The 72,089-nt window shown below is 35.8% G+C and overlaps 1 non-coding gene and 1 pseudogene across 1 annotated transcript; one reads left to right on the top strand and one right to left on the bottom strand.

Annotated features, from left to right (window-relative positions):
- Positions 1-30,927: 30,927 nt before the first annotated feature.
- On the bottom strand, positions 30,928-31,584 carry LOC145675174 (uncharacterized; annotated as a pseudogene).
- Positions 31,585-35,919: 4,335 nt separating this feature from the next.
- On the top strand, positions 35,920-35,991 carry TRNAR-CCG (transfer RNA arginine (anticodon CCG)). Its single transcript has one exon. It is a non-coding gene; the product is annotated as a tRNA-Arg (tRNA).
- Positions 35,992-72,089: the final 36,098 nt, after the last annotated feature.

Below are 72,089 nucleotides of genomic sequence, written 5' to 3' on the forward strand. Positions count from 1 at the left end.
TTCCAATACATTGATATAATTTTTAGAGCAATATCTTTTGTTGTTATCAAGTCTTCGTTGCTCACATTTCAATGTGTATTTCTGGTTACTTGTTGCTTCCTTGAGAAGTCGGTCTTCAATTACAGAGTGGCCTTAGACTTTCTGTCGCCAGACACATTGTTACCTGTCTGTAGTTGTTCTGAGGTTTCTCCTTATTTTGAAGGCTCTGTATAATAATGAGGAAACTAGCTTCCGATAATAGTACAGTTAACCAACTTCATTGGCAAATATAAAAGTCGAGACATTTTAGTGCCCCGACAAAGCCACGGGACGAAGGACATTTTCTACAAAATCGAGACTGTCCCGAGAAAATCGGGACGGGTAACAATTCCATTAGTACGAAGGGGCCAGGGGCGGATCCAGGACCGACTTCTGGGGGGGGGCGGTGGTTTGTCATACTGCTACTTTTAAGGGCTCCAAACTTTAGGATGAGTTTTATTTATATCTATAAAATAAGAAAATTTCCTCTTCTGGGGGGGAAGCGATCGTTCCGATCGCCCCCTCCCTGGAGGGGGCGTGAAGTCTATAAGGAAGAAAACTAAAGAAAAAGTGACTAGATTCTCCGAAGGCCATGGCGAGAGTCATGCGTATTAGGGTTTTATACTAGTGATTCTGGGCTGCGGTCGGGCGTTCGAGCCTTCTCGATTTCGTATGAACTTTATTCTTATTTTTGTTTATTTATACCAATTGCCGCGTCGCCTCGGCTTTTGCTCGTACATGCAACTTGCGTCCTTTAAAATGTGAGCTGTTTGCTCCGGCAATTATTTTTAAAGGACCACTTCGATTAACTCACAACTTGGTTAGTTAGGGCTCCGATAATTTTGGCTCTACTGTACTTCGAATTATGACAAGTATGTAAGTATGTTAATTCAGTTACGCATATCATTTAGACATAATTTAGTATACATCTGCTTGACGTGGACTAATGTAATACGAAAGCGTAATAGTTTATTTTTCTAATTTTTATCCAAGGATAGAAATGAAGAAAATCTTGTTAATCCTTAAACAAATCGAATTCAAAATTTCAACATGTTTACACTTTTCACAACAGCTGATGTGAAAAAAGAAAATATTTTTTGATATCCATCTGTCCGAGATAGCGAACTGTTCAACGTATCAAGACCCAAAAATTCGCCAAAAGTTGACACGATGATTACTCAAAATAAGGGTAGCTTACAGGGGGATCAGAAAATTGCCATTTATTCGAAAATCACTATAACTTATTTTCTTTATACTTCATCAATAACTCTACGCTCGTATAATACAACTCAAATTGGAAAAATTCAGAAAGTTTAATTTACCTGTAATAGTGAGTTTTGTTTGGAAAAGTTCCTTGAGAATGGCTATAACAGTTTTGTTCATATTTCAATAACAACTCTCATATTTCATATTTCAATATTGCATGATAGAAGATCGGTAGTGATTTCAGTATTTTTTTTTTTCGTAGAACTTTCAGTAAGCGAGGGTGAAAATATTGGTAGACCACATTGGGATTAAGTGGCCTACTCTAGTGGCTAGCGTGTTTGCCTCTGGCGTATAGGGTTTTGGTGGGAGAGGCTTTGAACTTAAATTTACCCTGAGAAAAAATTATTTCAGATTTACGCGGAATTCTTGAATACCATGCTTTCTAGTGCAAGTACCATGGCAAGATTGGGGCTTCCGACATTCTCGAACGGTGGTGTCGGTCGATCTACTCCTGAAACACTCGTATTTAATATGGTGATCCACGTCAGTAGTTGAAAGTGACAATTACTTATTTAGTCGGTAGGTAATTGTTTTCATCTACTGATGTAAGTCACCATATTAAATACGGATATTTCAGCAGTAGACCGATCGACAACACCGTTCGAGAATGTCGAAAGCTCCTGTTTTGCTATGATGTTTCCACTAAAAAGCTTGATATCCGAGAATTCCGCAAAAATCTGGAATGATTTTTCTAAAAGCATTATGCTGGTGGTCGCTTTGCAGTTCTATCTTAAACTGTAGGTGTACGTGTTCCCCTACTTAAGGGTTTTCTAAGGTGGCTCTTCCCCCCTGCGACTACTTTCAGCCCTCGAGAAATTTTTAGTTGCTTGTTGGTTGGTTGTGTTTATGTTTAGCATCCCCTTTAGCGGTGATGCTATATAAGACGTGAATCCACACCTTAACCTGGGATACGAATTACATGAGTTCTCGTGAGAACCAAACCCAGCTCTCCCACACCAAGGGCGTACGGTCACATAATATCCGAAGCTGCATTTCAGTTATTTGTTGATGTGTTTGTATGGCTGTACAATGAACTCAAGTTAGCAACCCAAAATTACCTTGGTCACCATGCCTACAGGCCTAGGTCCACGTGTCATAGACCTCTATAGCGTCAATGCAAAACTTCAATAAAACAACCAACCACATGCTCATTATTTGCATATTTCTTTTTTAGTTTTACGTGTAGTCAATCATATCAAGGATGTAATATATTGCGTTCGAAGACCACAAAATTAGGTCACAGTCCGTGTATCAATCTCAATTCACGACTTTTCATCTCAACCGGAAGTTTTCCTGTACATGTAAAGATGATTATGAAGAAGTGTATATACACATATATTCGAGGGGAGGGACAAACATAAGAAAAAATCCTTCGTAATACATTTATATTTGTCTGTAAATCAACATGTCAACTTTATAAAAGAGGAAGAGGTGTCAGAAATTGCTCATTTCATGTCACACGCAATAGGAAATATATGTATACGTACTCTTTCGACTCTGAGTCGCTCACTCCTTATTTCCTTGGTGCCTAAAAAAGAAGAAATCTCATGAACCGGAACTTCAATGGGTATTTGAAAAAAAAAAAAAGAAAAAAAGAAAGAAAGAAAAGAACGAGAGCGTGAGAAACGTAATAAATGATTAAATTACCTTGTCAATGATGATTTGAGTATTGCTGTTCAGAACAAAAACAGAAAAACTTTTACTTTTATATATATTTTCAATTAGGAGGTCATGATGCCTCTGCTTTTTTTTTATACGGCTTCTTTTTTTATGAGTTTTTTTAACTGCTAGATGTCATATATACCCAGTTCGTGAGTGACTGAGTGATTTATATCCTTGTCTCTCATATAATTATATAGTTATAAAATAATTCCGGAAGGAAATTGGTTTTTCCACTCGATGTTCAACAATTGGCACATCATTTTCACGATTCTCTGTTTATACTCACGGGAGAAAGGAAGAATAGGTCAGAAGGAATGCAAACGTTATTGCTTCTTATCAAGGGCGCACGCACGGGGGTCCATTGCGTACGTATCCCCCAAAAATACCTAACTCAACATACAAGTGTACACTTTATAAAGAAAACTATACTTGTTTAACATGGAAATGATTGACGTAGCATGAAAATATGATCTTACACTTAATAGCGGAGAGGGAATATCCTTATATCGAGTGAAATCGCGCACTTGGTGACAAGTTTTTGCAATTTTGCATGGTGTTAGGTATAGACATAAGGTTTTCAAAAAGCAACGCAAACAAGCTGAGGCTGACCTCTGTTGGCTTGTTTGCGTAAAAACAATATGGCCGCCGGCGGACTACGTCTCTCTAGATTTAAAGTGCTATAACTTCTAAAAATTTTTAATTGAGAACTTTGTGATTGAGTGAAGATTTAGGTAACATATTGGACATTTCATTTTACTGCAGTATATTTTCATAGCGACGCCATATTTTAAATATGGCGTCTTTAAATCCCAAAATTACGTATTTTCAATTCATTTTCTTTATATTTGAAGGCAAATAACAGTTTTATTACCACAGGCAAAACTACCCTGAAAATGAACGTTGTTGGACAGCTCAAGAGCTTTCCAACGAGGCATGTGCCATTTTTGTATCTTTAAAATTAACGGAACTAACCTATCTTTTGAGCTCTTAAGTGTAGTACTTTACAAAGGTGGCCATTTTCCACTGGGCTCGCTCGGGCTCGCGCTCACCTGTCTCAGCTGGGCTCGCACTCACTCGGACTCGCGCTCATCTCTCTGGACTGGGCTCGCACTCACTCGCGCTCGCGCTCACCAGTCTCAGTTGGACTAGCGATCACTAGCGCTCGCGATCACTTCTCCCAACTGGGCTCGCGCTCATCTCTCTCGACTGAGCTCGCACTCACTCGGGCTCGCGCTCATGTCTCTCGACTGGGCTCGCACTCACTCGCGCTCGCGATCACTTCTCCCAACTGGGCTGGCACTCACTCGCGCTCGCGCTCACTTCTCCCAACTGGGCGAGCACTCACTCGGGCTCGCGCTCACTTCTGTCCACTGGGCTTGCACTGACCCGGGCTCGCGCTCACTTCTCCCAACTGGACTTGCGATCACTAGCGCTCGCGATCACTTCTCCCAACTGGGCTCGCGCTCACTTCTCTCCAATAGGCTTGCGCTCACCCGGGCTCACGCTCACTTGCCTTAATTGGGCTCGCGGGTATATGATGGGTATAAACAGGTATTAAAATCTAGACTTTGACTAGCAGTGGGCCTAATTCAGTAGAAAATAGAGCTATTAATGCTATATATCAGTTGTCAGATTTAAAAATAAAATAATAAAGATGTTGCAGGGTTTAATGTATTAAACGTGGGCGGACTTTGAGGAACTTGAAATAAAATGCTCCTGATATTTAAATCTGGGCTTTGACAACTAGTAGGCCTAGTTTCTCAATATAAAATAGGCTGTATGCCTAACGTCATATAGGAGTTATCAGAGATCAGAATAAAATATTAAGAGTGTTGCAGAGTTCAAGTCTTAAGGCTGTCATCACACTTGCAGACCAATACTAATGAATCTCTTTCTTATTTACTAAGATCAAAACAACTTATGAACAAAAAAAAAAAAAAGCTTCGTGTTAGTAAATAAGAAAGAAACTCGTTTGAGTGTTTGTCTGCAAGCACGACGGCAGCACTAAGAAGCAAAACCTAAATATATCTGAGTATGATGATTTCGTAAAATTAAAAAAAAAAAAAAAAAAAAAAATCACCAGTCCTGTTAGCAAACAAATTCTATTATGTAAGTTCTCATGCCTTATCATGAAATTATTTTAATGCAGTTGATGAATTATCAGGCTTATAAGAAAAATTTGGTTCGAAAATTTCCAGGGCCAAAATTAGGCTTACTGTCGCCCATGTTTCACACATTAAACTTGTAACATCCCTATTTTATTCTGATATCTGATAACTGCTATACGATATTAGTAGCTCTACTTTCTACCGAGTTATTTGGCCTATTTGTAATTGTAGTCAAAAGCTAGATTTTAATATCCAGGGCATTTTATTACAAGTTCCTCAAGGTCTGGCCACGTTTAATACAACGCAACTCCGCAACGTCCTTATTTATTTATTTTTTTTATACCTGATAGATAAGTCATATAAGATAGTAGCTCCATTTTCTGCTTAGGAAGTAACTAACACCTGAATTTCAATATTCGGTGAATTTTATTACAAGTCCTTCAAGGAAGCTTATGTTTGCTATCAGGGGTGGACTGGCTATGTAAAAAGGGCGCGGTCACATACTCTGGGAGGGCGCCGTCCATCTGAGGCTTTCACTTGTATGGAATACCCCCTTCTAATAAAAGAAAGTGCCGGGGGCTTCCCCCGGAAAATTAGTACACAAAAAACAACAAAAGAGTAACTAGCTATTGCAGTTAATTACGATAGAATTATACAAATTCAATATTTTCATGAACAAACGAAGAGACTTTGAGTACTAAATACGAGGCGTATTTTTTTAAGTAAGGTCCGTTTTGTTGTAGACACTAGTAGTTCGCGCGCATACCGCAACTAGCGTGTGCGTCGTGTACCGACATGCCTCGGGAACAACTGTGCTCAGTTTCAACTCTGTAGCTGACCTGTACGGTTGTGTTCTGTGCTTTAACAATGTTTAAGACTATCAAGTCGCCCGCCGCGTGTGGGGTTTGCTCAGTGATATGGTTTTTGTCAGCAAGTAACCTGTCTGCTGCAAAAATTCATCGACAGATTTGCGAAGTGTACGGTGATACTGTTATGAGTGCAAGCAAAGTGCGTAAGTGGGTACGAATTCAAAAATGGCCGTGACAACGTCCATGATGAGGACCTCTCCGGTCGCCCCTCTTCGATTACAGACGATTTGGTGGCTTCAGTTGAAGCGAGGGTTTGTGAGAACAGGCGCTCCACAATAACAGGTCTCTCAAACGAATTTCCTGACGTATCGAGATCAGTGCTTTACAAAATTGTTTCTGAACACCTAAAGTTTAGGAAACTGTGCTCCCGTTGGGTCCCGAAACTCCTAAAGAGGACCACAAAAACCAAAGATTTGAGTGTGCCATGAAGTTCTTGACTCGTTATCAAGAAGAAAGTGACAGCTTCTTGAGTCAGATCGTAACTGGAGACGAAACATGGGTTTCGCATATCACGCCCGAATCGAAGTAACAGAGCATGGAATGGAGACACACACACTTGCCTGTAAAGGTGAAGGCCAAACAGACTCTGTCCCAGCGCAAAATCATGGAGTCGGTGGTTTGGGATAGGCTTGGTGTTTAGTTGGTCGACTTCATGCAACGAGGAACCACTATCAATGCAGAAGCATACTGCCAAACAATGTGAAAGCTACGCAGAGCGATTCAAAACAAACAACGCGGCATGCTGACAAAGGACATTGTTCTTCTCCATGACAATGCAAGACCTCACACTGCCGGTCAGACCCGCGATTTGTTGGGCAGTTTTGGCTGGGAAGTTTTATACCACCCAACCCACAGTCCTGGTCTTGCGCCGAGTGATTACCATCTGTTCCTCCACCTCAAACAACACTTCAGTGGCAACCGTTACAATGATGACGACGATGTGAAAACGGCAGTGAAGGCTTGGTTATCGGAGCAGGCGGCAAGTTTTTATGAAGAGGGTATTTTGAAATTGGTTGAGAGGTATGATAAGTGTTTGAACAAACTTGGCAACTATGTCGAAAAATAGAGTAAAGTATGTACTTTCTGAAAATACATTTACTTTTCTGAAATAACTTTTCGTTGTGTACTTATGTTCAAACAGCCTTACTTAAAATAAACACGCCTCGTATATTAGGCCTATATAAATCTGCACACTTTAACTGAGACAACAAAATTCACACCAGTTGTTTAAATTCTTCGGCTACATTTGTTAACAGCCTAATTGTAACAGAATATTTGAGTTAAGTTTGGGGCTTATGCTATTTTTCATACTTCTGTCCTTTTAAAGCTATGTTCATCATAACATTAACTTATTTTTCATCTATTTTTAAAACCGTTAATAAAAATTATACATGAAACATTTACTACAAATTAAGAAAAGTAAATTGGGAATTATATACCTACCTAACGAAAAAAGAAATTCAAAAACAAAACTGGAAAATGAAAGTAAAGTCACTGCTTTATGCTTGAAGGAGCCTTCGCATCTCCTTGCTTTCTTCACATATTTTGTCAATAATAAGATTGTTGTCTATTTTGGTCAGAATGTCTCTTTCTGAGTTGAAGAATAATGATTCCAGATGTTCATCTGTAAGTCTTGAACGGAGTCTTGTTTTTATGTAACGCCACTAGCGTCTCTAACGGCGGGAGTTGTAGGGAGAGACATGTAAAAATGATCCAAAATGACCGAGATTAGAGTCAAATCAATATATTTCGAAGTCGCTGAGATTATTAATGGTACCACCAAAGCCTAAAACAGAAAGGGCAAGGCTGTAGGCTGAGTAAAGACTGGATCTGGGGGCGGAGCATTGGGGATGGGAGGGGTTGATATATAAAAATCATCCAAAATGACCGATATTAGAGTCAAATCTATAAATTTCAGGGTCCCTAACCTAAGATCATTATAATGATTCCCAAAGCAAAAACAGAAAGAGCGAGTCCGCAGGCCGAGCAAATACTGTTATTTAGGGTGGAGCGTGGGGTTGGCAAGGGTGATATGTAAACATCGTCCAAAATGACTAATATTAGTGTCAAATCTATATATTTAGGGGTAAATCTAATATCATTAATATCATTCTCACGCCGAAAACAGAAAGAGCGAGGCCTCAGGCCGAGCAAATACCGGGGTCTGGGATGGAGCCCTAGCTGGCTAAAGGCTAGCGAATTTATAAAATAATTATGTACCTTTGCTTTTTTTAAAAAAAAAAAAAATGTGTCCAGAGAGGAAACTGTGCGCCTTCCCGAGGCTAAGAAGGGTCTTAGCCCCTCCCGAGGAGGGCGCAAAGGCACTGATGTGAGGAGGGCGCAGCGGCCATCGGGCCGGTACTTTATTATGGCCAGTCCACCCCTGTTTGCTATCGGTGAGCTTTTGTCCATCCCTGTAATATGAGACTGTCGGTGAGCTATGTCCAACACCCACATTACGCATAGATATCTCTTGTTTTTAACTAACACACAGATTCTTAGGTTTTAATTTTTTTATTTATTTATATTTTTGTGAGAAGACAGCTTTAGAAGTAAAATTAGAAGTAGAAATTTAGGGAGACATTACAGGTATTCAACATTCGTGAAATTACAGAACTTATAATAACAAGAGCTAAACGTTTCCCGAAAATCTGCTAAACGTTTGGTAAAGGAAGTAACAGGATCTGATATCAGTGACTCTAAGTGTTTGTTAAAACCATTTTATAATAAAACAGCTACCTCTGCGGAAGCTAAAAGCAAACCAAAAGGTAAAAGGGAACTTTCTCTGATCCCTTTATATCGGTTTGAATGTAACACAACGAAATAATAGTACTTCAGAGGGTATTGCAATGTCAATGGTCTCATAGGCTCCAGTAATACTTGCAGGAGTTCCGGCCTATCCTACAGGGATATGCTAATCAAAGCACTAAAAATTAGAGATTTTTGAGAAATTTTGGTAGTGTATACCTCCAGAGCAATAACTTTTATACATAGAGAGAAGGAAAAGTAGAAAAATATTTTCTAAATTTTTTAAAATGTACTTTTAATCGGAGGGGGCTTGTAAGAGATAGAGAAGTAACACGAATAAAAATTAAAAGACTTTTTGTTGCTTCAAACTAAAAAGAGAAAACTTCCCTACTATATTAATTGTCGTATACAACAATCAGGGCCGGACTTCAGCGGATTGGACCGATTGTTCCCAGTCGGGTCCCGCGCTAGAGTGTAATCTACTATTCAGTGCCGTCTTAGCAGCGTAATGTTCCCCTGTGGGAACCAGTGTGGCTCCTATGACTAAATTCTGCAAGTAATACATGCAATTAATACATTCTGCTCGCGGGTCCCTCGGCCAAGTGATCGTCAGACTGTTGGATGCAGTGTTGCCAACAAGTTAATACAAAAAGTCGCTAAATTGGAGATGAAATTACTCCAATTTTGGATGAAAAGTCGCTAAAAAATTTTGGTGGAATTTTGCCTCTTTCATATATATATATATATATATATATATATATATATATATATATATATATATATATATATATATATATATATATATATATATATATGTGTGTGTGTGTGTGTGTGTGTATAAGATACGTGATCAATTCAAACCACAGTACTATCTACGCTACAAGAACATATATGAAAGACATATATAACTAATAATTATTTCACTTTTATACATTTTTAACTTTATGATCAATTTTGCTTCAGCGAAATCAAAAATGAAGTTAGGAAAACGAACAAAATTAGTCTAGGAAAAAATCTTACACACTTCACTTCTACTCTCGCTTCTACAGATAATCTGTTTGCTATCGGTAATGTATTATTTGTGCCTCTAAAGGAAGCTCTGTAAACTAAAGGGCATTAAAAGCTGGGATTGGTCCCCATGAGGAGGTTAGAGATAACAGCAATCAAAGTGGGAATATAGAAATAAATGTTATGCACCTTCCCAGCTCGTCAACACCTGCACGGATTCAAGTAAGCAAAAGGAAAATAAACATATACGTATCTGAACTGATTGGAGCTAATAGTGCTTATTTTAGAACATGTTTCTCGCAGCACAAAAGTCGCTAGATTTGTAGGTAAGTCGCCAAATCGTCATTCCAAAATCACCAAAAAAGTCGCTAATCGGAAAAATTATTTTTTGTCGCTATCCTGGAAGGCGAATCCCCTAGATTTAGCGACTTTTGCCCCAAATTGGCAACACTGGTTGGATGGCTCTGTTACTCGTGGCTTGTGAAATACTCACAATAACATATTGTAATACATGTACATCCATGAACATATAAACAAGGGAGCGTATAGCCTGCTGGCCTCTATCTAGAATTTGAGGGAGTAAATAGTTTGTATTAAAAGTAATATTTTCTAAAGTTAATTCTGCAGTAGTTTCTTTATTTCTTTACGTTTCCAACTTCCGATGAAAAAATAGGCCTAGTAAGTGATATGACACCTCAATGAATACCAGGATGATATAGTCTTAATGCGATTTCTTTACTTGTTTTTCTGGAACCGGGAGTCCCACAATAGTGTTCCCATTCGGGCCTGCATCTTCTAAGTCCATTAGATTACTTTTACTTCTTACTTTGAAGCAAGAAAACTAATTTTTTAACTTTGTGACTTCCCTCTGGAGCAACCACTACTTTTAATTATGTATTTGAAAGCATATTGTCCTGCTAAAATACATTAAATATAAATATTTCTTAATTTAGGCCCAGTTTAAGAGTATTAAAACTGAAAATTTGAAAGTATGCATTGATTATAGCCTGTATTTTGTTAAAACAACACCAAAGAAAATTAGAAGTTAACGAAAGCTCAATAAAGATGTTTATGAATGAAATTTACGTCATAACATCAGTTTTGAGTCGAGAAGTTATGTGTAATACTTTCGAAAATGGTAAACATATTGTGGTTCTAGTTTTCAATTCATCTGTACATTTCCTTATGTATATTAAAAGCCGGTTCTTTAATGGCGTAACATAACGGAAAAATAGAACTTATATAAAATAAGGTAATATTAAGAACTGCGTTAAAAGAGGAAATGTAATTATGTCAATTTACGAAGCTATCGTGAAATTTAGAATGTTTTGTGTTCGTTTGTTTCCCACTTAATATTCTTTTTTATTAGTGAGGTTATATGAGATCTCGCTCGTCTGGAAGATGAGAATACTTACCACTTATTCACAGTGAATCAATATGAATAAGTGCCTGGCAACCCTTAGATATTTCGTCAGGTAAGTGCTAATCTTCACGGTAATAAGATTTGATAAATCCGCAATGAAAATATTGTCAAACATCAAAATCGAGTTGTAACCAGGGGTAAAAATTGATCTGAAAAGGTTGGGGAACGCATGACGTCATGTCAGCCCTTGTGTCTATCTTTGTCCACTATATTTTTTTTAGGAAGTGGAGGCAGGCCCGTATCCAGGGGGGTCTAGGGGGCCGCCCCCCCTAAATTTTTGCGGGCCCCCTCTAAAATTTTCACGGTAGGCTTGCAAATGAACTATAATATAGTGATGAACTATAATATGGTTGGATCGCCCCCCCCCTAACTTCAGCCGGGTCCCCCTACAATTTTGGGCTGGCTACCGGCCTGAGTGGAGGGACCCCATAGATATTTTTGGAAGTGGAAAATGACGTACCCCGTGTTTTCCTTCACTTTTAACTCTGGTTGCAACAAACGACACGCCATCGTTTCAGGGTAGCTTTCGAAAAAAGACTTTAATGAAAGGAGGTGTGTGTGTTATTATTATTATTATTATTATTATTATTATTATTATTATTATTATTATTATTATTATTATTATTGATGTTGAATTGTTATCTTTCTTTTTTTTTAATAGCCCATTGACTTATATGAGGAAGTATTTTTCTTTTAAATAGACGAGATTTTACTCATTCAATTTTACTAATTTCTTCTTCTGGCCTATTTAAGGGCTCCTTGCTTTAAAAATATTCAATGTAATATTGTTTTAGTTTTTATTTATATATATTAAAATTACATAATACAGTGGTTAAATTTCGCATAGAATACATTTAAAGATCTCAAGAAGAAGTAGTCAGTAAAATTAACTGGCTAAAATTCTTTGTTACCTCATATAAATTAATGGGCTGAATAACCATTATGATGCAAGTTATCAACATTCTTAAGAGCTACTCTTGTTTATTGGGATTTAAAGAAGCTATAATTAAATAATACATAATTATTTCGCTCGACTTTTCTATGAACGCACAGCTTCATTAGTTGTTAGTAAATAAATTTCCTACTTCGGAAGGTCAAGTAGTTTCCTTATTCTATGATCTCGCACACACACACACACACACACACACAAAAAAAAGCTTGGGTCATGGAAGTTGTTACTAAAACAACAAAAACAAATACCTGCCTCAAATACCATCCTCTCATAATAGCCATGAAAAAGTCGGTTCTCTATCGAAAGGTGTTTGAAGTCCTCTGGACAATAAAATGACAGCTCAGACCTCAAGAATGTGATTTTTCATTTTGTAAAGTTGTTTAATTCTTCCTTTACAATTCTGCACATGGAATGAATTTCCTATTTTTTTTTAATTTTTTTTTTAACTCTAAAGCAAATTAGTCCACGTGAGTGTGAAGTGAGCGCGGGCTCGCACTCAACTGAGCTCACACTCACTCGCGCTCGCGCTCACCAGTCTCAACTGGACCCGCGATCACTTCTCCCAACTGGGCTCGCGCTCACTCGCGCTCGCACTCACTAATCTTATCTGGGCTCGCACTCACTCGGGCTCGCGATTGCCATATTAAAATTGACTGTTACCGTGATAATGACTTCATCTAAGTGAGTAACTGCATTTTGCTCACAATATCCATTAACATACCATTTACAATTATATCATTAATTAACTGTGTTTTCATATATTTTACGTTATACAAATGTTATTCATACATTACATTAATAGTTTGTCCAAGTTCTACACTATACATTCAGAAGATTTGATGTTATGCAATCTGAAGTGTGCACACAATTATTATTCAGGGGCAAAGTTTGATGTATTAATGAAACTGTTTGTGCAACCTCCTTCGCACTTGCATAATGGACCACAATTTCTTGCAGTTCGATGACATTTGCAATTACAAGCAACGAAACAACTACAATGCAGTAGAAGTGAACACCCCTTGCTTGCGTCCGGTAGGTCAGTCCAATATGGGATGCTTGTTTGCGGTGCTTTTTCCAAAATTGCAAAAAACTTGTCACTAAGTGCGCGGTTCCGCGGAATTCCCTCCCCGCTATTAATCTGTACTCTTCCTCTTATAAAAGCGATCTAGTTCTATCTTTTTTTTTTCTAAAAATATTTTACAATTACTTATCGTCTTTTCTGGTGCAGAATAATACCCGTTCAGTACTACGTAGTGGCTTGTAGTATTGGATCCAACTCCCCAGAAGTTTGGACAACTCCCAACAAAAATTTCTGGTAGCGTGCATGATTGGAACCATGGGCGTACTGGCCCAACCTGCTACCCTGCAAATGCAAGGTGGGCCCACCTCAACCCTAAGTAGATATAGGTCTCATTGAATTTGAGAGAGTAGGATATACCAGGAAGAAAATACTTCTTGCCAATTTATGTCCCATTGACATATCTGCATATTATTCTATCTACATAAAAATAAAAATAAAGTTAAATTTTCAAAACGGAACATTTTGTTCTTCAGTTTACCTACGTCAAAAGCTTTCATAAACGTTCAGGCCCTCCAACATCAGTAAATTTTCATAATCAATCCTTTGTTTTATATCAATATATGTGATACTATATATAGGTTAAAGGGTAAGCAAATATTTGATAAAGTGGTGTAAATTAGGGATGGCCAGAACCGGTTCCTGTTGGAACCGGTTTTTCGGATCTAGGTTTGGAACCGGTTTTTCGGATCAAGGTTTGGAACCGGCTCTTCGGATCCAGGTCTAGAACCGGTTCTTCGGATCCAGGTCTAGAACCGGTTCTTCGGATCCAGATCTGGAACCGGTTCTCAAGCTCCGGTTCTGGAACCGGGTTTTCGGATCCAGGTCTGGAACCGAAACTTTGTGACGATCCCTACGCTAAACCCGAGCTGCTGGAAGGCTGTGAACAGTGTGCTAGATGAAATGGTGGAAGCGACAGGCAGGCGGCGGCCGCTTGTCTCATTTGGCTAAATAAACTGGGTAACTGGCAAACCCAATGGATAAACAGGTAAACTGGCCAACTCATTTGGCTAAACACCCACTGGTGGACCAAAATAAAAACAAAACAAACAAAAAAAAAACACTGGTGGCCTAAAATTTTTTTCTGGGGGCACAAGAGAGTATGGGCGGGGAGGGCACAAGCGCATAGTCCTCTTTGCAGTGTTTTGAAGGTGAAATTTGTGCCTCCTTTACGGGTCTTTGGGGGCTTTCGGATCCAGGTCTGGAACCGGTTCTGAAAACCGGATCTCCTCGAGAACTGGAACTTTGTGGCCATCCCTAGTATAAATAATATCAAATATACAGGATGTTACAAAAATTTGTCACAACCTTTGGGAATTGATATCTCACATCAAAATAAGAAAAAAGTTCATGTGGACCTGTGGTCAGAAGTTCATACTTTCGTAGTTATAAGGTGCAGAAAACGTGAAAAAAATAACTTTCGAGGTCCATAGTTCCACTACTATAGGATCAATCGTAGTTGGGTCAAGACATTACTGAGAAACTAGTATGTGAACTATCCAAATATCCATCTCCTCCGGTACTTGCACAATCATTTTTAGAGAGGCTGTTTCAGTGTACTTGATCATTCTCTACTTACCTTTCTAAAAATTGGTGTGCAAGTACTGGAGCATATATTTAGCTTACATTCAGTTACATACAGTACATGAGTACCTATTTATAAAGACATTTGTAAACAGTAAATTATAAGACCATAAACTATATATTTATGGTTTTGCTCGCCAATATAACAGAAATATGAATTGTTCATTAGATGTTGAACTTCAGATTTCATTTCAGGAAAGTTCCAATTTTGGACATAGATCACTTGGCATCCAAAAGGCCCAAAAGAGTAACAGACAAATATGCAGTAGAAGTAATTTTATATCTGATCTTTCCGCATTGAATTTGTTACCACAGACAAGCAAAGCTGATGAAACATGTTGTTTAGAGTGATTACTATGACAGATCATGACGTCACGTGAGAAAACCGATGGCAGCGTTAACTCTGTGGGACTCAAACGAACGTTGATTGAATCTTTCGCCGTGCAAATGATGAAAGATATTTCCACAGTGCATATAGGGAGTTGTTTGTCTGTATGTGTTCTTTATCTGTGGAACTGAGGATTTCCTTGTGGCACTGTAGTTTTAGATGTCAGTCATAACTTATGCCTATCCAGAGCTCTTACTCCAGCGAATCACCTGTATTCTGTAAAAGACAGACCATCAAGCACAAATAAAAAGCATTTGGGCACGATTTCTGGAGGAAAAGATGTCAAATTTTCAACATATTTGAAATTAGCTGACTGTTCGTGTGCTAAACAAAGAAGATAAGTAAAAAAAAAAGATGCAACTCAAAGATATTATGGAAGAATTGGTGAAATGAAAACCCACCATCAGTATATGGCCCACCTCAAATTTACGTGGCCTAGGATTGAACCAGAAATCTTTCGTACCAGAGCTTTGCACTATCGCCATATACCTTAATCTTCTACAAAGCAAAAATACCTTATGCACGTCCACTGTGATAAAATTTGCGTTAGATCTAAAAAAATGGTTTTTAATGCATTTTTTAAAGTTCTTATAACTCATTGTTATTGACCATCAAACAGACTAGTAAATAATTTCTCATTAATCTTATCATTTTTTCACATGAAAATGGCCTTCGTGGCAGTTCGTTCAGTTTTATCTCATTTTTCTATATTGTTACTTTACCGTAAAGGTAGTACTTAAGGAAATTTAAGTGGAAAATATGGGTCTGGCAAAATTTATTCGAAAGATTATAAACGTTTGTGCGATTTAAATATATTCTTTCATATAAGTTTGTGAAATAAATAAATCTAAGATTAGACGGAAATGTTATTCAAATTGTAGATTTATACTAACATTTTATAGTGAAAGTTCTTGTATTCATTAGAAATGGACATCAGATCAATTATGTGATAAACATTCTTGCAACGCATTATCTTCGTTTCTTTGCCATAAGCACTTTGCATAATATCTTTCCTTGTTATGGAATGTCACTTGACATGGGAGATATTTCAGATGTTATTGGATTCCGAATTCTTACTTCTTCATGTTTTCCTTTTCTTTTCTTTGCCTACTTCATAAGATAGATTGAATTTATGTGTATAAAGAAAAGCAAAAGAGCCTTCTATTGGTTTGTTTTCAGTATAGTGTATATTTCAGTGGTGGCTCTTGAGGTAAGTCACATCAGTATATATTTAACATTTGTCGCTAAGAATTAAGGGAATAAAGAATAGCTAATGTACTAATTTTTGTTCACAATTTTCTGAAACTATACGAAGCTTTCTCCCTTTAGTTTGTAGCTATAAAATCTAATTTTTTACTGGTGTTACTTCCCTCAAGAGCCACCACTGTAAATAACACATTTTGTATATGTCAATTAAAGAAATTAAGTACCTTGTGGAAGATTTTTCTTTATGTAAGAGTAGGCTGACCATTCTTCTTGAACTCAAAAACAGAACAATGAGATGGGAAAAACAGGACATTGAGAATAAAATCCACCAACGTGGCCCCGCGTAGCGTAGTAGCCTAAGGCTCTCGTCTTTGGCGTGAGTGATCCCGGTTGTGATTTCCGGTGGGGACATTCGGTCGAAAAAGTGTAACAGCTTTTTCAGGCCAGCCATCCTGAGTGAGGTTTTCCTAGGATTTCCTAATTTACACCAGATGAATGCCGGGATGGTACCTAACAAAGGAAGCCTTCTTCCTTCCCTTCCCTCAGATAGTGTGATCACCAAGGGGCGTTATCCTTCACATGTGACGAGCTAACATGACCATAGATGCCGAAAGCCCAGAAATACAATTTCTGATCCTAATCCTAATCAAATCCGCTAACCACAGTGGCATAAGACGATCAACTACAGTAAACAAAGTGACGTTAATCAGAATAGTTGCTCTAGTGGCCAGCGCACAAACCTCTGGTGCACGTGATCACGTGAAGTTTACCTTAAAACTGTAGGTCCAAGTCTTATGTAGTCTCAATGCTGAAAAGTCACTTAAACTTCTAAACAAGCAAGAATAAGTATGAAATGTGAACCAAAACAAAAAATTATGTATAAATATGTATAAAAAACAAAAAAACAAAATATGTATAAATGGTGGTAAGAGATATACGTATTATCAATGAAATTAAACCAACGTATGTTTGTGAAAGGATTATCATATTTGCAAAGATTATTAAAAAAAAATTGACACTAATAAATATTTCAAAAAGAAAAGAAACTTGAATAGCAGATTAACAAAATTCACTAACTGCATAAATATTATATTTGCGTTAATAATATCGGAATTTTTGTAATAAATACAGTATCAACAAATTTTAAATGTACGGCTTGAGAATGAAGATGCATTCCTCATGTGTCAATCAATTTCAATATGTAAAATACAAAACCTAAAAAATATATGAAAAGATGTTTCTTTAATGTGGTTGCGTGAGTTCCTAAAGGCTCTTTGTTTAAATATTTCATTTAATATTTATGATCTAAACCAGACATCTTAAATATACCGTTGTAAAAGTATATAATTAGATCAAAACTGTAGAAACTCTACACGTTTAAGTGTAAGAAAATTTTTTCATCGAAATTTCCATTTGTTAATATAAATAGATATGCCTTTCACTTAATTAGAAATAATTATAATTAATGTTTGACTCTCAAACTTTCTTGTAATTGTTCCATTCACCTAATGGCTTATTTGAATAGGTTAGGAAGTAAGTTAGATCTTTCCATTATTGTTTCCTCAAGGTAGGAAAACTTTCTAACAAATATTTATTGATTGATTGTTATAACAACACTATCCATGGCTTTGGATTGTTTTTTTGTAACAAAAGAAACACTGACTAAACTTCAACACATACTGTATTTTAAACTATAATGTGTTACAGTTTCGGATATCTAACATATCCTTCATCAAACACTATAGAACATAAATGAAGGTACAGATATTGGAGATAGAGAAGAAAATAATAATAAGGAAATTGAAAGAAGAAGATTAGACAAAAAAGGTAGGTAGAGATAAGCTGATGAACTGGACTGGGGGCTTATCAATTAATGAATTATGGCATAGAATTTTGGATAGCGTAAACATGAAATTGGAAACGGCCCTTATAAGGACCAAGAATGGCGGAACGTGATTGGTTGGAAAATGGACACGGGGACCTAGGGAATTGGCTGAAGGCTTCAGCCAATAGAATTTAAACTTTTTCATAAGAATGACTATATATATATATATATATATATATATATATATATATATATATATATATATATATATATATATATATATATATATATATATATATATATATATATTCAGAAGTCCTAGTATATACCTATCACTCCGGTTGAAATACATTAATAAAGTCGAAGATGGAATTAACTCCCTATGACAAAACCGCTTCTCTCTATTACCTCTTTGCACTGCTGTGATTATAGATTTCCACCAACTCCTCCTCACATACAAGAATAAATGTTGGAATGAAAGTTTTTCTTGGAACACTCGATTGATTCCGAAAGACCGCCGCTTGATTTTGCTCTTATTATTATTATTATTATTATTATTATTATTATTTTTGGAAGTCAATATTTAAACCAGAAGTAGTATTTACCACTTTCGGTCTTAGTAGAAGGATGCACGAGATGATAGAATCTTCTTCTAAGACGCTGAATCAACTTCGAGAAACTGCTTGTCGTTATCTATTACATTGGTATACAAATTTTGATCAAGGTCGTGCTTATGTTGGTTTTTCGACGGTTTCTTAATGATTTTCACCCGCTGAATACGAGTATGGCAGTTATTTTCCTGTAATGTCAAAATTTGTGATGATATAAGTATATCAGATTTTATTGAAACAGTAACATATTATACAATTGTATCTTATGAGAACATTGAACTACAAGCATAACACAAACATTGTAGTTGTGCTTCTGTTGATTTTTCATTGGTTTCTTAATGATTTGCAACCGCTGAACAAGAATATGGCAATTATTTTCCCGTAATGTCAAAATTTTAATGATATAAGCATATTAGATTTTACTGAAACATATTATACAATTGTATCTTATAGGAACATTGAACTACAAATATAACACACACATTTTGGACATCAACTTTCTGAGTAACAAAAACCTACATAACAATACATAAATACCAAAATATGTGAATATTACATTTCTTATAAAAAAAAATATACAAAAGTACTTGAGATTGGAGGAAAGTGTTCATCAAGTACTGGAATTCCGTAATCAAAAGTGAAGGTTAGTGGTTCTTTTTCTTTTGTGGAAAACGTTTACTTCGTCACGAAATAGCCCCCAAATATAATCACCCATCATTGCACAGTCCCACATTCCTTGGTATCTGCTTTCCATTACCTCAATGTCCTTATGGAAACGTTCCCCGTGCTCTTCGCTAACATCTCCTAAATTCTCCCTAAAGAAATCCAAGTGTAAATGAAGCATATGTAATTTTAAAAACATTCTACATCCCAATGCTCGATATTGATCAGTGAGTGTCTTAACATTGTGATCAAACGCTTCACTTCGGTTAGGCACAAGAAATCCCGTCACCAAATTATGAAAGACCTCCCAAGCGTGTCTTTTCAACTATGCCCTTTTTTTTTTTTTTTTTTAAGTGTAGCACTATTAAGCATGATACGAATCTGAGGCTCTGTGAAAATGCCAGCCAGCACTTTTGCCTCTGATAAAGCTGGAAACATTTGTTTGATACATGATAGGGCAGGTGAATTGCGATCCAGAGCTTTCACAAATTGTTTTGCCAATCCCAGCTTAATATGTAATGTTGGCATGAGAATCTTCTCCCTGGGCACTAATGCTTCATTTATCACATTATGTGTTCCTGGAATAAGCTCCGTTCTTTCAGGCCACACGGTTTGATCATAATGCTGGTTAGTTGCCCGACTGTCCCACAGACATAGAAAGCAGGAATATTTAGTATAACCACTTTGCAACCCAAGAAAAAAAAATCGAAATTCCCACACACGTCCCATTGATGTTCCTCATATTTAATTTTCTCCAACATCAGCTTCACACTTGAATAACTTTCCTTCATGTGGATGGAATGTGCAACAGGGATTGAAGGATACTGATTTCCGTTGTGCAAAATAACAGTCTTCAGACTAGTACTCGAACTGTCCATGAACAGTCGCCATTCCTTTGGTTCATATTGAAAGCCAATTGCCCTAAAAAGATCACGGATATCTGTACAATAGCACAATGAATCCTCAACAACAAAATAAACGGAAAAACGTTGGTCTCTGTTTCTGTACTTAGATATTTTGCAGGAAGGAAGTAGAAAGTTCCACTCTTTGAGTCGTGATGCTAGCAATTCGAACTTATTTTTCGGTAATTGTAGATCTCTAATCAGATCATCTAGTTCTTTTTGGTTCAGTAAATTAGGTTTCCCACTATTTTCCAAAACGAACGAACTATCTGAACTGTCGGAATGAGCTGCTTCTTCACTGAAAACCGTTTGGAGCGGAGGTGAGGGAATAGGGAGTTTACTATGCGGAACAGGTGCTCTGGAGGATGGTGGTATCTTTGGGTATTGTAGCTAACGTCTGTTCTTGCCTTTGTTGTAGTGCGTCAAGTCGATCATGCAAAAATAACAATCATCATGATGGTTGGTAGGTTCTCTTCGGAATGGCGTCACAAACGGCATGCTTTTTCTATTCCGACGCAACCAATGTCCCAACGTCAACCTGCAATTACCACAAGACACCATGGCTTGTCAAGATCCCCAACCGCCATTCCGAACTAAGCTTTATATTCTGCACAAAATTTTGTTCCAGGCACTATCCTATGCTTCACCTGCTTCGGGCCAATATAGTATCCACACACATAACAAAAGGAATCCGCACGTAACTTGCACTTCCGACCCGACGACATGTTGCTCAAGTACATTAACTTCACACTGACACTTAACTATACGCACATACATTTAGATAGACTTATACGATAATATAAAATAACTGTAGAAAATGTTCAAGCAGCACTTCGCGACCATTTCATTACTACAGCTTAATTATTGCTTAGACGCTATTTAATCAATTTACAATTCTTCTATGAATCTTTTGAATCTATATTCTCTGTTTGCTACTCCGAACAATTTATCTTTAATAAGAAATGCACTGCCACCTAGCGAGCATCGAAATAAATGCACGAAAGTTGCTCTGCATAAAGCAGTATAGGTAAAAAAATAAAACATGCTTATATCACTAAAAATATTGACACTACATAAAAATAAGTGCCGGATTCCTGTTCAGGGGGTCAAAATACATAAAAATGCATCAAGAAATAATAATAAGCAAAATTTTGTTTACCAGTGTTATAGATTTTTCGCAAACGATTGATTTCTATCCCTTCCAGTGTTAGTTGAGTTGTTATGCATGAAGTGTTATCTTGAGTCGTTGAATCGATTTCAAAAGACTGCTTGTTGGTATCTGTTACCGGTTTTATTGTGTAGAGATGAATTTGAAACCAGAAGTGTAGTAAATTTTACCACTTCCAATTTTAATAGAGCAATAGGGGTGGAGATGGTTTTGAGACATTGAATGACTTAAAAAAAAAAAAAAAAAAAAAAACTTGTCGTTACCTACTATAGTTTTTCTTTTGTGGCAATCAACGTTGAAACTGGAAACGGATGATTTCTACAACTTCTGGTTTCAATGCATGACTAATGGAGGAGATTGAATTTATTCCTGGAATGCTCAATTGATTTTAAAAAAAAGTTTCTCGATATCTCTTACCACTTTTTGATCTATGAAATCAATTTAGTAAATTTGAACCACTTTCGGTTTAAGTAGGAAGTTACGAATGCAGTATATTTCCTTAAGAAGTTGAATAGATTAAAAGAAATAACACTTCGCAGTATCTACTACGGTTTTTGTTCTATGGTGACCAACGTTTTATCCAGAAACGGTTGGTTTTTACCACTTCCAGTTTGAACAAAGGGTTAACAGAATAGAATTTTATTTTAAATAGACTTCCCATTTGAAATAGTCACACATGTGTTCCGTATTTTTTGATATTTGCCCTTGAAGGGAAGAAAAAAGCCGGAAGAAAACGGGTGGGGCGAAATTCGTTTGAGACATGACATTTGGTATTTAGATTTTGCATTAATTATAACCAAAAACACATGTGTCTCTATATATATCGCTTCAATCCTGCTTTACACTGGATAAAACGGCAAAATATGGTTTAGCCCCTCCCTTGATCATATCCTGGATCCGCTCCTATATATGTATGTATATATATATATATTCCTAGAAAAATGGATAGGAAAAACACTAGGTGTTGCAATTGTTGAAATAGACTATATTTCGAAAATCATTGACGTTAGAGATATATTAAATAAAGAAGTTTCAGAGTTTTTTTTATGTTTAATAAGATATGTCTTTAACTATAATAAAATTAAAGATATGTTAAGGAAGTGAGAAACAAGGCCCTTGCAGTTGTGGGGGTCTAGAGGAAGAAATCATCAAGTAGCCGAAAACTAGTCATTTTCATATTCGTCGATAGAATGCACGTGTACGAAATTACATCGACATCGGATCATATCTTCTTAGGATCCGATGCTCATTGGCGGCGATTGGACGTTGAAAGTGGGGGGGCAAGATATGATCTGAATATGTGTATATCAATGTTAGTGTTCCTGGTTGTTTCTAACATTTTGTTTGACGAAAGGTTGTATAACTAATAGGATACTATCTTTTTCAGTGAAAATACTATATATATCGTGTTTCATGTTTAATTAAGTAAATTTACAAGATTAATTTACTTAATTGCTCATGATTCCTTGCTCATGAACATCTTAAAATTCTGTCTGGAAAATTGTGTGATCAGATTATTTAATAACATATTTGTAAAACAAATAAATAGAAAGGATATTATTAATCATACTAATGAATAATGAGGCTTGTTTTGTAGAAGTTATATTGAAACTGGGGATTAATGAACAACTTACATTTTTAATTCCACACTTGCCATTAAATGTATGTTATTACTCTTAGAAAATGAAACACAGTAAATACTACAAGCATATGCTACGACGCAATTGTAATATTAATTCTTTTGAATTACAATTAAAACGCATTTCCTGTAGCTGTCTTAACTCCACTTGAAGACAAATAACCAATACACACTTACGCAACGACAAATATTATATGGTACCATTTTTTCTATGAACCAGTAATGCAAAAACTTTACATTTCCAAATTCATACATTAACATATACATTAACCATTTTAAATTATGGCTTTTTAAAGATAAATTATTGAATTTCAGTCAATCAGCTACAGCATCATCCCTATCTATCCTAGGATCATGGTTAGTATCGCATTCTCTTCAGAATAGAACAACCTTTCAAACGGTTCCATTTACGTTTTCCTATCATGTCGCTAAGACGGGAAATTTTGAAGGAAATCTGGATTTTTTCTGATTTTTTCATACTTTGATTCCCTCTGGACCCCCTTTGTTAACGCACAGATCTCAAAATCACCTGAAAAATACGAAGGGATGTACTAAATGTGTATAAAAAAATCAAGCTTCTATCTTGAAAACTAAGTGAGGGAAAATGTTTACCAATGAGCTAAGAACATTCCCGCAATGCCCCAGATGACCCGTATGTAATATAAAATTTTCCTGAGACATCCCTATTTATACTATGATCATTGTTCGTACATCATTCCCTTAAGAATAGAACATACTTTCAAACGGTACCACTCACATGTCTCCATTATGTACGTGAGGTGGGAAAATCATAAAAAAAAATGGATTATTTGTTTTAAAAAATCCTTCTTTGTAAGTTTTTGCCCCTCTGTACCCCCCTGTTTTAACGCAGAGATCTGAAACAAGTCTGAAAAATACCACGGGGTGTACTAAATGTGTGTGCAAAATTTAAATCTTCTAGGTGCAAAAGTAAGCCCGCCAAAAATAATATTTCTACAATAATCCAGATTCCCGTATAAAAAAGGATCTCAGGTAAAAATTCCCTGAGACATCCCTATTTATACTAGGATTATGGTTCGTACATCATTCTTTTTATAAGAGAACAGCCTTCCAAACGGTACTATTCACATGTCTCCATCATGTATCTGAGGAGGAAAAATCGCGAAAAAAGGAATTTGTTAAAAATATATCCTCTTTTTTTTTTACCTTTTTACCCCTCTGGACCCCACTATTTTATCGCAGAAATCTAAAAATAATCTGGAAAATATTAAGGGGTGCACTGAATGTATGTGCAAAATTTCAATCTTCTAAGTGCAAAAGTAAACCGTGCAAAGATAATAAAAAAGTCATAAAAATATTTTGTTTAGTTATGACGTCATCACACTACGTCTCGACGCAGAAAGGCGTGAAAGCATATGTAATATGTATGTTCTACAATGTCTTCAGGCTTGAGAAAAAAAAACAAGTAAACAGCGTTTTTGGTACTTTTTTAAATCGAATAATGAAAATTCTAGCCTATCACTGAAAAATAGATGATATAATTTCAGAGAGTTAAGTGGTCACTTCAAAAAAGTGGGGGGGCAACTGCCCCCTCTTGCCCCCCCTAATCGCCGCCCATGCCGATGCTTAACTTTTTCCGAGTCAATGTAATCATAATAATAATACTAATATATGAGTATAATAATTTTTTTGAAAATGGATATTTATCTGAAGCAAGAGTTCTGCATTCCATTATAATGCAGTATTATTTTTTACCAGCTTTGTTCTTAATGAGATAGCAGTTTTCAATAGTCATTTTGTGTTTATACAAGATTTAATTTAACGCTTCTTTGTTACACCATTCGTAATAAAGTATTTGTAAGTTAACTGTAAGAAACAGTTAAGTATACAATTTTGGCTCCTTGTAAATCAGTTTTAGATTATTTAAATGTAGCTTTTTATGCTTTTCAATACTTCCAACAACATTGACGATTCTTCCAATAATAATAATTTTAAAAGCCTATATAAACAAATAAATTTTTAAGAAAGCTTAAAAATGAAATTGCCTGCAACGTAGAAAGAGATCAGTGTTTAGTATTTAGTAATCAAAAACGTTGCGTCTGTAAAGTTTGCTAAAACTAAATTGTAAATAGTCCATTCTACAAGTGGTTCGTTAGTCATAATTTCTTGGTTTATTTCTGTAAGTAGCTTGCATTCCTTTCACTCGCTTTTCATGCATTCCCAGGGGCGCCCCAAATTTGGGATCCACTGATCTACAGGTGTAGTCATTACATCTATACGAGTATATAATTTAGGATTAGTAAAATTAAAATTAGTTATTTGTGTATTACAGAATATTCTTTGTATTTGTGTTCGAATCAGAAGTGGCATTGGTTAATGAAAACTTGACCCATGCTCCACTGGCCCACTGTGACACATTCTGACCCACCACCCACCAAAACCTATCGTCATCCACTCTGACCTATGATCCACGCCCTCTTCTCCACTGAATACTTATAATAAAACAAGATTGTGAAATTATCACTAATCGGAGTTTGAATTTCTACGGACAATCACTCAAGCAACGCTCTGTCACAATACCGGTGGACCTGATCTTTATGATATAAAATGGTAAAGTGTTTGTCATGGGGCATATTAGATGAATTTCAATTTAATTATCATAGGTAAGTCTCAAATCAAGGTAAAGTACGCCAACGTAAAATAAAAAATAAAAAAAAAAACAACTAAAATTTGACTGTGTCTCGAAACCCAAGATGTAATGCCATTATTACAATTACAAATATCAATATCCAAATGTATCTGAAATTCTTTTTTCACTTAGGTATACTCATCTCAGGTAAGTAAATAGAAACAAATGAAAAAGCAAGAAAATAGAGCCCTTGAAAGTAAAACCCAGTCAGATTCATTAGTGTTCAGAAGATGCTGTCTATAATACACTGAACAGAGTCGGTTAGTGAATCGTAATGATTCAGTGGATCGGAGTGGATCACGTCCTGTTGACCCATAACCACTGACCCACTCACAAATCTTGACCCACGACCCACTGACCCACTTCGTCTCTGGTTCGAATATTAAACCTATCTCTGTTCGGATGTTATGTTTATATACCACAGTCATACCACACAGCTGTGTGTTTATGCCACACCAGTCTTTAAAGGATTAAATATCACACGAATGATATTAATTTATGTGATAGAGTAAAACGGGATATTTGGAGTTTTGAACCATTTTGGGGGGACAGATTGTTTAAATAAATCGAGGATTGCTAGTCACAGCTAAATCGGGACGTCTCGGAGCCCTATGTCTGAAAGATAGTTATAAATTTAAGCACAATGAGATTTACAGAAACTAGTTAAATGTTCAATGGGCTGAAGAGACAAGTGAAGTAATTTGAAAGATAACAGTGTAAAATTGCTATCAGTACGTTTGTAAACTTTATTATTATTATTATTATTATTATTATTATTATTATTATTATTATTATTATTATTATTATTATTATTATTATTATTATTATTATTATTATTATTATTATTATTATGTATTCTGCCTTTTGGCAGGTCCTGGGATCAATGAGGCTTTTTATTTATTTATTCAGGTTTGGGCTTGGAATTGTTTCTTCCAAGTTTCTGGATCTTCAGCTTCCTGTTTTAACTCCCAATATTTTTTTCTATTCTTCAAATAATCGATCAGTTGTGTTCTTCTTCCTCCTATTCCTCGCTTTCCTTCCATCTTTCCTTCTATGGCGGTATGAAGAAGACAATTTCTTCGCAAGTTATGTCCAATCCTACTGGCCTTACTACGAAGGATGATGGATAAAAGCGTCCTCTTCCCTCCTATCCGTTTTGAAACATCTTAATTTGTTGCTCTCTCTGTCCAATTTATGTTCGTAAAATTTAAAGGTAGCGAAATATATGAAAATCACATAATAAAAGAGAGCTTCCCGGTGGGTATGTGGTTAACGTACGCGTCTTTGGCGTGGAAGATCAGGATCCAATTCACTATGAGATCTCACATGGTTCGGATTCCGCGGTAGGTTGACGTCGCATCTTGCCTCGATGCTGAAAGGAACACCAAATCGAAATCCAAGCAACCAACAATATCAGAAGTTATTTGATCAAAATTCTAATTTTTTTCTTTCTTAAATTTTGAAATACGGTAACCTTGCATAACAAACATTCCTCATTGAAATTCAAGGGAAATCCCATAAATATGAGGGAGAATTAGAAATTAAGGTTACAAGGTCGATATTTTGAGAGTTTCGTCTGTTAGAGAGGAATAAGGAGTGCGGTAATTTTAATACATGAAGTTGGCAACTGTGCAGAGTTTCAGCCACTCGCTACCTACGGCGGTAGTTGTAGGTAAATACAAATGGCGACTTGTTTGGAAAACTGGTCTCGCGAAGAAATCCGCTCAGTTCTTCGATTTGTGTGAGCGAAACATGCAACCGAGGCTGAAATTCACCGGCAGCTGGTAGAGATTTACCGAGAGACTATTATGTCTCGTCAACATGTAGCAGAATGGTGTTGAAAGTTTGCAGGTGGTAGGGAAAACAGTCCAGAAGACCACCATGTTGTTGAAGTAGTCTCGCTGGGATATCATCGATCACGCTCCCTACAGCCTGGACCTCGCTCCAAGCGACTTTGACCTGTTGCTGCGCTTGAAGAAGTACCCAGAAGGCCGTCGCTTCTTCACATGAGGAGGTGAAACACTTCGCGATAACGTGGCTGAGCACGCAAGGACAGGATTTTTACGAGGAGGGAATCTTCAAACTCATTTCACGATGCGACATGTGCCTCAACCGATATGTCGAAAAATAACCTAATGTATGTACAATACTAACTGTTGGCTGTATTGGTTTTATGAAATAATATGTAGTACACGTTTCACTGCAGGCTTTGAAACCTTACTTTTTGATCGCTCCTCGTATTTTCATTTTCCTTAAAGTTTCTACTGCGAATCTAAAAGTTACAGACGGAGCATGTATGGGACATTCAAAGGACGTTCTGTGAATCATTTGTGCTTTATGGGATTTCCTCTAAGGGAGAAATAAACTCTTTAATGTCTTAAATAAAAACTTAATTTAAAGAAATGCAAGAATTTCGTAGTCAGTGACTACTAAAGAAAGAAAGAGAGAGAGAGACAAAAAAAGGAATCTTTATACAGTCATCTGCTTCTTTAACCTTTTTTTTTTTTTTTTTTTTTTTTTTTTTTTTACGAAAGGAAGAATGTTTCATAGAATTAGTGCAGTGTAGTTCATTGTTCTTCACGCTGCTGTGAATATTTTCTTCTTCTTCTTCCTTCTTTTCTGTTCGTAAATAATTCGTTTTGTATATTCGACCGATTCATTATTTAGAGAGATTTTTTCCTCCGTTCACTTATTATAGAAAGAAAGAAACTATGACAATAGCTAATGGTTCAAACTACCGTATATAAGGCAATAATTACTCAGCATACATTTGCCCTTCTTTATACAATATCTTTCTGTCTGTCTTATAACAATAATAATTGTTAATTTTTCATTATTGCTTGACTGTTTCAGTTTACCCTTCTCTTTAACTAAGGTTAAGTTCTTGGCCATCATTCATTTCTTTCTTATGATAACACAGAAAAGGAAATATTATCTATATAGTAATTGATAATTGTACATATGAGCATTTAATCATGCGTGAGTGTTGCTCGTATTATTATGTTCAGTACTCTCGATACATGCAATGATAAGAAAAATGGTTGCATAATTTACTTTCTATTGTTAGAAATCTACTTGGTCAATTAAGTGTTAGGTAATGAGCTATACTAAAATAGGTAATATTTTCTGATGTTATCGAATCCATCTGATTTAGTGTGTGTGCGTATGATAATATTGCCTCTTTGAAGAAATTATTATTTCCTTTATATTAAAACTACAACTTATTATTTGTAACGCGAAAGTTAGTGTAATTAAAAATATACTCTTATAGCGTCTATTTAAAAAGGATTTATTTGCAATTTAACTAAGTTTAAATGTTTAATTAAACTTTCACTGCCAACGAAAGGGATCCAATTTACAAATTCAATAGACGCCACGCTGGGTAATCTGGCCATTTCTTGTACAGAGGAAAGTGTGGTTTAGTGAGAGCATTTAAAATTTTGTTTTTATATTACGTGTCTGTTTACATGATACTACAAGTACAATTTAATACAGATTTGATATTGCACGGCAAAATTTTGACTTCTTTCCTCAGTATGAACAGTTTGAAATATATAATGGGAATTGTGATTTCCATACTGTCGAACTTAGTTTTCCTTTAATTTGATGTTTCATAAACAGTAGCATGTCCTAAGTTGTACTCAGCAGCAGGGGTAAAATTGAGGGGGAATGCGGGAGGCGCCGTCCTCCTACCTCCAGAAAATACGTATGGCGTCCACCCAGTTCCTAAAAAATTACAATGGGCAAAGATGGGCAGGGGGACGGCGTGACGTCAAGCCGCTACCTACCGTCCCGCTGCCTTTTCAGATCCACTTTTATACCTGCTCAGCAGCAGTGACTTTCTGAGATCATCTTTTTAACTTTACTGAGATCTCGTATTTGTTGGACAGATCTAGCATTATACTATAACCTTATTTTCATTCGATGCCAAAATCGAACTCAAATCGCGACAAAATGTTTCAAAATCTCAACTGCGAATTTAAAATTTCACACTGGCGTAGTGACACAACACTGTATAAATAATATTCAACTAAATGCTCTGAAACGTTATCGTATGCTTCTCGCTTTTTCAGTAAGAGGAGAAAGGAGCTGGCAGGTAACCTGACCCCATTGATAAGACAGTACTGGAAGCAAACAAGAACAGTGTAGTCGATGAATTTACACGCATATTATACTCGTAGATTCATGAATGCATATACATTGCTAACACTCCCTTCCCTATTTTATCAAATTTTTCATTTCTCTCGATTTCTTGAGATTGTAAAACTGCGCTCCTATGTCTTGTATCATAGAGTTAAAAATGATTGATGTAAATGAGGAAAAGAAGGCAGGAAAAATAAAGCCGTTTTGACGGTGGATTACCGAGAGGTTCTGGATAAGCTAGATGTGTACACAAAACTTTTTTTTTTTAAATCAAGTCCAATGACAGTGTGAAAGCAAGAAATTACGCACCCCAAAATTTCATGAGACACATGACAAAGTGCTGAAGTATCCATATATCGGCATTGGAAACGCATTAAAAGATATTTTTCCTGCATATTTTGTTTATACTGTTGTATTCAGTATATCTTCATTTGATTCACTAATGCATTCATATATTCTACTTATGCATATTTCGTATGCTTCTCCTTGGCCTTATGCTGATAAATCGTGTCTAAATTAAAGAATTGTTACCCATATTAAGGACTAACCGAATGCCCTTTCTTCTCACAGGAAGAATACTAAAATGGGGCCTGAATTTGGATTTAAGTGGCATCGGAAGTGTCACTGTTCATCTCAGTGACTCCGAAAACTATGGATTCCACACTAAACGGGTCATTTTCGATCATCTACATTGATGATATATATTATGATGTCCCACGTGATGTTGTGTGTAAACAACGCTTCGCGCCAGTGTTTACAAACACCACCACATGGTTTAGCAAGAGGATTCAACACACCAGATGGATCTACTATCACCTGCCGATGACGGACTTCTGGCCCCTCCCATGGAGCAGACGACATCAACGGAGCAGCACCGCCACCGTCACCCATGGACCTCTATAAATTGGCTGGACGACGACAATTCTGTACTGTACCAGTTCACTGGTGCCCCTCCTATTGTTTGCTTCGGAACATTTGGAGTAACCTAACCCAGGCCTCTAGTCTGCTTCGGGACTAAAGAAATGTGGAGGCATCACGTCGCCCACACTGCTCATGACTCCCAGAACCATCACGGAGGCGGGGAACTTGGTGTGCATGACGGTCGGAGCCTCCTCGGGTGTTTTAAACAGCCACTGATCATTTCTGCGGTTCGCCTTCTGGTCCTGGACGAAGATTTTCTTATCCGAGAAGAACCAGAGCATTTCTGGCTGCTCGGGATGTTTTAGCTTGTTCAAAAGGTGCCTGGCGCGGGTCACTCTATTCTCCCTGGCTCTCGCGGACATTAACTGGCCTCTCTGCATCACGTACGACTTGTAACGGAGGTCTTAATACACCACATGTCGAATGATGGCCTCGTCAATCTGCTTCTCTCTTGCGAGTGCCCTCATGGACTTCCCTGGGTCCGCTTCGACAACAGCTTGGACGGAAGCGATGAATTCGGGCGTCCTGGTCCTGTCCGAGCGCGGACAATGTCGTTTCGTGTGGAAAACGGTTTCCACATCACCACTGGCGGCCTCCAGTTCTCACCGAACATTGAAGACGAATGACCGGGCGACGTCCAGGAAGTCAGCGATCTTGGAATCGGCGTGTCCTGCAGCCAAAGAAACGATAACTGCATGCCTCTTCATTTCCTGGGTTAGCGTAGGGTTTGCCATGTTTACCTGCAACAAAAAGGGATGTGTTACAATGACATACAGGATATTGTGTCACTTAAACTATGTGTTCTCATTAGCTGCCGCACCCTATATATATATATATATATATATATACACTCCTCTAAGTTGCACCATCAAAATGAAATAATAAAAACCATCCCAGGCTCGAACCTCATCTATGTTTAAAATTCGATCGAGATCGGTTGTGTGGTTCAAGAGTTATTAAGTCACAAACATAATCACTTTCATTTATATATATATATTTAGATTGTACATTAATGAGAGGTGCGCACCCAGGACTTTGTTGAGAGTGGTCCGAAGTTAAAAAGTAAAACCTATTCCTTCCTTCTCAAAATCCATATTTATTTTAATAAATATGTTGTACTGTAACGTGTGGATTTAATATGTTTCACGTAATATATTAAGAACCTTGGTGGAACCAATTCTCAACATGATGAATCCATTTCTGAAAACTATTTCTCGCCGTTTCTTTACCGGTTTTATTCTGATGTCTTACGACAAACGGGCGGACAAGCCGTTCTGTAACACACCCAATACTTGCTCATAACATAGTGTGGAAATCTAATAAAAGGTGTTTTACTAAGTGCTATTTTCTAAGTATTATTTAATTACTCATAAAAATTTTAACATTATAATTTGACTTTCGTAAGATTAAGAAAAAAGTGAAAATGTAGGGTTGGGACTCATGCAATCTAATATAGACCTATCAATCACCCTATATTAGGTCTGAATTATAAAGTAAATGAAGATAACAATTTCCAAGATATCTCCTATATGAATAACAAGCAGAATACCCATTCTTGGAGAATACGTTTTATTTTGGACATAAAAGGTTGTCACTGTTCGTCTCAGTGATCCTGAAAACTATGGATTCGGTACTAATATCGGCCATTTTCGATCATTTTAAAATATCTTCCCCTTTCCCCCCTCCCCTAAGCTGCATCGTCAAAGTGAAATAATAAAAACAATCCCAGGCCCGAACCTCATCTATGCGGCAATTTGATCGAGATTGGTACCTAGAGTTATTAAGTTTTATTTATTTTTATATATCTTCCCCTCCCCCACAATGTACCGTCAAAATAAAACGACAAAAACCATCCCAGGCTCAAACCTCATCTGTGTGGCAAATTTGATCGAGATCAGTCGGGAGGTTCAAAAGGTATGAAGTCACAAACACATTCACTTTGAATTTAAATTATCTACAAATCTACCAAGAGTGATTAGTACTTTTCCTTAGAACTATACAGTACAAATTCCATCGAACATTCTAAAACACATATTTATTATTCAAAAACTTCGTAGATAGTGTAGTATTCCGCAAAACTCTGGGAATGGGTTGAATATTAATGGGTTGGCAGAAGTGGAATCTTGCCAACTCTGGAAGTGGGTTGGAAGAAACGGAGTCTTTATGTTAATGTTCCACGATTATGTCCTTCAGGCTAATTGAGACAATATAAGAAGGAGAATTTGGGAAGAAGCGAGAGAACACTAAGGAAACTCACAGGAACGATGTTGTCCACCACATACCCACATACAAATTAGGGATCTCTCGCACCTAAAACGACCTCTCGACAACTAAGCCACTGTGATCCCTATTATAATAGAAGAGTTGAACCATATAGGCAAACCCTGAAAGATACATAGACTTTATGTCCACCAGTAATTCACATAGCTTGAGATCGAACCAAGACCATTTGTGTTGGTGTTCTGTCACTGAACCATCGTGATCTCTCTTGTCAATATCACTTCGTATGATCATCAATGCAAGGAATTACTGACTACAGGAAAAACATACATCCCTTAAGGCAGCGTTTCCCAACCGGTGTGCCGCGGCACACTGGTGTGCCGCGAATGGACCGCTGGTGTGCCGAGAGGAAATCGAAACAAAATTATTAATTCTATAGCAACCAAATTGCAAGGCATAGGAAGAAAATATATATTTTTGAATTTCACATTACTATGAATTTCTACCATAGAAAAAATACTGTAATTGTAATATATTATTCTACATCTATTACTGTGTAGCAGACAGTATTTCGGCTCGTACACATTTCCACGGTTAACTGCTATGTTACGCTTCATTTGAGATTCACACTAACACCGAGAAATGGAAGCACTTGTACGGTAAGCGTCATGTGAACGTTCGTAGAACACTCTTTCGCACGTGAATGACAGAACAACAGTTTATTCAACAGCTGTGTTTTGACTTCGACGCATCGCAAGCTGTGTGATTGCAATAATATGCACCGGTTTTGGTTAAAACAGCAAAGTTAAAAGTACAAGACATTTGTTTGTTCGTTCGTTATTTAGTGATCTTCGTTCTTAGCGAAAGGTTGGATATACTTTTCGAAAAAGAAAGCATATTTTTAAAAATCTGAGTCCTATATTTCATTGCAATTGTTTCCTATTTTAAAATTAGAATAACAAATAAGTATAATGAATTAGCATAGGGGAAAACCAGTAATCGAGCTTTCATCTCTGTGAGCAGATCAGTAATCATAGGAAAAAATACCATGGTATTTTATATTTGCAAATAATAATAATAATATCTATGAGTGTGCCGCGAGAATTCAAGTTACACCCGTAGTGTGCCGCAAGTTGAAAAAGGTTGGGAAACGCTGCCTTAAGGCATAGTTATAATTTCTATTAGTGTTGCAGTAGAAGTTGATAAAAGTGCAACTGATGTGCTACAAATTAGAAATGTCTACTGAAGTACGGATTTACAAGTGAAACTTATATTTAGCTATGTATGGAGTCGATCTAATGTGTTAACTGATTGCGTTTACTATTTATTTTTTCTATTTGCATAGTTCAGGACAAAGTGAGAACACATCTAGCTTATTTTCATCACCTATGCATATTTGCTGCAATTCATAAGCATGAACATGAATATTTTATTTAAATAAGAGATTTTCAGCCCTCACTGTTTGTTTGTGCCACATTCTTCAAGGAAAGTGCATTTTTAATAGAAAACACGCATCTTCTATGTATGTGTGTATATGTAAAACAGAAAGAGAGAGTTTAGAGGTTAGAAACAAACTTGTTGGGTGTGGCCGAGACAGACGGAGGAAAAGATTTTCCCATGTGGCCGAAGGACGGGGATCGAGAGTTTTATCACTTGTTCTGGAGTATTTTACCTAACTCTGCCAGCTGAGTGGGATTCTTCAAACGCAACCTTGGACTCAAACGTTAAAGCTGTCGCGAAATGTAGAAACCGTGTAGGAAGTAGAATTTTAACCGTTCTTGCATAATAACAATAAAAGAACCCACAATTGAAGTGAGCAACTAACACAGCTTCGAAAGTCACACTTCAGTGGTTCATAGCCATTTCAGGGTCGTGGTTTGCGCATTTTAATTAGAGTAAAACATGTCTTAGTTTCGTATTACAGCTAATGATTTGTGAGGTACGGTTCCACCTGTTTTCCTTAAGCAAGATCAATTCTATGAAGCAATTGACGTACAAAACCAAAGCATTATATCTCGACAAATGGCTCAGTGGTAGAGTGCCCACTGCTAGTGCGTCGAGTCCCTATTTCGATCACTGCCAAGTAGACTTTAAGGTGGACAAACACCGTGTGCCTAGATCTTTTTTAGGTTTTCGTGAATCCTTCCACTTTCTTCATTCAGCTACTTTGTTCATTATCATCATCACCATCTCCCTTAGCCTCGGAGTATAATCGTATGACATTAAACTAAACAAAGTGCTTCTGATTTTAACCTGGTAAAAAGTTAGAATAGTTGGAAACTGTACCGACGATAATTTGCAGAAGACTTATGTACGTGTGCAACATAAATTACATAATGGCTAAAAGATACACAAAAATTACGCTTAACATCTTCAATAGAGTGATTCTTATTTTTATTCTCTTCCACTATTTCTCCTTCTATCAAGATTTCCCTTTTAACAAGATTAGATCTCACATTGAATTCCATTAATACTCAGTACCTCAGTAATACGAGAATTGTTTCATGATTGATGATTAATTCACCTGATCGTAAATTCGATCCCCACCCTGATTCAATCCCCAGCCAAGTAAATTTGTGGTGGACAACATCGTGTCCGTGAGTTTTCTCGGAAAACTCCTGTTTCCTCCCACATTCTCATTTCTCAATTCTTCCATCATCATTCACTTCCTTTAATCATCATCTTCCTTAGCCTAACAGGTATAATCGTGGGACGTTAAACAAATATTTCATTTCCTTTTTTCACCACTGGCTTTCAACGTAGCCCAGATGGCATTCTTGTTTCCAAAGGGGTCAGTTAAGAAGCAAAGATTATTCAGTGGGCGTTTGAGATTTCATGACCTGTTGGGGGGCGCGGTGGCTCAGTGGTAGAGCGTTCACCCCCGGTGCGTGGGGTCCCTGGTTCGATCCCAGGACGCGCCGTGTGGACTTTGTGGTGGACAAATACCGTGCTCGTGGGTTTTCTCGGGGTTCTCCCGTTTCCTCCCACTTTCTTAATTCCACTATTTCATTCATTTCTCATAATCGCCGTCTCCTTTAGCCTAACCGGCATAACCGTGGGACGTAAAACTTAAAGATTTCATTTTTTCATGACCTGTTAGACTGTTTTCTTAATTGGACGGAAACCATTATACATTTAACAAATTATATCAAAAGTTTAGATTTTTTGTACAAATAATAATCTAGATTCTTCTAAACTGATTCTAAGAACTGAAGAAGCCTTTTTCTGGATCCTAACTGCACGTTCAGCCTTGTGCATGTGTGGTTTGGATTAAGATGATGGAGGGGGGGGGCGCTCAGAACAATCACATTCACCCAAGATGGACTATGGTTGAAAAGGTTAAGAACCACTGTTACGCATCTTTAACTTTTAAGTTTACTAAAAAAAATCGTTTTTCTAAATTTTCTGGAAAAACTTTGCATGATGATTTACCCTAATCTAGATAATTTTGTTCAGCTCAATGTAATGTATTGATTAGTGTATACACTGCCGCTCAAAAGTTTTCGAAAACCCCAGGTTTTTGTAAGCATCTACTCTGATCCTATTATTTTGCCACGAGAACTTTACCGCCTTACATCAGATGTATTCATACCTAAAGCATAGAATTTGACGACAATTGTATTGAGGTTTGAGAGGTACCGCAGATGGTATGTCAATTCATGACTCTTAAAATTGAAACCTAAAAAAACAAGTTGATTATATAAATATATTACATAATATAAACAACAGGTGGAAAGTGAGACAAAATATTAGTTTTGTTTGGAAAGTGTAGACATAGAGGATCAATGTAGTGACAAAATTTTGAAAGAGAAAGTAGTTTTCCAAATTTTGCCGTTATCTATACCTTAAAGATATGTTGGCTTTAAAACAGCTAAAAACGCCATTCTTTGAAAAATGTTTACGACGGTCAATATACATCCTTCTCTGCTCAATTGTCGCTCAGTGGAAGCGTATTATGTAATGTTTGTCGGTCCTATTTCAACGAGCAACAGTGCAGCATACGAAACCATCGTAAGCACTTCAAAATATGTTTTTTTTTTTTTTTGTTTTGTTTTTGGCATTTTAAACGTTAGCATATCAACAAGATATAAAGTACTGCAAAATTTGGAAAGCTCTTTTCTCTTTCAAATTTGTCACTACATTTTCTCTACACCCTCTAAGTCTACACTTTCCAAAACAAAACTAATATTTTGCTTCACCTTCCAAACTTTTGTTTATACTATGCAATATCTATATTAAATTTCTTTTTTGGTTTCGATTTTAATAATTATGATTTGTACCATCTCAGACCTCGATTCAACTGTCGTGAAATTTGATGCTATAGACAGGAGTACCTCTCGTGCAGGGCGGTAAAATTCTTGTGTTAAAATACTAAGATCACAGTAGATGCTTACAAAAATCTGGGGTGTTCGAAATGTTTTGAGCGGTACTGTTTTTCATTTTGGGAGCTTTTTTTTTCGTTCAATGCTAACAATATTGTAGAATTTCTCTGTTTTTTTTTTTTTTCAAGGTGCAGAGAAAGTGTATTCTATTTACATTAACAAGGAATGTATAAGAGTAGCATTAAAATAGAAGAAAATAAATTTTTGCTCTTGATAATGCCACTTCTTTCTACTAACACAAATATAATACATCTAATGTAATGAACAATGGATTCTGAATCACAGAAGTGAAAGGAAATAGGAAGAAAGATTATGATTATGATTATACAATGGAAGTTTTTTCTCTTTCGTGAAAACATAACAAAGAAACAAGCTAGCAATGGAAGGAAAGAGAAACCATAGACTTGAGAAACTTTTTTTTTTTCATTTATTTATTGTAAAATACTGTGTATATACAGATACGTAACACCACGCATAAAACACTATACAGGAAAATTTAGTTTTCATACATTTGTTAATCAACAAGTTGAGAGAACGTACCTCACACATTGCCACATCTATTGTTGTTTAATGTGGTACGCATAATAGTGATGTCACGAAGTGCGTATTCTCCAACGATTTCAGAAAGTTCTGTAAAGTATAAAGTTCACCTTTTACGCTTTTTGTGAAAAAAAAGGGAAAAAAGAAAAGAAAAGTAATATTTGCAAAAGAAACGATTTACCTACACAAAAGATTTTCTGTGCTAACAAATCGTTTGGCCAAAATTGCACCAATCGAATATTTGTTGGCCACTACCAATATTAATTAATTCATCAAATCTATTTTAACAAAAGAGACACTGACCAAAGCTTAAAACCCACTTTATTTTAAATTATAATTTGTAACTGTTTCGGATTATTACAAATTATACAAATTATAATTTAAAATAAAGTGGGTTTTAAGCTTTGGTCAGTGTCTCTTTTGTTAAAACAATCAATACAAAGCCATGAATAGTCTTACTATCAATTCTGTTGTAACAAAAATATAGTCTTTCATTTGATTAAAAAGAAATCAACCATAAGGATAGTACGATCGTTGAAATTCATAGATTTTGATCAAACTTGATATTGTAATAGAGATCTTGACAAGTTTAATACGCATGTTACTTATTGAGTTATAGCTTTTAAATTTAGGGTTTCGACTTAGTTAAACTTTGAAAATAATAATAATAATAATAATAATAATAATAATAATAATAATAATAATAATAATAATAATAATAATAATAATAATAATAATAATAATGTGTTATTTAGAACAAAGCAACATGAAACAAACCTGTTATTAAACCTTAGTTTAAAGACGTTCGCAGGTGACTTCTTAATATACACTCACCTTTCATTGCTAATACCGTATAAGCACAGAAAAGCAGACACGTACAATTCAGAGTATCAAACAAGGAACACAACTTGTGATATAGGTTAATTTAAAACAATTTGATTTTTATAAAAGCTAACTCTATTTGTTTCTCTTATCTCTCTTACATTTACTCTTGAAATATTTGTCACTTTCTGACGCTGCGACTGGTTGTATAACAGAGGCCAAGAGCTTTACACCACAGCCAGATTTAAGTTTGATAAAGCCCTAAGCTATTGAAGGTAATAGGGGCTTTTGTATGTCCAGCTTTGCAACTAGTCCATGCAGAACGTAGGCACACTATATAAGAAATCAGCAACAGCAGGCTAACAGAAGCGGGCCCCATTATTTACATTATAGGAGCCTACATACGTAATATTCTACAATTTACTGTGGCTATAAGTAGGTTTTATATTATTTGTTTTTTTTATATTACAGTATATTTTGGAATTGTACATGCAGTTCTTTTTTTTCTTAGTTTTTTGGTCCCACCCAGGAGAGTGAGGCTCTAAGCTACAGCTTGTTTAGCATATATGTAAATCCGGCACTACTCTATACCCTTTAAGGCTGTCGGTAATTATTAGAAGTCACATCTTAAAACATGTTTAGATGTCACTCTGTATGGCACTAACCCCCCCCCCCATCCAATTAAAGATTGTTTGATTTATTTTCTGTTGTTTTTTTGTACTTACACTGGAAAAAAGTCCGTTATCCGGACAGCGGTATATTGTACAAATATACGGTACCCTTATGTTTACTACAGAAATCAGTACGGAGCATACGTTATCCATATCCTACATATGTACTGCTCTTATATGTTACATCATGCCATTGCAGAATGTCTGACATGTAGCAGTCTTCCGGATATTACATATGTATACGTATGTTATATACGTCAGCTATTGTTACATCCGTCCATCTGTATGTGAGATCTTGACCGCCTATACAGTTTTTTCGTTCATACGGAAAGTACGCTTATTTGAAACACTTATATGGAAAGTAGGTATACAATATACTTCTTCAGTTATACGTTTGCTGTACGTAAAGTCCAAAAAATTACAGGAATAACACATGTAACCTACGTTTTTACTTACGCCATATACGATAATTTTTTTTTCAGTTCACCTTTCTTTAAAAGGTTTCTTGTCAATCATATATTATTGTGTTCTTATCCTGTTATGTTGTATTGTTTGGTCAAAACAGCCTTCCGTTATAATAATGTGTAACAAATTTTAAATCTGTTTGTACACTAGTTTCTAAATTTATGTTCTTTCCTCCTCCTCTTCCTCTTAATGCTACTACCAGAGATGCCATTTTGTAATAGGGGCTCAGACTCAATATACTCAATGTAGTTCGCGATCACTAATCCCAATGAAGTTTACGATAGCTCAGGCTTGCTTTATCTGGACATCAGGCCTGCTATCCTCAGTGAGGCTCGTGTATGCTTGATTTTGCCCTCACTAACCTCATCGAGCTCGCAATTGCTAAGGGAGGACTCGGATTCACCGTCTTTAATATGACGTACTCGTTCGAGCTATTGCTCATTAACCTCATTGGTTCTCGCTTACCCCTTAGGTCTACATGTCATGCACTCACAAGCTCGCATCTCCCTGACACCGATTTTTGACATCTGTAATTGTTACTACTATTACTACTAGTAATGCGCTACCACTACTAATACTAATAGGGTTATTACCCGTCCTGATTGAGTCATGATAGTCAAGACTTTGAAGAAAATATCCCGCACCCCGATAGGACTTTGTCGAAACTTTAAAATATCCCAATTTTCATGTATATTTTGATGAAGTTGGTGACTATTATTAATATTACTAGAATTAGTTTCCACACTATTATACAGAGCCTTCAAATTGAGAGCAGCGACATACTGGTACTTAACATGTAGTCCTATAAATAGGCCACATACTATTTATATTTTTATTATTATATGTTTATTATATAGGGCCTATATGTCTTAAATTGTCTCACTTCTTTTTATCAATTAGGATCTTACCTTTGGTGCATGGGGTCCTTGATTCGATTCCCGGATAAAGTAGACCATCGTGGTAGACCATCGTGTCTGTGGGTTTTCTCGGGGTACTCCCTTTAAAATCCCACTTTCTCATTCCACTAATTTTTCCACCATCATTCACTTGCCTTAATCATCGTCCCACTTATCCTAACCTAAATATTTCATTTTTTTAATCAATTAGATAAATAGGATTCGCTTTTCATTAGAAAGATCACTGGCACGGAAGATTACGGAAAAACGATTACTGGTACATCCTTCTTCCTCATTAGCTGCGTGAAGTATCTCTACATCTTGCTTTGGAATGGTGGAAATACTAAATACTACTACTACTATTCCTACTATTACTACGGCTACTACTACTACTACTACTACTAAAGAAGGAAAAGTGAAAAGCGTTTACATGTTTGGTTAAGAGGCCCGATTTCAACTCTCGCCGAGAGTAGACTTACATGTAACTTTAACTCACACCCCTGAATTTGTAGATCCACGTGACATGTCGTTTTAGTGTTGAAATAGGACATTAAACTGGAAACAAACGAACGTAGAATGAAGAATTGCATGTTTTCAATTCATCTTTTCCACGTAACTATATATCTTTATGTTTTTATTTTATTATTTTTTTTAAATCAAGATATTGTGTAATAATGTTTAACCTGTAATCGTTGCGTCATGCTATTCAGAGCCAAAAACGAAAAAGGGAGGAACTTGTTAAAAATCTCCGTTCAAATTTACAACTACAAAACCGCTATTTTTCTTCATTCTTTTCGGAGAAAAAAGTCCTCGTGACAGATTGCTATCTATTCATGCTTTTCATTTTTCCCTTACGTATTTAAGTTTTTCTTTCTTGTTTTAAAAACAAAAAGTTAACAATGCACACTCACAACAACTACAAAGACTGTCCTAACACGAAGCAGGGAAATGAAACATATACTACATTACCGCACAAATATAAAAGAAACAGAGAAAGAAGTAGCGATTTCACATCTTGGAACATATCTTGTTGAAATAGCTTTTCACTGGTTCCGCTGCCAAACAAACATAAGTAAGAAGGCAATTTTTAGCATTGGGTTATTGCTGTATTCTGTTCTGTGCTATACTGCGCGATTGCCATACGAAATGAGGTTTTACTTTCCCTTCGCTGTAGACTGATCGATCCCATCCATCAGCTAATACAAAAAGATTACTTTCACTTGTGGTGAAAAAATCAGAGCAATAACTCGCTACCACTACTAAGTAATAGTAGCAATATAATAATAATAATAATAATAATAATAATAATAATAATAATAATAATAATAATAATAATAATAATAATTATTATTATTATTATTATTATTATTATTATTATTATTATTATTATTATTATTATTATTATTATTATTATTATTTAAAACTGCTAGAAACACTAGATAGGATCTTGCGAAGCATACATTTATGAATGAATGGCTTACGTTTATGATAAGGAAATAAGTTCGCCTGGGTGATTATGCAACACGCCAGTCTTACATGTTTAGAAGGTTGCATATTAGTTTCAGGGTGGAACTTATTTTTATGCAGGCCATGGGGGGCTAGCGTGGGCCAGGTCCCCCTAAATTTTTACTGCCACCCAAAAATTTTCGCGGTAGGCTTACAAATGAACTATAATATGGTGATGAACTACAATATGATTTGATCGGGCCCCCAATAGCTTCCACCAGCCCCCCTTACATTTTTGGGCTGGATACAAGCGTGCTTTTATGAATGAATGAGTAAAATGAAAACAGTAAATACAATTTCGCGAAATATACATTTGAGAATGAACGGGCTTGCTTTTATAATAAGGATTAGAAATATCTATATAATTTCGCCTAGATGTTTATGCAACACGCAGGTCTTACCTATTTCGAGGGTTGCATTTTAGCTTTAGGAGCGAACTTACGTTTATGAATGAATGAATATAATAAAAACAGCAAATAGGATCTCGCGAAACACATTTTTGAGTGAATGAGCTTGCGTTTAAATAAGGATTTAAAATATCTAAAGAATTTCGCCTGCATGTTATGCAACACGCGAGTTTTAAATGTATTGAGGGTTGCTATTCGTTTTTAGGAGGGCACTTTGTTTTATGAATGGATGAATGAATTGAATGAAAACAATAAATAGGATGTCGGGAAACACATTTATGAATGAGTGGGCTTGCGTTTAAAAGAATGATTAAGAATATCTAATTTCGCCTAGATGCAACACTCAAGTCTTACATATTTCGAGGGTTGCATATTAATTTTAGAAGGGGACTTATTTTTGTGAATGAATGGATGGCCAGTATTAAAAGTCATCACTGCCCGTGGAGACCCTAAGGGATTGACCCCATTAACTCAATCAGCCCAGAATCATCACTATCTATTGCAATATATATGTTTATACTTAATTAGAGATGTAAAAGATTGAGTTGAGTTGATTTTGAGTTTAACGTCCCGTTCAGCAGCGAGACTATATGAGACGTGGACCTACTGATTAACGTGGAATCCGAACCACCTGAGCTCGACATGTAAAAGGATACCAGGATAAAAGCAATGGCATGACATAGAAATCCGAACTTTATTAACCATTATTTCAATTTAGACTTGCCTATCTTACTGCCTACTTTTTAAATTGTAAGTGTCTATTTGACGTTTTTAGTGTCTGAATATCTGGTATCTACTAATTAAGAATTCCGGGAGGAAATCAAAAAAGGTATAGTAAAAACCAACGCACAAGATCCTTGCCACTTTCCCAAGGATCATACGTTTCATGCAGCTAATTTGGAAACGGGGGGGGGGGATGTACTTTGGTTCTTTTTCCGTAATAATTTAATATAAATGTTTCTAATGAAGAGCAAACTATATTTATCTAATTGATAAAAAGAAAATGAACCCATTTTAATAATATAAGATCCTGTGTAATTTATACATATAAAAGAAGAAATCCCAATTGACTGACTTATCAAACGCCAATGTCAAATCACTTAAGCTAGAAGCTTGAAATTTTGTCAGCGCATTGGATTTGTGACGCAAGATACCACTTAAAAAGATTTTTTGGAAATTCGATGAGGAAGGGGGAAAAGGAATAGGACTAGGAATTATTATAGGAAAATATCAATGTCTCCGAATCTCTGAACGGTATTTGGATTTCCCATTTAAAATAATTAGACACGTGTTTAACAGTTTTTTGGTATTTGTCCTAGAAGGGAAGAAAAGAGTGGAGTTTCAGTTGTTAGAACAGGATTACTATATCTTGAAATGCTTTAAGGTTACAAACATGAAATTTTGTATTTAGGCTTGTCATTTAAAATAATTATTCAACATATTTAATCATTTTTTAATATTTTATCTAGAAAAAAAAGGAAAAGAGGATGAGAAGAAAAATGGCAGGGCAGCAGGAGAGGCACGAAAAAATGGAATTACAGTTATTATAATAGGAATCCTAAATGTTTTAAAGCTAGAGACATAAAATATTTCAGGGTTTCTTCGATTCGTGAACTAGTAGGAAAGGACGGAGTGGGTAGTGAAAAAGGGAAGGGACTACAATTATTATAATAAGATAGCCATATGTCAGAATCTCTTAAAGTTACAGACATGAAATTAAGTATTTGCACATTTGACCTAAAATACTAAAAACATGTTTTAGTCTTCTTTGATATTTGTCCTATGAGAGAAGGAACAAGGTGAGAAGAAAAAGGAGTGAGCATGCAATTCTTACAATATCTCCATATTTCGGAACCTTTTAAAGTTAGAGTTGAAATTAGTTTGGACATTTCATAAGAGTTTTTAAATGTTTGACTTAGAGTGGAAGAAAAAGAAATACGGTTCTTCCTTTAATTACCCGTACGAGACGTTCGAATTTTGAGTTTAAGTGAGTTCTCTGTGGATGAAGTGTGCAGAAGAACCCAAAATATTGCCCACAGTAACACATTGGGGCATTTGCTAGTATATAGTAAAATGAATGAATGATAATAGTCTAACGGGGACGTAAACAGCGAGAACAGCGAGATTATTTGCCCCTGTCCCGAGGATTATAAATATACCTAGGATTTATATATATAATATATATAAGGCCGGATTTAGGGGTATGCACCAGTGCACGTGCATTCCCCCCTCCTCCTTCGTTGTAAATATACATTATCTAAAATGAGAAGCTAGCAGTGAAAATAGCAACACTTTCCGAAACTTTCTGCCCTCATGTTTCCGTTTGGGGCTTAAAAGAAAGCAGAGTTTGGAAAAGCAATAGTTTAACCCTTTTAGAATTTTTGGTAGCTTTTGTTACCATGGCGTAGTATCGTGTTTGATCGCTTATTTAGTTTCTATAACAGCTATTTAAGCCAGGTTTTTTATTAGTCAAGTCAAGAATGGACCAAAGAACACCTTAGATGTACTTTGGAACCGAATGCTCAACTTGGTGGTGCCAAGTGGGGGCGGAGGGGTGTGACTTTTATTTTTTCTTAAGGCAAATTTTTAAAAAAAAATCACGCCTTTAGTTTTCACGATATCAGATTGAAAGTTTGCATACGGATTGTATGTATGTTCGGGTATTTGTCAAAGTTTTCTGAGATCCCTACATGAAACTAGGTCTTTGCACGAGGGGCGGAAGTGTTCCGAGGAGGTGATTTTTTCAGAAAAAATTCTGGCATTTCCCGATTAAAAAAAAAACTCATATCCGTATGTGAACCCAGCCCGGGCTAGAGAGACACAAACATTTCGAATTCTTTTCGAAAAATCTCCTGTTTTTTCCGATTTTCTTGTTTCTGGTGTATAGGCCTAATACGGACAAAAGAGTGGTACCATTGGAAAGTATGATCTATCCTGGGAAAAAAAAAAAAAAAAAACGAGGTATGAACGATGATTCTACGATAAATAGTAAGGAAGTAGTAGCTGTTTGAGTGAAAGTCTAAAATTTACCTCAAAAAGTAGAAATCTTAAAAGTGTTAAGTCGATTTTATGAAGGTTGAAGGAAATGAATTCACCAAGCACCGCTACATAACATTTGTCAAGTGGGGAAGAAAACAGAAGCCAGAAAGAGAGAACAACTTTTCCTGCACATCATTTGCGATGCGACCCTCTTTAAAATTGTGTCTTCCTGTTTCGCCTATTCCTGTTCTGCCTGCTAGTCTCCCAGCAATATTTGTCAAGATGTATACGTCATCATGGTTGTAGGCGAAACAGGAATTCCTGTTTCGCCTACTGTTAAGATGAAGATATATTTTTGAGTTTGGAATTTTTATTGGGAATTTTATTTTTAATGTTAAGTCAGTTATTTCGTAAAATAATTTAATATTAACGAAACTTCATCAATAGTCGCGATTTTGAAAACAACTTTAATACGAACAACAAATGTAGGAAGTAGATGTACATACTTTCGCTTTTACCAAAAATCATCTTAGCTAGTTGAAACAAATACTGTGCTCTGATTGGTGTTTCACTGGGGAAGAACAAATCAGAATCTCAGAATACGTCTACCTTTGAATCGAAACTTTTAGTGAGACACCGGAAATATAATGTATGTGCTAGTCTTGTGTTGAACTTTGTGTGTGTCGTGTAATTAAAATAGAATATAATATTTTTTTATTGTCATTAAACAACGAATGTTGCAATACACATCGTCAATAATATACAAAAATCAGATTGTTATAATTTACGTTTTTCTTCAAATTCATTAATACTATAAATAACATTATTTGCGAGAAATGCTTTACATTGGTTTTCGAAATCGACATTCCACATCCTGTTGTTAAGGGGTTAGAGTATGCTCCTTTGGCGTGGGAGACCCGTATTCGATTCCCAGCGGGAGCTCAAGTGGTTCGGATTCCATGTTAATCAATAGGTCCCGTCTCATATAGCCTCGCTGCTGAGAGGGACGTTAAACCCAAATCATCTCAACTCAACTCGAATATACAGTATATTGGTAATACATCATACAATATCATACCGGTATATTTAGGGTTTTGGTTTGTATTTAGCCTAACATGTGGGGTATTTATATCATCTTTACGTCTTGTATTATATGAGTGAACGTTATTGCGATAACCAATACCATCCTGATTTTCTCTAATGTGCATAAAGCATCTAAATATGTACAAAGAAAGAACTGTCATGATCTGCATTTCCTTAAAGAATGGTCTGCATGATACAGTATCTGGCAAACCTTTTATTGCTTTGGAAGACAATTTGAGCACACTATGAATTACTCACACAACAATATACCGTAGTGTAAATGACAATGAAAGAAAGCATAATATGCTGTAAGAAGCACGGTTTCAGTAACTGTTGTCTTGCAAAGTGTGGATCAGTTTATTCGTTTCTTAATAGTTTAATCATTGATTTTTAATACATTATCCAAAAACTTTGGATATAATTGACACTAAGGATATAGAACGATTGTTATTAGGTTTACTTTTATCGCTTTTCTTATGTATGGCTACAGTTGTTGTCAATTTAAGGTAGTCAGGGAAGATTCAATCTAAAAGCATCCAGTTAAGTAGATAAACTAAAGATTCAAGTATAACATCAATTACTACTTTCTTTTTAACAAGTCGTTAGAAAATCCATAGATATCCTCAGTCTGAAGGTTTCAGTTTACAAACGATTGGTAACACTGTTCTAGTATTAATTGCAGTCCATGAAAAAATTGACTCAATGTTACTTACATTTTTCTGTTTTAATAAACTTCTAAAGTCAAAATTTTGATTTTCGAAGAAACAGTTTTCATCTTTTGATTTATCATTTAATTCCGTTATACTATTCACAAAATATTCATTAAATTCGTTTACAGATATTGGTAGGGGGTCTCGAACAGTGTGTATTCCAATTCCTTATTAATTATAGACCAAACAGCTGCACATTTATTTTTTGATTTTTTTTACCAAGTCTTCAATTGTAATAAATTTTGCTGCTTATTTCTTTTATATATATCTTTTTAGCAGTTTTATATTTTCTTTATCAGTCGGTAATCCTGTAGTGTTGGCAATATTATGCAACATAATTAGTCTATCCCGTTGTGATTTAAGATGTGGCATATACCAATTAAAAACTGTTTCAATACATTTACTTCCTTATGGTAATTCTCTTAAAATTTTTCGGACAGCATTCATTTAAATATGTAACCAAGGTACGCATAAAAGCTCGGAATTCTGAAAACTCAGAAATTTCCTGAGCCCTTGCCCCGTATCTTTTAAAATTATAGATAAAATTGTCTTCTGAGTGTTTTGTGAGAATATTTTTGTAACAAGTGTCTTTATCCTCACAGATATTTCGAACTTCGGTCACATTAAGTGTAGAAGCAAACTGTTTGAATATAAAGATTATTTATATCAAATTAACAGGCGTAATGGTGACAAGACTTACATGAAATGTACAGTCGGATGCAAATTAGGCCTATACATTCGTATGAGCCGCAAAGAACTTCAATTAAAGCCATAAGTTTTGTGGATAAAATTACGAACAGGATAATCGAGGACACAATTCAACCACTTCTAAAGATTTATATGTACGTTAATTTCTTTGTTGTAAGGCACAACATAGTGACATTTAGTTTATTATTATTATTATTATTATTATTATTATTATTATTATTATTATTATTATTATTATTATTATTATTATTATTATTATTATTATTATTATTATCATTTCGGGGGTTATTGATATCGTAGAGCAAGCCACAGACTTTCGTAGTATAAAAAGTTCAAAGTTCGTTTGTCAGATTTCACCAATGAACAGTGGAATAGTCAAGTGAAAAAGTGAAAAACATTTCACAGTCTCCTTACTCCTCATTTATTTTTATTGTATTGTATGGAATACTATCAAATGTGACAAATGGGCAAGAACGACTAATAGTGTTAAGAGGTGGCATTCAAAACTGAATAGAAAATTGTCTCATGATCTTCCCAATATATTTATATACATTGTTGGAGTTATTGAAACAAGAACAACTAGAGAATGAAAGTCTAATGTTGTTACTGGAGGTAGGGAACCGGTCAAAAGTACAGAAATTAAAGGACAAACGCTTAGATCAGCGAATTAATACTTTAAAAGAGAGATAAAAATCTAGATCTATAGGTTTAAAGATTACACTGAAACTGCATCCTATTGCATATATTTGGAAAATTCGGTATGAGTGTACGACAGAAAAAAGTGCAAATAAATGAACATGTACAATAACATAATTCTTCTCTGTTTTTAATTTCTTTTACTCCTAATCACTTAGTTTTATTTCATGCTAAAACGTTTTTACTTCCTTTTGGTGACCTGCAATAAATCAATATCCTGGATTCATATAAAGCTAAAAATTCCCAACTTAAAAATTTCCCTTTGTCATAACAGTAGGCGGAACAGGAATAGGCAAAACAGGAATTCCTATTTTGCCTACAATCTTGATAACTTAGAAATGTTAATAAATATTGCTGGGAGATTAGTAGGCGAAACAAGAATAGGTAAAACAGGAAGGAATATTTAAAATATCTCCACTCCCATCCCCCCGTTCTATGTATCAGCGTTGTCAGGTGTATACTCTGTATACACTCTGTGATCAAATATCAGGTGTATATATATACTCTGTGATCAGGTGTATATATATACTCTGTGATCAAAAGTACGCGGACACCCCCAAAAACATACGTTTTTCATATTAGGTGCATTGTGCTGCCACCTAATGCCAGGTACTCATTATCAGCGACCTCAGTAGTCATTAGATATCGTGAGAAAGCAGAATGGGGCGCTCCGCGGAACTCACAGACTTCGAACGTAGTCAGGTGATTGGGTGTCACTTGTGTCAGAAGTCTGTACGCGAGATTTCCACATTCCTAAACATCCCTAGGTCCACTGTGTCTGATGTGATAGTGAAGTGGGAACGTGAAGGAACATATACAGCACAAAAGCGTACAGGCCGACCTCGTCTGTTGACTGACAAAGACCGCCGATAGTTGAAGAGGGTTGTAAAGTGTAATAGGCAGACATCTATCGAGACCATCACACAGGAATTCCAAACTGCATCAGGATCCACTCCAAGTACTATTACAGGCATGAGGTGAGAAAACTTGGATTTCATGGTCGAGCGGCTGCTCATAAGCCACACATCACGCAGGTAAATGCAAACGACGCCTCGCTTGGTGTAATAAGCGTAAACATTGGACGATTGAACAGTGGAAAAACGTTGTGTGGAGTGACGAATCACGGTACACAATGTGGCGATCCGATGGCAGGGTGTGGGTATGGAGAATGCCCGGTGAACGTCATCTGTCATCGTGTGTAGTGCCAACAGTAAAATTCGGAGGTGGTGGTGTTATGGTGTGGTCGTGTTTTTCTTGGAGGGGGATTGCACCCCTTGTTGTTGTGTGTGGCACTCTTACAGCGCAGGCTATTGATGTTTTAAGCACCTTCTTGCTTCCCACTGTTGAAGAGAAATTCGGGGATGGCGATTGCATCTTTCAACACGATCGAGTACCTGTTCATACTGTACGGCCTATGGTGGAGTGGTTACACGACCATAACATGCCTGTAATTGACTGACCTGCAAAGAGTTCTGACTTGCATCATATAGAACACCTTTGGGATGTTTTGGAACGCCGACTTCGTGCCAGACCTCACCGACCTACATCGATACCTGTCCTCAGTTCAGCACTCCATGAAGAATGGGCTGCCATTCCCCAAAAAAACCTTCCAGCATCTGATTGAAAGTATGCCTGCGAGAGTGGAAGCATTGAATTCCAGCAATACTGATAAAGGGCCCCACGAACTTGCAAGTCATTTTCAGCCAGATGTCCGGATACTTTTGATCACATAGTGTATATCCAGTGCTCTAGTCCTAAAATTTTCAGATGGTATACACTTTTTATGATCATCTATTATTGTAATAAAAGACAGTGAAGGTATTTTAATGAACAAATGTAAATCATACGTATTAATTAATTAAAATATAAAGAATACATTACTGGTTTATAGTCCAAAAGCATTTCATGCTATCTCCTTGATAACACTCCTTACTTAAATCACACCATTAATAACATAAATGGGTGTAGGTATGGAGAAGGAACCAACTCACTCCGAGAAGGAACAGAAAAAATCGCGCCTTCACTTCATCATTGGAGTCATGGCCTTGATTAAATAAATATAAACGAAACAAAAGTAGAAAGTACTATACAACTTGAAACAGAAGTTATACTTTAATTACTAAGATTAAGCAGAGGGTATACTACAGCCATGTATATCTCCCCCTCCTCTAAGTTGCACTGTCAAAGTGAAATGATAAAAACAATCCGTGCCAGAACTTCACCTATGTTGAAAATTTGATTGAAATCGGTGTGAATATATATATATATATATATATATATATATATATATATATATATATATATATATATATATATATATATATACATGGGCGGCGGCAAAGGAAGGCAATTGCCCCCACACTTTTTTTGAAGTAACTCATTAATGTATATAATTTTCTTTCGAAATGTAAAGTTTTTGTATGTGTTACTGGTTCATAGAAAAAAATTGTGCTACATAATATTTGCCGTTGCGTGAGTATGTATTGGTTGCTTTCGTGTGGAGTTAAGAAAGCTTCAAGAATTGCATTTCAATTGCCACGGAAAATAACCCCAAAATTAACCTATTGGAGCACAATTCCAGCATACTTTCACTTTTTCTCACAAGGGCCCGATATGTTAGTCAGCCCCTTTGAAACTAATTGAGAGAACATTTTGAAAGAAAAAAAAGTATTTCACAAGTTAATCTAATTATACAAAAATTGATAGTTTCCAAAGTGTCTTTTCTTCTTTCTAATTAGTGTTGCCACGAGACGAGACGAGACGATACTTCAGGCTGTCCCGTCCCGCCTCGTGTCTCGTCTCGAAAATATGTGCTCGTCCCATCTCGTGTCTCGTCTCGAGAGGTGCTGTCTCGTCTTGTCTCGTAAAAATATAGCAGCATACCATGGGAACGAAAGTAAAATGTAGCAGGCTGCACCATGCTAATCAAGATACAACTAAGCTACAAGTATTACCCAGAACACACAAGACAAGAAATGTGACGGTAGCTACACTGTGAAGCCTTCACCTCCAGTGTATGTGGTAGTCGGTTCGATCTCGGTTAGTGCCATGTGAGCTTTGTGATGGACAAACATTGAATGTGTGTGGGGACCGCAGTGGCTCAGTGGTAGAGCGTTCACCTCTGGTGCTTGGGGTCTCGGGTTTGATCCCAGCCCCGCCAAGTGAACTTTGTGGTGGACAAACACCGTGTGCGTGGGTTTTCTCGGGATTCTCCCGTTTCCTCCCACTTTCTTCATTCCACCATTTCATTCATTACTCATCATCACTGTCTCCTTTAGCCTAACCGGCATAACCGTGGGACTTAAAACTCAAAGATTTCATTTCATTTCATTTTTTTTTTTTTTTTTTTACATTCTGAAACATTGGAATTTGTTTCACCAGTTTCAATACACGAATATACAGCAAATTACTCATAGGTACGTCGAAGATGAAGACACTAATGTCAAATAATGTTTACACGACAAGCAAAGTTCGATGTAAAGGTGTCACCATCCCCGACACTATCGTATGCTATCAGCCCACTATCTTTATAGTGTCTGTATATATATATATATATATATATATATATATATATATATATATATATATATATATATATATATATATATATATAGAGAGAGAGAGAGAGAGAGAGAGAGAGAGAGAGAGAGATGGAAAGATATATAGATAAATAGAGAGATAGATATGTGTGTACACTTCGATTTCATATATTCCAGCCTTTAGGTTTTACAGTGTTAACCCACAACAATCAAAAAACTACTTTCCATTTTAGCATGTTTAGATTTATTGCAATTATTTTTTTTTAAAAAAAGCTCGGAACCAAATAATTTTATTGAGTAATGGAAAGTATTTGATTGAAATTTTATATGTTACTGCACAGTAAGCTCTACTTAGAGTGCCATAGTAATGGGAGCTGAACGACACATCGGACGAAAGAATGCTTGGGGCCAGTCTTCATCTCCATGGTTCAAATCTGTTCCCATAACCGCGGGGTGTGTGCTACTATGTGGTGGTTGCCCCGTTTGTGTAACAAACTCATGACAGTACTCCCAGATTAGCTAATGTCTAAAAAAAGTGGATTTTTGTTTAGTCATTTTGGATTAAAGTTTCTTATATTGTCGTGATCTATTCGCAATCATACAACGTACATCTTCATACCAAGCCGAGCGGTCTGCGGCGATAGACCATGGCTTGAAGGCCCCCGGTTGAGTCCTGGAAGGGTCATGTGTATGGATTTTAACAACATTTGTTTTTTCGTATTGTGTCAGGGGGGGGGGAATCGTACGGGATAAAAGGATTTCAGTCTGAAAAAATTGGAGAGAATATCCTCCCCAAGATACTTTCATGGGAGTAAGGAATTAGTAAAAATATAGGATATACACTTTATAGCAGGTTTTAAAATATGGTTTAGGTATCCTATTTCTTTTCTGTTAATTATGTTCTCCAATGTTCGAATTTTGATCATTCTCATGATATTTTCTGCTTTCAACTGAGTTCCATGAATATTATACCAAATGTTCTTTAAACTTATCAAGTTCGAGAGGCTTTATATGCCTGTAAGAAACAATTTCTGAAGATAATTCAGATCCTAATGAATATTATTCACTAAGGGAAGTATTCCCCTCCTCTCAACATGGAAACAGAGGGCAATTTCGCACACCGGTCAGATCAAACATTTCCGCGTAACAAAACGAAGGTCCCCCTGTAAAACCTCTTTACCCAAAGTGTTATTGTTAGTATCATAAATTTGCTGAAAGCAAACAATTTGAAGGGTTCGTCGATAATATCTTTGCTTTCTTTGTCCTTCGCCCGCCTTCCAAACGAAGAGGTGAATTTTACAACTTGACTGCTGTATAATAAGCGAGCGATTGGTAAAATGGTAAAAGTATGTTTTTATGTGTATGTCTCTGTGTGTGTGTGTGTGAGAGAGAGAGAGAGAGAGAGAGAGAGAGAGAGAAGACAAAATTTTAGTTGCAAGATGACATACTTCAATTGCCGTTTTCGGTTCATATAGCAAAAAGAATACCGCCACCAGAGAATAAAGACAAGTGTAGTCTGTTCTGTTCTCTTCCGCCATCTCAGCCAGAACTTTTATCTACCGCCTGTAATGAGTGTAGATCTTACCCAGTTTTCAAATTGAATAGATGATGGTGGTAGTTCGGTTTCTTGACCTTGTAAAAATCTTCCCTGTCTTTGATTTTGTTTGTCATCATTTCAGCCAGAAATAAAAAAAATGAGAATTCCTCGGTTTACAGCAAGGGGAATTGGGGACAAGACATTAGGGATGATATTCCTGAAAGCTCATGTATCACGATTGTTTCATTCAATAGACAGAGGACACTTTTCTATGAAGGCTTTTCAACATGTTTTCTCACAAAGGGGATTTTCCTTTTGTAATCTATATGACCACTGGCAATTTCAATCCTGGCCATTCCCGCCAGCCTTTTCATTTTCGAGATACGAGACGAGACGAGACGAGACGAGACATGAGAAATGTCTCGTCTCGTGGCAACACTATTTCTAATAGTAGGAATATTGATGAAAAAGAGAGTAATAAGAAACTATTTTTACCTTTTCCATTGTTTTGCAGTGTAATATACGGGTGAAGTGTGTGTTTAGGGGTGCACGAGCGTACATGCAATTAAATTTTGTGTAAATTTTTACATACTAACTTTTTGTGCATGAACATATCTTTACGTTTATCCAATGGATTAGGTTTGATTTGCATGTCCGGATGACAGGTTTATGTCCGTTCCTTGTTAGAATCACTCCACACTCCAGTTATAAAAAATAATCCTAAACCTAAGCTTATGTTGAATACATATGAGGGAAAATGTATTTAACACGCGCTTTCCCCTCGTACCTATTCTGTCTATCAATACAAAGCTTGGTACAGTCATTTCTTATCTCCTATAGTATTATTCGAAATACATTTGAATTGTGTGCTTTTACCCGGGTCCACTTCAGAGGAGTCCAAAGTTGGTGGGAGGGATTTCTGGAGGGAATTTTCCCGACAATCTCCCATTTTCCCCGTTCAAGTACGTTATGGGCCCCATCTCATAGCACCTCTGAAAAGCTTGTTTCATGCTGAAGAGAATGAACTATAAACCATGGTTTTCCAATGAACAGTGTTGATGCAATAGCTGTTTCACTACGATTTTCTTTATACTAACAGGGTTAATGGGCCCCAGGGACTTACTCTGTTGTCCATGGCACCTAATTTTTTGTGCATGGACATATCTTTGTTATGTTCATCCAATGGATAGGTTTAATTAGGATGTCAGGATGACACGTTCATGTCCGTTCCTTGTAAGTATTGTGTTTTAATGTGTTCCAAGAAAGTGAAAACTGCACCTAATGGCAACGAACAAGTTTCGGGAAGCTGCAAAAGCAAATATTTCTTTTAAAGTCGTAGTATATGCTTGTAGTATTTACTGTCTTTCATTTTCTAATAGTAATAACATACATTTAATTGCATGGAATTAAAAATGAAGTTGTTCATTAATCCCCAGTTTCAATATAACTTTTGCAAAACAAGCCTCATTATTCGTTACTATGATTAATATTATCCTTTCTGTTTATTTGTTTCGTAAAGTTGTTATTATATAATCTGATCACACAATTTTCCAGACAGAATTTTAAGATGTTTGTTCTAAAGAAATCAAATCTCTTGTTACAATTTCGTTATTTAAGAGTACAAAGGGCAAGTGCCTACTCCCGTTGCTCTTGGCAATTTACTTAATAAAATATGAAATACGATATAACTATTTTAACCGAAAAAGATAGTATCCTATTAGTTATAGAACCTTTCGTCAAACAAAATGTTAGAAACAACCAGGGAAACTAAGGCTGATATACAAATATTCAGATCATGTCTTCCCCCCCCCCCACTTTTAACGTCCAACCGCCGCCACTGTATCTGTATATATATATATATATATACAGATAGATAGATAGATAGATGGAACCAATTTAAATATTAGGCGATGTATGTTGTATGTTACGTACCCGACAGAGGCACACCGGGACGGAATACGTGTAGTAACCTTAGCTCTAGGACACAATGTTGTCCACCACAAATTCATGATGAGATTGACCTACAACCGTTCACACTACAGGTAAGCGTATACTCTATCTAGAGGTAAGCACTCATGCCCATGTGCTAAACTTACATTCGAAAGAAAAAGTTAAATTTAATAAATAGCGCTTACGAAGATTTGAAACTGTGTAGCATATAATTTTCTGAAATATAGAAAGTTAAATGTTATTTGTGTTAATCGTGCGTCGGAAAATTATGCGAATACATAAGCGGAAAATTTGGTTGCTTTCTCAACTTATTCATGCAAATGTATCTGACCTTCACATCAGCATGTTTTTTCAAGTAATATATTTTTAATGGTTTCCACGGTTTGGATGCAAATGGAAGTGAATAGTCAGGAACAGAAATTCCTGTTGACTGTCGCAAGAATCATCTTCAGGAATCCATTGCTAAAAGCGTGAAGGTCTTATCTCCTGTTAACTCTGCCTTTTTCTTACATGAGATGTAGACACAACACAACACAACTAATATATGATTCATCAATAATATTTTATATGATATACTTTAGTATATTAGTTTGGGCTCTGTGAGTATTTTCCGTCGTGGCGATTCCCTTTTGGTGATTTTCGTGGGGTTTCCTCGTAAGAAGAATGTTGTAGTGGCCTTCTCCCGTTAAAAAAAAAAATGCTTAAGAGCCTGCCTTACTAAAAATAATACAAAATTTACCATTTTTCTTTTGCTTAATTATTCATCAGTGAAAGGAGATAATGAAATGCAAGTTACCACAATCATAGATAATGCTATTCTACAACAGAAAATATGAACCTGAAGAATGTTCAGTGTTACCATCCATAGAAATTACAGTGTTGCCAGAAAAGCAATTTCCCTAAAATCTAAGTTAAGACAGCGAGTAGAGGGATGAACTCAACTACATTTGATTACGTATCGTGTTGTTTTGGTTTCTTGTGAACTGATTTTTAATTAACATTATTATTTAGTTTTATAAACTGTATGTTAAAACTATTTTGTTTATTACAAACTAAATACAACTATTATTTAAAAAGTAGTTCACAGAAAACCAAAAGTATATGATACGTAACCAAATGCAGTTGAGTTTGTTCCTCTACTCGCTGCCTTAACTTAGATTTTAGGGAAATTGTTTTCTGGCAACACTGTAATTTCTATGGATGGCAACACTGAACATTCTTCAGGTTCATATTTTCTGTTGTAGAATAACATTATCTATAATTGTGGTGACTTGCATTTTATTATCTCCTTTCACTGATGAATAAACAAGCAAAAGAAAAATGGTAAATTTTGTATTATTTTTAGTAAGGCAGGTTCTTAAGGCACAAAATACAAAATATTAATCACTAGTTATTCCTATTCATAGGAACTCAGGGTTGTTGATTGAAGTTTAACTATTCCAGTAACATATAAGTAAGTAAAATGTTTATAATTTCCACTGCATTTGTTAGCGACCGAACTACATTCAACCTAGAGACGAATACGTAGGCATCGCGCTGCGTCGCCCTCTCACTAACAGGCGTATCTGGAGCTGTCACGTCTTTTATTTACGTGACTCCACAGTTTGCCTCACAACACTGGGTGGGTGGACACCGAAAATTGGGAAACACTGATCGGGACTCGAACCCGGGACGACATAGATGTGAGTCCAAGGGTCTAACCACTACAGTGCCATATAATAATAATAATAATAATAATAATAATAATAATAATAATAATAATAATAATAATAATAATAATAATAATAATAATAATAATAATAATAATAGCGGAAATAAGATAAACACTAAGTGAAGGTCTTCTAAAACCTTAAGACATATATTAACACCGAAACTGGAAAACTTAGATGAATAGAGGGCACATAAGGCAGTTCTAGAGTTTCGTACATTAGTCACTCATTATATATATTCATCATCATCATAGGTATTCTGTCATCACTGGCAGGTCACTTGCTGTAACAGAGAAACTTTCACTCACCTTCGTCTTCAGCTTGTAACAAGTGATATCTATGTGCGTTTGTTATTTGATTTTAATTTCATTTAATTTCATATGCATCTTATTAAAAGGGAATATCATTTTTTTTTTTTTTTGTGTATGTATAAGGAAAAAAGACAAAGCAAACGGGATCACAATTTTCTTTAGTTTCCTCCTAGTTCAAGCACAAGGTGCTTTTTTTTCTGAGCAACAGTTTCAATAGAAAGGGTTAACAATACTGTCCATCGTTCTTTCTCATCCGACCACACACACGCACACAGAGAACCGTCGACCCAGTGAAGAAAGGGACAAGGAACTCGAAAAACTTTTAGCATTATCTTGGGAAACAGCAAGGAAACGGCAAACCTACCCAAATTGAATGGAATCGGAATGGAAGGTAATTCCTGAAAATTTGCGAAGAGCACATTTCACTTCGTCTCCAAACCAAGATGAGATAAACTTTTTACACATTTCTGAGACTTTAACAAAGTCACACACAGGACAGAACGTCGCCGATTGTAAATTCCAGAAAATTTTAGAAGCATATTTGAAATGTTAAAAAAAAAATCACGTTTTTCAGAAAACAGACGCTCCAGCACCGTTAAGGGGCGTATACCTTAATTAAAAATCCAAAACGCAAACAAAAACCACTGGACGAATAGGTTATAGGCGGGTCCAAATCATCAGGAAAATTGGCAACTAAAAACCTTCGAGACAGTTTGAACTCATCAATGGTGTAGAACACAACATTTCAACTTCATTCATACACTTAATACAACACCACATAGAATTATACACACACAATGATGGCAGGCTAAGTAACACATAGCCGCAGTGTCCAAAATCCACAACAAGGACTGACGTAGACGCTACTTACTCATCACTTTCTTTAGCGAGCCACAAACTTGTATCAAGAATCAAGTTAGTTATATACTTTTGTACATTACATATTACAATTTGGACTAAACTTATTTGACTCTCTGGTTACATCCTATCGAGACTTAGTGATCACAATATTGAAACAGTAACAACATCATGGCTCAAGCACGAAACTTAGATTCATAGACACTTTTTGAGAAATATTTTCTGAAACACTCACACACCCGCGATAATAACAACAACAACAAAAATGATGTTAGTGAAGTGTAGTGACAAGGAGTGCTATAGTTTGGCCACGCATAGCTAAGAAAGAAAGTGCCAAGTGGATCCCGACAGTGAGGAAGGAAGGTCTAGTGTTCGTCGCCTCATGCAGATAGAAATGAAAGCCCAGCAATTCTCCTTAGCGGCAATCCAGCATCCGGAAGTATCGTCAAAGGGTCACCAACCCAGGAACCGCGAAGACCTCTGTGTGTGTGTGGTAAGAAGGTGTGTGGTGAGAACAAAACTGGCAGCGAAAGGTAGGACCAACCTAGTTTACTTACTGGTGTTGAAAGACAAATTTTCATTCTTAAATAGAAATGCAAGACGTTGCTGCATAATCACTAGTGCCAGAATAACTGATATTTGGAAAGACGTTAACTTCGCTTTCATCACTTCGAAATTAGTATTCTATTTCGGACATTGGACGTAAATAAGCAATATCTTCGGTTTTTTTTTTGTTTTATTTGTTATTATACTTTCGAAATTTATTGTTATTCTTTCGTATTTACTTGATTTATTTTAAACATTTATTTTTAATCATTAAAGCTTTTATTCACTGTTAACCTAAATTTGTAAACTTTTCTTTTGCAAGCCACTTATTGCATCCCTTACCTCAATAATAATAATAATAATAATAATAATAATAATAATAATAATAATAATAATAATACCGTTTCTATGAGAGTTTGATAGGTAAAATGTTAGGAAATTTGAGTCCAGAATATCTGTCTAAAACGGGACAGTTCAAAATTCGTTTATTCCAATTTTCATGGAAAGTGAAAGTCACTCTAATTCATCTCCATACATCAAACATTAGAGCCTAATTCTTTTTCAGCATTGCAGCCTGTGATAATATAAATACACCAGAAGAGTAAAACAAATAAATTTTCGCTTGCTCTCACAGTTTAGGGGGGTCTTATTTTGCTAAAGCCCTGGAACACAGCGGGAAGATAAGATTTCATGACTGTGATATCAGACTTCATTTTCTTTACCATTAAACATTTAATTAACAGGGTCGTGGTTCGAAACCCAAATAGGTCACTTTCCCTTTCAAGATCTCATTCTTCCGTGTAAAAACTATTTTTTAAACACCCGGTGATTCATGTAGCTCACTCTATTGTTTAGTTAATTAGCATAGAGGAATGCATCCTCATTTCTGTTCTTTCATTTAATTTACATGTGTGACGTCATGCCCAGTTCGGATACAGTGGGGTATCAAGTCATAAACTATCTTAGTTTCGGGAACGGTGACTTCAACGGTGGTGCACATAAGGTAAATTGTGGCAGCCGGAACACGAACCGAACACCCGACTTCATTCATAACCTATATAGAAAATTTGGTGCCGCCAACAGAGTCACCATATTTTTAAACCTTTATACAAAATTTGGCGCTCCGTTGGAGCTCCGAACAGAAACCTCTATTTTTAACTTTTACAAGCTAACCTCTTCGCCTTCAAATAAGAATTTTATTTTCTATTTTAATATCATCCATAAACTGCAGCCTCTTTCTCCCATTCCTCTATTTTCTGCTACCATCCCTCTATCACATCGCTCATAATACAGTTCCTTCTCAGCCGATCAGTTTTTCTTCTTTTTTCAAAAAATTACATATAAAATTGCTCATTTCTCCTCCTCTCCATTCTTTTCTACACACACACATATTTCGAAAGCCTTCAATTTTATCTATTAGTTTCTGAGTATCATGGGCGGCGATTAGGGGGGGCAAAGGGGGGCAGTTGCCCCCCCACTTTTCTAAAGTAACCCATTAATGTACGTATATAGCTTCATTTGAAAATGTAAAGTTTTGTATGTATTACTGGTTCATAAAAAATGGTGCCATATAATATTTCCTGTTGCGTGAGTACATATTGGTTGTCTTCTCATGGAATTAAGCAAGCTACAGGAATTGCGTTTTAATTGCAATTCAATGCAATTAATATTGCAATTGCGTATTTCTTTAAATTTCGTAGCATATGCTTGTAGTATTTACTGTCTTTCATTTTTAACAAGGTACGTTCGCGAAGTGTACACTCGGGATTCGTGTAAAATTGATTCAAATGCAAAGTTATCCTCGTCACAATGTATATTGTACAAATTTTAGCGGCCCATACTGGTATTTATGTACCTTCATATATCCAGAATGCAATCATATACTAGTATAACGCTCAGACATGAGATTGCTTTTAGTTTCTTTAGATGTAACTGGGCATGAATGTTGGGATGTGCAAAACAAATTTGATCAAGTACTGCTTCTCTGACACGTGCTACCAACCCGAGCTGCCATTTTGGATTCAACTTTCTGTTTTTCAAAAGGGAATAGGTGCAAATGAGACATCAAATTCATGTACAATTTTCTCGAAAACTCACTGATGTAGAGGATTTTACTGTAGCTTGTACCGTTTGCAAGGTATTGCATGTTAAATCCTTCCAGGCATTTCGCGAAAAGACATTGCAGAGTAATATCAGTTACACATATATGTTTTTGAAGTTGACAAATCAAAACAATTTCTAACTGGAAAAAATATTGTAGTTATTAACTAACTTCTTACAACATTGGTGTCATAATCTTATTACATTTCTGTGAGTGATTGTATTAGTTCCATGATATACTACAACAAAGAAGTATTGTATAATGGTCAAAATGCTTAATGTAAATTCAGATACGACAATATTTAGGTGAAGACCATTTCCGTATTGACATCTGTGTGTCTGTATTATATACGTTCACAGAATATTTCGTCAACGATAAATCACGTAAAACATTACATATACACAGCGGGCCTTGCACAACTTTCTATTTGATTCAATATTCATGAAGTGCCTGACATTTAACATGCAATAGCTACGACAAAACTCACTACATTAGTGAATTTCCGAGAAATTGTACATGAATTTGATGTACCGGTATCACTTGCACCTATTCCCTTTTGAAAACCGAAAATTGAATCCAAGATGGCAGCTCGTTTTGGTAACATGTGTCAGAGAAGCAGTACTTGATTAAATTTGTTTTGCACATACCCACATTCATGTTCAGTTTCATCTAAATAAATTAAAAGCAATTTTGTGTCCGAGCGTTATACTAGTGTATGATTGAATTCCGGATATATGAAGGCTCATAAATACGCAAATTATCAGTATGGGCCGCTAAAATTAGTACAATACACATTGTGGCGAGGAGAACTTTGTATTTGAATCAATTTTACACGAATCTTGAGGGGACACTTTGCGAATGCACCTTGTAAGAGTAATAACATATATTTAATGTCATGTGTGGAATTATAAATTAATGGTCTTCACTACGGCGAAATTAAACTGCCGCTAATTTCTGAGTTTTTCTGTAATATCTTCAAAACAAATAAAAGTATTCGAAAAGCAGAAATGTAGTGAACTAGACAATACAATTTTGCCTGTGATACCTTTACCACAATTCACCTATCCGCTTTTGGTGTCCCGCTATTTACAGAACCCGCAAAAAATGCTAAATCTTTCTACAGTTGCAAATCGAAAGCAGATAGATGAGTTGTGACAACAATATCACATGCAAAATCGTATTATCTAGTTCACTACGTTTCTGCTTTTCGAGTATTTTAATTTGTTTTGATGATATTACAGAAAAACTCTAAAATTAGTGGTAGTTTAATTTCGCTGTAGTGAAGACCCTTAAGTTGTTCATTAATCTCCAGTTTGAACATAACTTTTGCAAAACAAGCCTCATTATTCATTACTATAATTAATATTATCCTTTCTATTTACTTGTTTTGTAAATTTTTTTGTTAAATAATCTGATCACACAATTTTCCAGACAGAATTTTAAGATGTTCATGAGCAAGGAATCAAATCTCTTTCTACACCTTCGTTGTTTAAGCGTACAAAGGGCTAGTATCTACTTCCGTTGCTCTTGTCAATTTATTTAATAAAATATGAAATACGATATACGGTATTTTAACCAAAGAAGATAGTATCCTATTAGTTATACAACCTTTTGTCAAGCAAAGTGTTAGAAACAACCAGATAAACTAAGATTGATATACAAATATTTAGATCATGCCTTGCCCCCCACTTTTAACGTCCAATCGCCGCCACTGCTGAGTATCATCCGTGTTTCTGTCTCATAGTGCAATAGCCCTACTCCAAACAAAACATTTTATGATTTTCCTTAGCTCGTTTTTAAAGGGCCTTCAAAAGAGTTTTCTCTTCTTACTAAATGTTTCTTTTGCCATTTCTATCCTTGTTTTTATTTCATCCTCGTAGTTAATGTCATTCCACACATTTAAATAGAGACGAGATACATCACTTGCAGATGGTTTTCCACTTTTTGTCACTCGTTGGTTTCTGAAACCAAGATGCGGACTTGCTCAACGTTATAATTAATGGATGCTAATGGACTCCCGTATCACCTCACCTATTGTGTTCATGTTGAACGTTTGTCAGTCACTGTCTTCTTAATTCATTTGTACAAACAATGTTCTCATATTACAGTGACAGTTTTCAATAGATTTCAGCAAATGAAATATCTTCAATTCACGAAATCCGGATCGTTGCTCCCTTTCATCTTTGGAACAAACCGAAAAATGCGTTGATATTTGTACTCAGCAACAAGGAGATAGCAGCAACAACAACATCAACCAAAATGAAGCACTTGACAATATAATCGTAAATGCATGATCTGTTGATATGTGCTCAAAAAGCGGTAACCTAAAGAAAATTGAAGCAAAAGTGAGGAAAAACGGAACTAACTTATGGAAGACGAAGAAATTTGTATAAGAACATGTACCGCGAATAACTTTCTGTAGGACCGTAGTGATGAAACGAAAACAAGCTATGGAACACAATTTTGATTTCAAGAAGAGTAATTAATTACTATATCAGAGTGTTCATTGTAAATTTTTTCAATGGTACCTAATGTCAGTTGCTCTTAAACAGGATTTCAATATAAGAGCAGGTTTGTTTTTCATTGGAATTAGAAATTTGAAACGTTTCAACACTAACTTACACATTCAAGTGTTTAGTAAGGCGACCATACGTCCCATCAGTAGATGTAAAAAAGTAGTATTGGTCCCGTTTTATGCAAGTAAAAGAAGTAAATACCAAACCCAGTACCTTTATTCCTTGTAAACATACTAATAATTAATAATAACAGAGGCAAGAATTGAACTGAAATTCCATACATTAAACATGATCTATAGTTAGCAGTACTGCTAAAAAGGCAGCAGAAGTTTAGCTGTTGCTTTGTTTGTAGGTTTAACGTGTCTTTCCTTTCGTAAGTATCGAATTACTTGATCCCGCCTTGTAACAAAGAGAGAGGAGGGGGAGCTCTGATATCAGGGCACTGACAAGCCTGGTAGCCCTATCCCGTTTTCAGCTGAAAATTTTATGGCCACCCTAGTGTTTAGGGAAGATAATGATCCACTATTGTCATAAATGCTCCACTATTGTGATTCTAGTGTAAAAGCAAGCAATTGAAAGAAATTTAAAAAAATATAGGTAATGATGAAAACAAATCATTACTTTGTGTTGTACAGCTTTAAGAAATATTTCTTCATAGGAATTTCAAGGCAAATGAATGCAAGTGTATGACTCTCCCATTGTCCCCGATGAACCAGTATTTAACAGTGTGGCGAGAAAAAGATAAAATGCTTTCCTGTCGGAATTAATTTTCCATCTAGCTGGTTCAGTCCTTATTCAACATGAATAAATCCAGAGTGGTGTGGATGTTGTAGCCCCAGGTAAGCGCTATAACAAAAAGGTCAACCCATTCATTATAACTTACATGGTGCATGTTGTTGATTCATAGTTCCGTATGCATCATCGGCTATTCTTGCACTTGAACAAAAGAACGTGGGAAAACCAACCTAATATTTTCTATAGCTTATTTGCATTATCATCTCCTTCAACAGCTATAAAAGATCAACTTGCAGCAGCTGAATAGTTGAGTAATATGTATTTACTTTCAACGAATGACCACAGAATTGAAAAAAAATATAGCTATTTCATCAGATTTATATTTCTTCATGATTTCCATATGACGTAATTGAGTGAGAATATGTTCATCTATTCGGGTGTCCTACTAGTGTCTATATCTAAAAACGTAGAAACCATGTCATTCCATACAGGCATGCATCCAGAAACATTTTTGTTGCAAGGGATCCAAGCTTTTTTGGGTGGGTGGGTGGGGAGGTTTCAGTACTACAAGCCCCTACGTCTATGTAATATTGAACAGATATTATTCTGCACCCAAAAGAACGATAAGTGATAGTAAAATATTTCCACCTATATTTTCAGAATAAAAAAGAAAACTGATAAAAGAGTACAGATGAAGTGTAAGATCAAATGTTCATGCTACATAAATCAATTTCCTGTTAAATAAGGGTACAATGTATGTTGAATTAGAAAGTTTTGGGAGGGGTCTGCATCCGGTGAACCCCATACGTGCGCCTCTGATTCCATATATCAAGACTAAATTTTAGAACCATTATTATTATTATTATTATTATTATTATTATTATTATTATTATTATTATTATTATTATTATTATTATTATTATTATTATTATTATTATTATTATTACTTACATCAAGAAATTTTACAATATTAATACTCGTATTAGCATTAAACAAAAATTATTCAAAGATAAATATACCAATCGATACATCAGACAAAATAATACGGGTGAGTGTACTCACCCAAATCCTCATGTGTTGTTTTCGAGAAAATCTAGAAAAAAAAAGAAACTTTTTGTAGATCTAAAAGTTGAAGCTGAACAATAATCATGTCACTTTTTAAGATGAAACTCACCCAACCAAATCAAATCACTTGGCGCAACAACCCTTTTTTGTGGGCCCGAACCGCTCCAACGCCACCTGTTAGTGACCGGCTGAACTACGTCAAGCTTAGCGACGAACACGTGGTCAGTGTACTGCGTCGCGCTGTCTCTAACAGGCGTATCCAGTGGTCGAAGTGAGACGGTATGAAGTGGTATGCCATACCGCCTCTGGTTTTTCCGTGATGGAGGCATATCCCCTCTGGTTTTTCAGTGATCAAGACATACCATCATTGGAGTGTAGATGCTAAATCCATTTTATCCATTTTATCTTTAATAAATCCATTTTATACACAATAATTGACGAATAGCTTTGCACGTAAAAAGATTTTATTTCTTATGTAGAAATAATTTCTAAGTTGACAACACTGACTTTTTCCTATATATCTTCAGAGAAGTTCACATAATTTCATAATTTATATTTTGATGTTCCATACTGAATAGTTTATTTCTTATATATATATATATATATATATATATATATATATATATATATATATATATATATATATATATATATATATATATATATATATATATATATATATGTGTGTGTGTGTGTGTGTGTGTGTGTGTGTGTCTTCTTGTCGTATGTGCATATAAACATCGTGTTTTGCGGAAGGACGGATTTAGGGGTTGTCTGTTGTGGGAGGCGGATCTTCCGGGAATTTGGAATATTCCTCAGTCGAGTGGAGGGTCCGGGAGTTTTCCCGCAGGAAATTGTAAAGATAAAAATTCGGTTTTTGATCATATCCGTGCATAATTCTTTCTAATACAACATAAGGGGATATATATATATATGTTTATTGGAAAAAATAGTTTTTTAAAAAAATAAGAACAAAACATGTTTTAAACGTGTAAAAGGTGTTCAAAATGTTTTAAACATGTTTTAAAACACACGAAAAAAACATGCTTTATATATTTTGAACAGTTTAGAACATGATTTTAAACATATTTCAAAATCGTGTAATAACGTATTTATTAAGATTTTTTGCTCTTGCAACCGATCTCTTCTTTATTTTATCCTGGTTAAGTCTACACTGTGTTGGGTACAGAATATTTTAGTATAGATTAGTAATTCTCAACTTATTTCATATCATGACCCCTTATTATTACACCCTCTTGCCAGTGACTCTCGTTCTTGGTTGTAATAAGCTTTTTAGGTAGATTTTAAAATCTACCTACTATGGCAACTTTAATAAATTTGCTCCAACTGATGTCCTTTCTTCTTCCCGTAAAACTTATGTTAAACGATTCCAAGTTGTACGGAAACTGAGAACCAATATGTACTGTATCAATGAATGCCTGCGATATTTTAATTTCAGAACCGCAATTTAACAAATAACAAATAACACAATATGCGACCCACCTGAACATTTAAAACGCTGTGTGCCAACAGATCAACTGCTTCAGGCTTGGTGCAAAGGATGGTGCTGTCGATGGTGTTCGACGTCTTCCTAATCGATGGCAGCGTGCTGTGGACAATGCGAAATATTATTTTGAAGGTTTGTTATAATGAGACGAGTTTTTGTAAGATGTGCATTAGTACAGCGGGGGACACTTCTGGATGGTACAGCCATATGGAGATTTACGGCAAGAGTGCTCCACCAGTTGAGTCCAAAGTATTTGCCGGGAAGTATTGCAACCGAATTAACTTAAAAAGAAGGCGGGTGGCATAATCGCCAGGCACTGAAAATTCCCGTACACTTGGGTGAAATTCCCACTACCGTCTACAGCATCATTTTTCCAAAATGAGATGAATCTTAGACGTTTAGTTCTTATGCCAAACATACTACTTGATATTTGTCCTATTCGTGAAGATAAAGTGCAACAACAAATGAAAGCCCAATCCTGTTGCTGTTGGAATGAACTCTCTTTAAGTCGTTTGATCTGAAATGACTTTGCAGAACCTAAATAAATATTCTGTCACTTCAGGAGGGGGGGGGGGTAGGAAGAGCGAATGCTCCCCTCCTACAGTATAAAAACATATACTTTTAATCAAATGCTTAGCGAGAATGAGCCCATTGGTATAGCGCTTTTATGATATGATCTTGCTCCCAAGCCATCTTTTCTCATAACTGACAACATAGGAGAACGGGAGATGCAAATATGATGAAGGAGAAATACACTCACATGTGCAAATTCAGAATTGGAGACAAAATGTTCGGATAGCATCCATATTTTGTCGAAAATTTTGATTTTGTAAGTAGACATGTAAAAGCTCACCCGAACTTGAGAGCATCCCATTACCAGTGGTTGAATTCAAGTGGAGAACTCAGTTGAGAGCATCAGATGATTAGGGAGGAAGAGAAACATCTTAAGATATGGGGAACGAACAATGGAAAAAAATACCAACTGGCCTCAACCGGACTCGAACCCTAAACCACATGATTACCATGCCACGCCACGCCTTTGCTCACTCATCCACGGAGCCACACAGAGTGAGAGACGGTCATACGTCAGGAAAAGCGTTCGTTACGACCAGTGATTTATTTGTAGGGGGAAGCTAGGGAAATTCTCCGTCTCTAGTTTTTCTTTCCTTGGCACTAACTTAATTACTGTTGTCCCAGCCTGAGAAGAATATTTTCCACCTCTCTAGAAAATTTCCTAACAATTTGCATACATTTTAAGCAACACAAAACATTTATTCATCGCTGTTCTGCATAATTATACTTACACAAAGGAATTATTTCCAATTCTATGAATTCCCGTACCAAGTAAACAGAAGTACTGAGTATGAAATTCTATATCTCGCGAATAGTTTTGCAGAAAATACCTAAACTAAATTTTCTATTGGGAACAGGGAGAAGCACACACGCGGGGCTTAGGAAGCAGATTGCGCCCATAAGATTTGTTTTGGTCAGTAAGAGACATAAATTTACATTCAAATGGCAAAATCACACGTTTAATTATGCTATAATTTTACTTTTGGTTTTACTTAAACTTTTTCCCGGGGTGAACCCCCGGACACATCCCAAATGAACATTTAGCCAGCGGTCCTCCTGAATTCAAATCCTGGCTACGCCCCTGCTACCAAGTGATATATTCTCTGTCACATAAGAAAATTCATGTTTTCCGTGGGATACTATCTTTTTCCCATTACTATTAGAATGAAATCGCTACACATTCCTTGCTACCGTATCGCGATTTAATTAAATGTTTTAAAAGTTTTTAATGCTCAATCCCTAACCAAATTGATAACTGCATGATCTATCTGTTTGCAGTTCACTTAAAACACTATAGAAATATCGTAAAACTTAATTAAAGGAAAAACAGTTCTTTCACAGCGTGAAGCTTACGATTATTGCCATATACTTATAGCGTAGATGATTCGTGTAGCTTCTTCCGTAGCTCATTGGATCCGAGCAGAATTCCCATTCTCGCGACCCGGGTTCGAATCTTCGCCTAGTTACTTTTAATTTTTATTTTATTATTGATCAGGTAGGACTCCAGTAGAAAGAAACATATGGTTACAGTTCAAGGTGTGATTCGATATTCTGCAAGTATTTATTTATTTATTTATTTCTTTTGTCAAGCGAAAAAATGAAGTAGAATTTTAGATGCGTAAAACTTCTAGATTTGATAGTTAATAAGAACTATGAATAAGATTACAGCTCAAAATAAATTGAATTCTCTTCAATTGTAGTCCATAATTAGCTATGGTCAAGGAAATGGATTTAAGCTGTTTTGTGTGTGATCAGCACAATGACTTCGATCATCCCTATTTCTGGAACTAAATATCACTGATTTTTTTTTTCGTTTATATATAAAATTCTCATCCTTAAGTCCTTAACAAAACAGAGATTATTGTTCAAACTGTCACTATGGGATTACATTTCATTATATAAAGAAATGAAATTAACTATATATATATATATACTTAAAAATATCGAAAATAATATGACAAATATTATGAACAATTTTATAATAGAACTAAGCAATGTTTTATAATACACTAAATTGAATGAAATACAGGGTATTTGAAGTTAGCGATAATATTGCCAGTAGATTCTGAAATACAAGTTTCTTGAACAGATAGAAACACTTCACCTTGAAATATACACCTTGAATTTGATTCTCGATAGAATCTGAAATATGTTAAGAACTTTAAACCTTGAATAACGCAACACAAGTTTGAATCCCGTGTTGTAATTGTGTCGTTACAAACTCACTCTTTTTATATAAATCAACCAATCTAAAGCCGGATCTTTGTTCAAAAAGTATTTTATCCTTTGCGTATATTTCAGGGAGAAAATTTAACGTCAACTTTTTATTAGCAAATGTAGCAACTGATCAAATTGAATAATGCTAAAAATACTTCGCTTGCTAGAACTTATGTTTGGTAGAAGTTTATACATCAAATCTTTTTTTTTTTGTTTGTTTCTTGTTTTTTTTTTTTTTTTTTTTTTTTTTTTTTTTTTTTTTGGTGTCTTAGGTTTCTGAATACTTCGGAAGATTTTAACAGAATCCTTGTAATTATACATTTATGTTTGCTCTGTTTGATATGAAAAAAAAAATACTTCTTATGAAGAAAATGGTCTGCAGAGCTCTTTGTAGAATGTCTGTTATTAGTTGTAGTAGTTGCTTTTACTTTAGCGTCCCATTCAGCAGCGAGGCTATATGAGACATGGACTTATAGTTAAACGTGGGATCCGAAACCATAGGCTTCTACTGAGAATCGAGCTCCGTTTCTAGAAAAAAATCTAACCACAGTCAGTTCCTACCCGTTGGGGTTAGAACATACCCTATTATTATACTGGTATTTGGAAGCAGTGATAATTGGTTACGGATTTCGCAATCACACTCGTGTCCCGGCATGACCGGAACAGACCTGAAGACGACGACACGTCGTCATACGCACGATGAATTTGTATGATACTGTTAAATATTAAAGTTAATACATCATTTTTATATCAATAAATAACTTTAAAAAAAAGACAGTAACAATGTTATTAACGTATATCTACATAGTATATAAATTAAAAATACGTTGTCTATCATAGCGAAAAATGGCTGAACCGTTTGAAATGAATTTTATTGACATAGTTAACCTCTAGCTTGGACTAGGTTGTTGAGATCTTGCTCGGGAGAGTACTCCCGGTAGTAGTAACTAAATACACGATTCTGATTGGTTGGCGTTATCCGTATCTTGCTACGTAGCCTGTATCTATGTATATAACAGAAATCATACGCTTGTTGCTATCGGTCCTCGTGGCCGTGTGCGCTAGCGTTGTAGACTGGGAAGAAGAATTGCTTTTGGCGTGAGTTCAAATCCGGCCGAAGGAAATTTTTCTATTTTTTTAAATCGTTCATAACACTTTTTTTCAATAAAATATGATGAAAAAAGTACTCAAAAAGGAGATTTGCTTACTTTTGGGGAGATAAGTAGTAGTGGTAGTAGTAGAAGTAGTAGTAGTACAGAAGCGAAGATATATATATAACTTTCCATGAAATCATGAAAATAAAAAAAAAAATGACTTCCAACTCTATTCAGAAGGTAGGTATATTGGCACGTGTCGAACCGAGTTGTTTGCTACGCGACGTTATGCCTTCAGGCAAACTTCTGGCTATCGACTAGGTAAGTCTTAAGGGCCACCATGCAGAAAGAAAGAAAGAAAAAGGTATGCTTATTTCATGGGGAGAACAAAATATAATAGTCTATCTGTTCCTTGACATTAAGTGTTTGAAACCAATGCTGTTATGAATATCCATTTTTCTAATTTCCTTAGGAGACTAAAGAGAAACGTTAATTCTCCTATATATGAAAGAAAAATATAGTATCTCATATATCACACAGATAACGAAATAAAATAGCATATTTATCTATGCCTTGGCATTAAGTGCTTTAAAATTGTTCAGAATATTTTTCCTTATTCCCATTATAAAAAGAAAAAAATGAGAATTGTTAATTCCCATAGAAGAAGAAAGAAAAATATATTTATATTAAACAAAAAGAATAAAATAAAATATATTTAAAATATATTAAAATAAAATATGACTAAACTAAGTAAAACGTTTACTCTGAATAGTCTCTGCAAGTAATTTGTAGAAAATTGTCAGAAATAATGCATAAACTATATTAGTTGTCAATTAAAAGTGTAGCAAGTGATAGTTCTAAACTCAAGTAGAATATTCACTATGCTTTATTTAAAT

The sequence above is a fragment of the Thermobia domestica genome, chromosome 18 (assembly GCF_964235325.1).
Source record: "Thermobia domestica chromosome 18, izTheDome1.hap1.1, whole genome shotgun sequence".
Classification (NCBI taxonomy): domain Eukaryota; kingdom Metazoa; phylum Arthropoda; class Insecta; order Zygentoma; family Lepismatidae; genus Thermobia; species Thermobia domestica.